This window comes from Falco cherrug, chromosome 20 (assembly GCF_023634085.1).
Source record: "Falco cherrug isolate bFalChe1 chromosome 20, bFalChe1.pri, whole genome shotgun sequence".
Lineage (NCBI taxonomy): Eukaryota > Metazoa > Chordata > Aves > Falconiformes > Falconidae > Falco > Falco cherrug.
The window spans coordinates 241,908-311,293 of record NC_073716.1 but is presented as its reverse complement, the minus strand read 5'-3'; the positions used below and the strand labels follow the sequence as shown (position 1 = coordinate 311,293).

The window sequence follows — 69,386 nt, the reverse complement described above, 5'->3', positions numbered from 1 at the left end:
GCACCTATTAACCACAAGTTTGTCCTTGTCTCAGATTAGCCATAGAGAAAGACTCAATAATAATCCAACTGATTTATTTATGTAGGGCTTTTCTTAGAGAATAATTTTTAAAGGGACCAGAAGAAATAATCTGGCACACCCTAGTGTCCCAAGGCAACACTATTTTTAAATCAGGTTCAGCCCTCTGCTGGCCTTTAACTGGCAGGTTTATAAACTGTAAAGTAAAAATGCGTGGATCTTCTTCAGGTTGCTTGCTGTAGCTTGAGATGCCAGGAGGGCATGGGTTCACATACAGGCTTCCTGTTTTCCAGCTGATTTACTTGTGTGTGTTGCCACTTCAGAGCTCGCTTTATTTTCAACACATAAGGGAAGAAATGATGCACAATTTCCAAAACTAGATAAAATTCAGACAGTTTTCGGAGTGAGGAAGAGGAGTAGTAGAAAGAAACCACTGAACAATGTTTACTGCTTATCATTGATAAATATATGATAGGATTGATGGCTGCCTAGAAAAACTTTCACTTGTGTCCATTTTTTTAAGTCCTACTATAATAGGTAATTAAAGTATACTAATTGAATTAAGATCCCATCTGTCTGAGTTCAGCAAGCCAACAAGTCCCTTAATTAAGATATGTTTGCTATAACAGGCTGCAAACACAGAGCTGGCCACCAATGGTGTAAGCAAATATCTGTCTTCCCATGACAAAGTGCCAGAGCATCCAGTGGGCTGAGGAGATCAAAATAAAATCTGCAAGGCAGGCAGCACTTGTTTGTGGCATGACAATAAATGTGAGAATAGTTACGCTTCCTCTGATAGCTGAGAAAAATGCCAATTTGAGCTGGGTGCAAACGTTTTTAGGCATTTTGAGGTAGACAGCAATAATAGTAACTAAAAGGCTCTGGGTTATTTCAGCATCCTGATCACCATCTCAGTGGGACGATGTCTAGTATTGGAGGCAAGAAGAGAGAACATCGTAGTTAAAATCAGTGTCTTCAGACTGCAATTTCAAAAGGTTTATAAAGCACCAGTGTATCCTCGAACCTACTGTGTCGATTTGCAGACACAGTAGGTTCCTGGGCTGCTCCACCATGGACTGTCTGCACTTCTTTATTTAACCGTCAGTCCCACATGCATGTGTAGAGTCCACTGAGGAATCTCCTTTTAGATGCCTTATCCTTTACTGGTTTTGTTGTTGGGATTGTAGTTTTCTGAACAAGACATAAAATTCAGGCACAGGGGCTCTTAAAACTAAGGGTTTCCTTCTAGTCTGGGCTGCTGTGTCCATAGCACTGGCCTCTGAGCAGGACCCTTCCCAGGAGATGGTTTCAGCCAAGGAACCTGCTGAAATTCTCTTTCAGTTTATAATTGTCTTTCTACATTTCCTCCAGTAGTACCTTCAGCCTAATGAAACTGTGTTGGGATGCTTTAAAATCCTGGAGGGAAAATGTGCACATGAATGGAGGTGCCTCTGTGCACAGCTGGGGGACGAGCCTGTGTCAGCAGGGCAGGAGAGCAAGTACCCAGCGTGTGTGGTTCAGATAGAGACATGGCACAGCAGTGGGGAGAGGAGGCAGGTGACTGAAGGGTGACAATGGTGACCAAGCCAGCTGCATCCCACCCGTGGCAACTTGTTCCTGAGGATTTGTCCTTTTCCCCCTGATCTGTTTTGGAGCCAGAAAACTGGATTTTCTGCTGCTTGTGAAGGAATTGTCCTTGATGGAGGGTTTGGGAGGTAGCGTGTGTTCGTGTTGAGCGTGTGGGGAACTTTCAGGAGGAGCATATGCTGTTGGGGATCACCCCATTGTCTTCCCAATGCACTGCAGGGGACCAGGGCAGGTGGGAGGCCATCGGTATTTCAAGAAGGATTGGCAGAAGTGGGGGGAGCAGGAGAGCTGCTGGTCCAGGATAAGTCCTACAGACATGTGCTGAAGATGGCAGGTGTGCATCCTTGATGGCACAATGCTTTGAGTAGACCACAGAAGATATTATTTTTTTTTTCCCCCCCCCTTATGGGAGAATTTCCCAATGAGGAGGTTAGATGAAAGCAGACGCTTCGTGATGCAGTTTGAAAGCAGAGAGACATCTGCCACAGATCAGAAAAGCCTGGCAGGTGGAAAACTCACCAGCCCTCCCTTCTTCCTGCCTTTATCCTGTACGAGGCGCATCTCTGTTCCCCGTGTGTCGCAGCCACTATGCTGACATGGGCTCTGTGCCACTCGGCAAAGAGCAGCAGCACCAGAAACCAGAGCTCTGCTGTCCCAGAGCGTGGTGGTGGGGCAACACACCAACCTCCCCTCCCTCAGTCCTGGCTGGTTTGTACCTTCCCCCTAAAATACCACACAAAGCTACAGGAGCCAGGAGGATTCTGCAGCTTGAGAGAACATGAGTGAAAACTGAATTATTTAGCATATTTTTTAGTGCAAGCAGGTGTGGGGTTTGAAGCGGTTTGAGTTGGGAATTCTCTGCAGAGGAGTTAGGGTCTGGTGGGATTTGAGAGGGCTGGACAAGTTTTCCATTCCTGTCCTCCTCTGGCTGCCTCTTGACAGCCTTCCCTTTTTTTTTTTTTTTTTTTTAAGATCTGAATTCTTATTCTCTTTCCTGTGCTTTCCGTCCCCTGTAACTTCCCCCTCACCCTTTATTTTGCTGCTTCACCTGCTGAGTCGCTTGTGGATGCTGCTGTAAAGATCTATTGAGCGCTGACAGCGTGCTTGACGCTGCACACCGGTGTGCAGGGCGATGTGGCCCCTCGTCCCCGGGGACCTGGCCATCTCCTGCAGACACTGCTGTGCATTCAGCCCCTTGCGAGCAGCCAGGTGCCAGTTCAGCTGGAAATGGCTTTAAGGAGGCGAGGGCTGGCTTTGGAGGGGGTTTCATTAGGGGCTGGGGAAGGGGGGGTGTTGCTTTGTGCCTGTATGAGTTTTGGTGTGTTTATTTTATTTTATCATTTTTAGAAGGGGGGGGGGGGGTTTGCAAAGCTGTGCAAGCACTGAAGCAGCGTGCCCTTCATACTAAAGGGTGAGGGCAGGGATGGTCACACAGAGGTATCTCAGGCAGCTCCACTGTGAAGCCCATCCAAGTGGATTTGCATCAACGTTCCCCTAAAATCTCTTCCCCCCTCACCTGCTTTGTTCAGGCATTTGGGACTGTCTGTCTCTGAGCATCAGACAGACACTGTTCTCCATGATCTGCTCAACTCCATCTTGCCCAGATTTTTCCTGCAGCCTTTGGTGGTGGTTAGTCCCCACCGCCACTCACAGGGAGGGCTCCCATGTGCACCAGCTCAGGGGCTGTGACACCAACTGGCCCGACATTGCCTGTCCCTGGGGAACAGGGAAGGGCACTTTGAGCAACAAGCTAATTCAATGCTGCCTCTGTGCACACACGGAGCCGAGAGCTGTGATTGCAGCCACACTCGCACCCTAATGCTCTTGGATAATTTTGTGCAGCCCAAGTAAGCCTGAATTACCCATACAGCACTTAAATGGGAATCGTCCTATTTTTTAAAAAAATTGCTATTATATTCAACTCTTCTTTCTCTGTTTGCAATGTAACAAGACACAAGAGGAAACTCTCACCACTATCTCGATGGTAACAGCTATCCTCCAGCATGGCAAACAGCAAAGCATGCCATGAGCAGGTCACCCTGGGGGGCTGGAGGAGAAGGGGTTACTGCATCACACCTCCCTCCTACTCTTGGGGCAGAAGCCTTTAGGAAACAAGACATTTGGGTAGCAGATGGATGCTCTGGTAGGTCTGGAAACCTCTCAGGCAAAAGTAGATCCTTCCTTCCCACCAGGAGGTTCAGGCCTGATTCTGCACAGCGGCGTGTATGAGCTGAGCTCCCCTAAGGGAACAGATTGCCCTATTCCTCTGGCACTTGGCTGGATGCCGTCCTGCCACCAGCGCACTGAGCAGCGAAGCAGACCTGTTGCTTAATCCTCGAGCCCATCCCTCCAAGCAAAGGGGTCTTTGATGCTCCCAGGTAGGTGAGGGTTTTGGGGGGATGCCAAGGGTGCTGTTCTTGCCCACCCACTCAGCGTGGCTCCCTCTCGGGCAGGAAGCAGCCACTGATGGGCGAGCAGTTGCTGTGATGTGACATTACACGTTACATTGCAGCTTTCTCTGGGAGAGCAGTGCACTCTGCCATTAATTGGAGGGAAAACAATCAGAGACCTGCTGCTTTTGGAGTTTGTTGAAAGCACAGGAAGATGGGGAAATGTTGGTGTTTATGAAATGGCAGCTGGTGCTGAGCTCTGGCAGGGGAGCGGGAGGAGGAGGAGGAGGGAAGCGGTTGTATTTGGGTTCTGGATCTAATTGGCAAAACTGTAATAATTCTTAGATCAAATACACGATGCATTCAGCCCACTTGCATTTTTAGTCTACTGCGTGTAATAACAAGTCATAACACTGGGGATTTCATGAATAATCATTTCTGCTTGCCTCCCCTTTCAGTGGAGGATTTCCAGAGTGCTTCATGATCATGCAGTCTCACTCCATGCCCAGAAGGCAAATGAATTTTATCTTTATAAAGAGAGATAAGGCAGACTAGACAAAGGCCTGGAATAACTTGCTTAAGTTTATCAGAAAAGCTAATAGCATGACCAGGATTTATGCCCAGGAATTAAGATGCTCAAACCGCTTGGAGAAGGAGATGTCTGTCCTCAGCACAGCTTGCGTTGGCACCACAAAATGCGGTCTGCAAAAAGGAGAAACTCTTCCCTTAGCAAAGGAAAGATGACACAGACTGTTGGTGAAGAGACTTTGAGAGGACTTGAAAGGTGCATCGGCTCCCTAGGGAGGGGGGGCTGGAGCAGCATCCTCGCTGCCCTGGCTCTGCCACTGGGCCCATCCTGAGGAGCCGGGCAAGCGCTGTGCTCTGTGGTCAGCATGATGCTGGCCTGGCACCAGCCATAACAAAATCAGACCCCAAGTTACTTTTATGCACCCAGAAGAGCAGGAGAACCAGCAACGTTAATGCATCCAGGGGCCACCTATGGCTATTGAAATAGGGGATTGCAAGCATAAAAGCTTGGCTGACTCACTAGACCTCATTAAAATCTAATAATCTCTGTAAAGATGCAGTGTTGCCCACACGCGGCAGCCCTAGCCCATCTGAACTAAAGTTCAGCAAAGCTCTGTTAGCCATTTGATAGTTTGGGCATGAAACCGTAAAATGTGTACGTTTGTGTTGTGAAAGCACTTAGGTCTCGGGGTGCCCTCCACAATGCTCAACCTCAGCAGTTTGGTTTGGGAGCAAAAGGGTCAGGTTTGTCCCAGGAAGGGATGTTCCAGAAGCTGCAACGTCACCAGCAACACGGGGAGCTGTGCTGGAGACTTGGGGGATTGCAAAAAGCAGGAACAACAAAAGTGTAAATGCTTTGAGCTTCCCCTGCCCTCCAAGCAACATGTCACACGCTCACCGGGCTGCAGGAACTCCAGTATTACCAACCTGGAAGCTTCATAAAAGAAAACCTGAGATGGACTGTAAAATGAGCTAGATGTACAAATCATGAAATTTAACACAAATCGAGGTTAATATTTGTGTTTTGACATCTAAGCCTCCAGAAATCCCATTTTCTTGGGGTTTTCTGTGATTAAGCCAGCTGTTTGTTTTTCTGGAAGCTGAAGTTCTTGATTAACCAAGCGACTGCAATAGCCACTAGTCTGGGAACTCCTCCAAATATGCCAAATTCTGGTGAAAACCTCAATAGTTGGCATCTCCCCAATGTTGATGCCTTTAAAGAAGTTCTCATGTCAAGTAGGGCTTTTGTGACAAAAACATTTTGTTGCTCGTTAGTTTGTCCACAGGCTTTTAATGAGCAAACTTCCTTCTTGTTTGAGATCTTGGCATCCGGCTGGAACCTGCTAAAAATGTTTATGTTTGGAAAATACCTGACTGACCCCAAGTTGAGGAAAATTGATGCCTTGAAGTTATTGTAGTGGTGAGAAGGAGCCGGTTGTGCTATCATTGCATTAAATCATACCTTCCTGTGAGATCTGTTCTTTCCAAAATCCTGGAGTAATGCATTAGCACGTTTTGGAGGTGATAGCTGGCTGGGAGCATCTTACTTGAATCTGAGGCTATGGGTGTTTTTTTGGATATGGTAAATAGGAAATGATAGAAAGGCAAGGTCTGATTGACTGGAAGATTACAAACCAAGAAGTAGTCCTGGTAACCTACAGAGAGATGGATTTATTTTAGGTTGATTAGTCCTAATTATTTTTTATGATATAGGGCAAAATTAATAAAGGAACACTTGGAATGCACAAAGTTGAGAAAATTATCTTAATGGGAGAATTATTCAAATGTTAACCAGCATTTTAAGGAATCATAGAATCATTTAGGTTAGGAAAGACCTTTAAGATCATCAGGTCCAACGACAAACCTAATGCTGCCAAGATGACCACTAAACCAGATGTCTCATCACTTCAGTCCTTAAAACTGGAGGAGGCAGAAGCAATGGGAGCCACTGCCCTGGAATGGAGAGCCCGGTCAGGGCTGGGGGGGTGTTGGGGTGTTGTGTTCCTGCAGTGAGTCCATGGGCTCCTGATTATTTTTTTTTTTTTTTTTCTGATTCATCTAATCCCAGTGCTGGGGAGCCCAGATGGACTGGTCCTCACCAGCTCTGACTGCAATTAATGGCTGGGGGCTGCTGATTGACTTTGGTGGGAGGGTGGAGCAGGCTGTTCTGGGAAGCCGGTTTCTAAATGTGCAGAAGCACAGGTTAGCTTGGCTGGGAGACTCATGAAATTTAAATTAGGAGGATTTTGTGGGGAAGAGTAAAAAGTATTACCAAACTAGAGAGAACTAATTACTGGAGATGGAGAACATTCACTGTGTAGTTGTAGATGACAGCAATAAGTAGGTCCCATCAGGGCTTTTCCTGCTTTGGAGACAAAGGAATCGGCTGTCCACTGAGTTATCAAAGATGATAAGGGCCTGCATTTTATAAATGGAGATAGGCTTTAATTGCAAAAATGCCTGTGAATACTTCTGTGGCACTTTGCTGAACTCTGGTGTCATGGAGGATTTTTGAAGTCTCCTTTCCACAGTCATTACATGCTGCTTCATTTGTAATGAAATTTGCAACTCATGGAACTTCATTTGGATAAATTACACACACACACACACACCCCGCCCTTCCCCCCAGTCTCTTTTATGTCCATCTACTAATGGGGAAAGAAATTAAACCTTGGTTCCTTGTGTAACCCTGCAGCAGAGGCAGTTGCAGAGCTTTGAGAAGCAGAAAAAACTCCGTGGCCAATCTCCGCCGTGCCACACAGCCTGAGCAGCACCCCACAAAGCAAATAATCATAAGCTATAAGTGAGTGCATTCAGGTACACCTTGACTTGGTCTGTAATGAGGGAAATTTTACCAAGCGAGTTGGTGCAAAGGGTCTCCTTTCCATCTCATTGTAGCAAGGGGTGAGTGGGGAGCTAAGGGCAGGTGGATTTAGGGTGTGGGGTTTTTTTTTTCTCTTGGGTAGTTTGCCCTTCAGCTCAGCGAAATCCTTCTTTTCTGAGCATGGGTTGTGACTCTGCTAGCAGGAATCCTCTTCTCCCAAGCCCGAATAATGGCCTGTCCTGGTCTCCTAGTAACTGCAGCTGCCACATCACTTTTGACAATGGTGCATCCTTTGTAGCCTGGTTCTCTGCTCCCGCTGTCTGCTCTGTTTCTTCAAATGGCAATTGTCTGAAATTTCTCCAAATGAGCAACTTTTGTGTGTGTGGTGGTGATGTTTGTTTAGCCTGTTCTGGCAGAAAAGGGTTTAACCTGTCTTTTTGTGTTCCTTCCTTAAAGCAACTGTGAACCCTTGGGGAATATACTTTTGTGAGATAGCTCATGGTAGGGGTTTTTTTTTCCCCCCACCCCAATACTGAATATTGCTCCTGTTATTTTCTGAAACCGTGCTCTCAAAGCATTTTAAACTTTCTGTTCTCATTGATTATTGCACTAAAAGGCTTTCTTTCCTCAATGTATTTTGGAACCAGCCTCTGCCTAGATGTAAAAGTGCATATAATGAAACTTTGCCAGCAGCCAGCAAACCTCTCTCAAAGCTGTAGAGAAGGAATTTGACTTGTGAAGGCTTGAAGCATAAAACCTGCTCTAGTGATAATAGCTGCCTTGTAACTCTGCTAGGGTGTAGTGGGATTTTTGGAGCTGGCCTGGTGCTCTGGATATGGGGAGTTTGGGGGGTAAAGGAAGCGGGGGGGGCACCTGCTTTTTTTGGCCTTCTTTGTAGGAGGGAATGTATCCACATATGTGGAAACCTGAGTTTGGATGTATGGGGAAGGGAAGGCAGTTGGGAATACCCATCAGTGGTGCAGAATGAACCCGTGCATGAGCAATAGTAACGAGGTGTCTGGGTGAAAGCCCAGCTGGACGCAGCGCCAGAAGGGGTGAAGATGGGGTGAGTTCAGCTGCATCTGAACGAAGCTGAATTTGGGTGTGGGTCATCGCAACGCCCCGTGCCTCATTCCCAACCCCACCAGTGTATTTTCCTTCTCCCCCGAGAAGACTGAGATTGCTCTCAGTAAAAACACTTGACCTGCCTCGGTGCCACTGTGAAAACTTTATTCTCTCTCTCAAGGACATTGTTGTTGTGGTTTTTGGGGTTTTTTCCCTTCAAAGTAAATTAAATGCTACAGTCAGAGCTCCACTTCACACACACATACGCAGGTGGGTGCACACCTTTGCACCAAAGAACGGCAACGCTTGGAGCTGAATGTGGCTGGGCAAGGGTGGGAGCAGGTGCTGGGGAGCCAGCAGTGATACGGAGCATGGATGTGATGAGAAGAAGGGGAAACGCATGAATCACAGCGTGTCAGGGGAAACACATGAATCATATATTGTGTCAGCAGATTTGACAGATTCCACCAGGATTTCTCTACCTGTGGATCCACAGTTTCAAGTCCCTGCAACCTCCCTGTGCCGTGGTGCCTGGTGTGAGCCGTGGTGGGGTGACACCCTGGGAGGGTCCCTCCTGCCCACCCTGGCTCCCCATTTCCATCCAGGCAGCCCTTTGCACCCCAGCATAGGAAAACTCAGCTCCAGCTCCTGCCACTGCAGAACTCAGACGTGGGGGAGATGATGTGGCTGCCCATCTTGCAGCTATGGAGGGCATCAGGTGCCTTTCTCCTCCCCAAGGTCTTCCCCTGGCTCCAGGCTGTGTAAGCCTGCTTGTGGAGCCCTCTTTGCCTGGTCACCAACCTTTTATAGGACCATGTGGCCTAGATCCAGGCAAATCCATTATTGCATTGAGAAACACAAGTCCTGATTGTGGGTTTATGTCCTATTTTCTGTATCCTAAATTCAGACTCTGCCTTCACGTACCAGTCTCTAAAGACCACAGATCCAGGCCAGGTTTAGCAATGCTGGTACCCCATAGCCTAAGATTCCTCTTCTTGACATTGGAGCTTTTGGGGAAAATGGAAAATCCTCCTCTTCCTTCCTTGCTTCTGGTTTCTAGGGACTGCTGCGCTCCTGCCCCCACTTACAAAACTGTCCCTGTCCCTCCCCCCCGCCCCCCCTTGCCCCTACTCATCACCGGGGCATCCTGCCATGGGCAGAGCACATCATCCTGACGGGTAGTAGGGTACATCACTATGATAGTTGTAGTCGGGACACACTTTCTGCACCAGCCTGTAGTCTATGCTGTAGAAGGTGATGTAGATGCAGATGACTTTGAAGGGCTTTGAGCAGACCCAGGAGACATGACTTTGGGTATGCTCGTGGTAGCAGGTCTTAGATGGGTCATAAGTGCAGAGTGTGGTCTTCTTGGCACGATCCACTTTCTCGTACTCCACACGGCAGTTGAAGATTTTGGATTCTTTGGCCTCTATGAAGATCTGTTGCTCCAGGTCAAACTCGACTGCCTTGGTGGGAGGGACGAGGCTGACGGAGATGTTCCCTTGCCCGGTAGAGTTGTGTCGGAAGAAGACGTTGACTGTGCCATTGCCGTGATCAACCACCTTTCCAGTGATCAAGAGGTTCAACTTCACTGTCTTGATATTAGAATAGAAATCTCCCCAACCAAAAATTTTTTTAAGCTTGCCTGAGGCTGGCCCCAAGTCCCTCTGTCCTCTGGGGTGTGGTGCATGGTTCCGCTCAGACAAGTTATCCAGGATATCCCATAATTCTCGTGAACTGCTCACCAGCTCCAGGAGGGTCATGTTCTGCAGTAAGGTTGGAGTTAACAGGGATTTTGAAGAGAGCAGCCCTCTCGCCTTCTGCACTTGAGCGCTCTCCTGGGTGTTGGATTCATGTTGCTCTGCACCTTTCCCTGGTTCTTGGCCACGGATCACCTGGACATAGCAATGGTGGAGAGTGAGAGATGGGTGATGGGTGCCTGCAACCCTTGCCCAGGTTTGTTCTTCAGGGTCGCCCCGCTCCTCCAGACATGACCTAGACATCTTCTTTCCTGTCCTTGCATTCCTTGTTTCCCCATTCTCTTGCCTTTACCTCTCTGTAGCCCAGATTTCCCTTCTGGCAGCAATTTTGCCCTGCTTTCATTCTCTCGTGGTTGCTGGGGGAATAGGTGAAAGGAGTCGGCACGGGTGCGTTTTGCCCATTGCTGGTGCAGCCTGGCATTGGCACCTTTCTCATGGTAGGGCACTTGCGCCTGGGGGATCTCTGCGGATGCTGAGGAGAGGGTGCTACGGGGGAGGATGCATGGCTGCGACCAGGGTGCCCACCTTGTGGCCCTTGCACCGACCTCACTGCTGACAGCATGTCTCATGGACCCTTCTTCTGACCTCCAAACTGCCATGGTCTGGGGAGACACGGTGCTGGGAGCAGTGGGGCCAGCATGAGGGACAGCTAAAGCGCAGAGGTGAGTTCTCACCCCAGGCAGACGCCCTTTGCCTCCAACAGTCATGCACAGGCTCCTCTGCAAACTCTGCTCCTGCCAGCACCGGGGCTCTGTCCGCAACCAGCCATGGACCCCAACATAAACACACACGGAGTCTGGGGGGCTGCTGGGGCGGGGGCTGCCTTGCTGCCAGGCTGTGGATGCAGCGGGCTGGGAGGGTGCCCGGGCAGGAGGTGGATGCTGCAGCCCCCTTGCCCCCCCGGTGCCGGGCTGTGGAGCAAACCTCCCGGTGCCACCTGGGGTGCGCGGGGCCACCCGGCAGAGCAGGAGATGGGGAAGCCGAGTTCCAGGCCGGCCTGCGGGGCTCTGCCCCAGGCCAGGGGTGCAAGCAGCTGCCCCCAGCAGCGGTACTGCTGTGCGGGGGACGGGATGGGGATGGGGACGGGGACAACACACAGTACAGATTTTTTAGAGCGATCAGGAAGTACCCTTACCTGCAAGCCCACCCTGCCCACTGCACGCCCACTATCTGCTGCAAAATAACAGAAGTTTTGGGATGCTTGTTTTTTTTCAGGGGATGGGGTGGGGGGGTGGGGAGGTGAAAAAATTGATTTGGGAAATGTTACTGCCTGTCACCCCCCACCCCATCCCCTGCAGCCCCCCACCCCTTCCCCTTCCCCAGCGCTCACCAGCAGAGAGATGCTCCCCTGGATGAAGAGGACGATGCAGCTCTGAGGGAGATGCATTTTCCAGACGGTGCCGCCCGCCTTCACCGGATCTCAAATTTAGAGAGGGTTTGGGTGGGTTTTAATTTTTTTTTCCTCTCTTCTTTCCCTCCTTTTTAAGCGAGGGACGTCAGCGTGGGGAAGGGGGTGTCCCCCTTTATCAGCCGGTTCCTAGGGCCCCCCCCGGCCCATGGTGGCTCCGGCAGCTCCCACCCCGCTCTGCCGGACCGGGAGGCGGCTTCACCTGCTGCCTGCTCCGCTGCCTGCTCTGCTGCCTGCTCCTCGCTGCCTTGTTGGAGACTCAGAGAAACTCCGCTCCATCCCCTCCTCGCTCCCTCCCCTGCCAGGTGCTGGGAGCAGAGCGGCACCTCTGAGCGTAACCCTTTGCTGCCTGCAACCCAGGCAAGGCAACCCGGCGGCTGGGGGGTTTCCCCCGGGATGTTGGGGGTCCCCAGGGGATGATGGGGTTCCCTAGGGGATGATGGGGGTCCCTGGGGCCGGATGGGGTCCCTGGGGAGGATGGGGGTCCCCAGGGCTCAGGGAGCTCTGGCAGGGTGTGTGTATTCCCTGGAAGGCTGGGGAGCCGTTCTGCAAAAGGCTCCTCATCGCTCCGCAGAGGGGAGCATCCCAGGCTGCTGGTGGTGAACTGGCAGGAGGGGAGCGAACTGGGGTGGGGGAACAACTTGGGGGACACACGGGGGGTCATTGGCTTTGCCCTTAGAGATTGTCTTTATCTCGCACCAGGGGAACAGCCAGGACTGTGGCATCACCCTTTGCCCGCGGCTCCGCTCTTCCCACCCTGTTCCCTACAGTCCAGCCCTCCGAGAAAGGAAGAAGGCTTCTTCTCCTCCGAGTCCCCGCTGGGAGACTGCAGGACCCAGCTGCGGGCATGGCCAAGGCGGGCACCGCCGGGGGCAGAGTGGCTGTGCCCTTTGGGAGGTGATAGACAAGGCCAGGGGGGTCTCCCGAGGGAAACTCTTGGGGCCTGGGTCTGTTGGGGAGGTTTCATTTTTGTTCCTCTAATACTGGCTGCTGCAGCGATGCTTCCTCCCCCATTGCATGGCTACGTGGCTGTGCAGTCTTCTTTCCCTCCCCACCCTTAAAATTATTTAAAATAGAACTGTAATATTTCCAGGGTCTTTTGATTTTGGGGGATGGGGGGGTGGCCCCTTCGACCCACCTGCAAAGGATGTGAAGCTTTTTCCTCCTCCCTGGAGAGTCCTGCATCTCCTTAGCAAAAGGCACAGACTGGGTAGGAAGTTTATGTTGAATTTATTTGTGATTCATGGACCTGCACCTGTAAGTCTGGGCAATAGCGTTTTCCCCTTCCCTCTGCATGGCAGGAGTGGGATGTGGCGAATCTTACCTGTGCCGGGGCACTGCTACTCTGCAACCTGGGAAATCATACAAGGAACAAAGAAATGCAGATCCTGTTCCCCCCAGCCAGGCGGTTTGATTTCTGGATTATCCCAGCAGTAAAGGCATGGCAGGCAGCATTGTGTTTAAAAAGGAAACAGAAGCCACTGGTTTGCTGTTACAGAAAGACAGATTTGTGTGTGGTGGGCTTTGTCCCACTGAAGGCAGCAGTTGTCCTTTTTCCATCTTTCAGCAGGAGAAGTTGCAGTACTGAAATGTAACTTGCCAGGGACAGGACTAGAATTAACCCATGTATTTTTTCACCCCCTAGGAGACAGTTCCTCTTCTTTAAATCACTTTGCCTTCCTCTTTCTTTTTTGTATTCCCTCTTTCCTAAGGCTTTGGAAAGCCAGTTCTTGCAGTGATGCTGAAGATGGAACAAATGACAGGGAAAGAGCATGTTGTGACATGCAGGATGCTTTTGCTGAATGCCCTGCTAGCACTCCCATCTGCACAGCAAACTGGTCCAGCTTTTGGCTGCAATTGCTGTGCTGGGATCTGGACAGGGAGGTTTTGGGGAGGAAAGGGAGGTGGGTGACAAATCGGTGTGGTGGCTGCTGCCCACTGCCTGCATCTAAGGTGCCTGCCTGCAGTGCTGCCTTGTCACCTCCTGGGTTTGTTGGAAATCTGAGTCAGGATGGAAATACCATCTCAGACAGATGCCATGGGAGTTACCTGGGGGTTTAATCACTTTTTATTTGCTGTTGAGTGACTTGCTTGGTGTTGATGGCACTTGCTTCCCTGGAGTGGTGACATTTTGGGGCACAGGAAGGCAAGACACCTCCTTAACGGAGGGTGAGGAACCCAGGGAGCCCGGTTCCCCTGGTCAACCTATGCCAAAGGGAGCAAAAGAGTGACAAATCCCTCAGAAAGAGCTTCCTGGTAGCCAGGGCTGTTAAGCTCCAGAATATTCATCCAGGAGTGGTACTGGAAGGACCCTGGGGCCTCCTAAAACCAGAAGGAACACAGCATTGGAGAATATATGGCAGCACTAATGCTGTCCTGGCCCCAGCGGCATGCTGGATACCTTTAATAGGCTGCATGTCTCTAACTACTGTGATTTCGATAAAAGATCTTCATAAAACTTCCAAATGCCTGTGCCATCACTGGCTTTTCAATCACTCCAAGCATTGCATCTCCTGCACAGCCTTCCCAGAGCCGTCTGTGTTCCATGTGCTCTGGTCCATGCCACCTCCCCCACCATGCTGGATGCATGCCACCTATTCCCTCAGTGGTTCTGGGTGGCAAAATACTTTTGGTGAGCAGATCTGTGGCTCCAATTTGCCTCCCCGCAACTCGGTGAGGCTGAGCTGAGGTCAGCGCAGCTCAGGACAAGGAGGAAGAACAAGGGATAAAAATGATTTAATGTGACTTTCTGGGTTTCCTGGTGTTTGGAGGGAGCTGGGGACTGGAGCAGCATAAAGGACTGATTTAGGAGCTGTTCTAGTTCGTCTTGTGCTGCGATGGCTCCCTCCGGAGCTACTTAAATAGTCCATGCATGGTGAGCATGGGGCTGCTGCTTCCACCTTCCCTGGGCAGTGGTGGGGATGTCACCCCCATTTCAGCCTGGGGACATGTCCCAGCCCGTGTGGTGCATCTGAGAGGACTGTTGAGTAAAAGTGGGCTCCTGCATGTCCCGTGCAGAAACGGGACCTCAGTGGTGGAAATAAAACAATCCAGGGAAGTCCAGGCCAGCATTTAGGGACAGGTTTCCTTTTAAACACCGGTGAATATAATCCCGGTGCTGTAAAATTAGATGGGATTGGGGTGGGAGAAGGTAATGGAAAGGCTGGGTGTTGCTTTCCACACAGCTAAAGAAAACTTTTGTCCCTGCTGCTTTTTGCCCGGAAGGGTCCCAGGTCAGGATGGTGGCAGGGTTGGAGGGGGCATCCTGGCCTCTCACCAGGTGGCTGCTGAGGATGGGGTGAGCTGGTGTCGAGGTCTGGGCCCTGGCTTTGCTCAGCTCGTTTGCTCCAAAGTTGCAGCTCCAGCTGGTGGGTGCCAAGGTGGGGTTTGCAAGTTTATTCTGCTGAGTTTTGCAATAATGGAAGGTTCAGTGATCAAAATTGCTCCTTCCTTGTTGTCCTGTGTGGGCTTCTCCCCCTGGGTGAGACACACTCCTGGGATGCAGTTACAGTGGAGTGATGGGGCTCTTGCAGCTGCCTTTCTTTGTGCAGCACCTAGCACTAAGGCCTGGCCACCCCAGCTAGGGCTCCAGGGGCTGCTGCAAAAATACACTCTCAAATTGTGCATATTTCCAAAATCAAACATTACCCACGAGTTTCTGGTGCTTTGGGAAAACTCTTTTTTCCCCAGGTCCAGGGGATCCAGCTCTCTGGGAGGGATGTTCTTGCCACTGCAGCAAGCAGGAGATGGTTGCAGGGGGGGAGGAGGATGCAGCCTCTTGTACCTCGCCCGATGCACATCCCGCAAGGGGAAAGCAATCCAGGCTGCAGGAAAGCACCTGGGATATTATTTTTTTTTAGGTGTCATTTATCTGAAAGCTGAATGGAAAGAAGCCTTGGCCGTGCTACCAGGCCCTTTCTCCCCTGTGCTGCGCAGCCCAGCGCCGCATTTCTTTTCCTGGGTTTCTATTGCCCTCTAGTGGGATCCTGTGCTGGCAAGATGGGCTCAGCCTAGGGGTGCTGAGCTCTGCCGAGAAATCACAGGATGCTGAGCACCAGGAGGGAGTGAAACGGGGAGGGGAGAGGCTCTACCAAGCACCTCCCATTTACCAAAGCAGCTTTCTATTAAGGGATATTATTTTTGGAAGCATTTTTTTTCCGTGCAGCATTACCAACATCTGCAGAATTAGGGATAGAAGGAGATAAGACAAAAAAAGGCCAGGAAGGGGAATATATTTTAAGCAGAAAGGTTGCAGTGACCTGAAATGCAGGGGTGTGATGCTGGGGGATATGCTGGCTGTCGGCAGCATCACTAGCGGTAATAGCAAGGATAAGGGTTTTGCAGTTATCTGTGGCAGGGTGCTGCTGGGCATCTTCCTCCGGTAACATGCTGCAAACACCCACGTACACAGAGGCAGCTTAGCTACATGGGACACGTGCTGTGAGGTCCTGGTGGCTTTTGCAGGCTGCCAGGCATGTGTCTCTAAGGTCCATTGCTAAAGGGAACAGGGCTTGGAACGGAGGAGGAGAGATGCAGCATGACAGAACTGCCCAATGGGTCTGACGCCCCTGTAAACCCACAGTGCGACTCCTGCAGAGCTGGAGCAGCTGCATGTTAAGCAGCACTGTCAAGGCTGTGAGTGCCAAAGACCAAAAAAAACCCAGCCCTGAGTGTGAAGATGCTCTGGGAGAGACAGCAAAGATCAGGAGGTCAGGGAGACTGGCTTACGCAGAGACTTAAAAGAAGCAAGGGAGCATAGCGAGAGTGGGAATCCAAGCCTTCAGATGCCTGACAGCTGTAAGGGGAGGCAGATAATTAATTCAGGTGTTGATTAAGAGAGATATACAGCCTGAGAGGCTGTGTATTCCCTGATGTAGCCTTTTCCTCTTCCAGTTACTCCGGGAAAGAGGCTGCCATCCTTGTTTTTGTTTCGCAGCCCAACACCCCAAGGTTATTTGGCCACAGCAGTGAGATTTCGGCTGAGCTCCACTGAGCCATGGCTCAATGTTCTGTCTCCTGCCTCTCCTCCAGGAGCGGCTGGATGTGTTCTGCCTTCCTCGGCTGGGCTGATGTGGAGGGGTGTGCTCCCATCGCGCAGGGAGCAGCTGGATGCCGTCAGCACCCAGAAATACAAGAAATGTGGTTAATTCATACTTAGCTCTCACAGGCCCTTTCATTAGCAGGTACCAAAACGTTTCTCCAGGCTGGTAAATACAGCTATTCCAGACTGATTTGATTTTAGGGGCCAAGGAGCAAAGCTAGGAGGAGAGGACAGGTTCTTGGGTGCCCATCACCTGCATCTCTCTCCATATGCAAGACAAGCAGATTTCCAGCCCCCAGAGTATCACTGTATGTGTGCATGCATCTGCTGGCATTCACATATGTAATACAGCTCTGTTTTTTTAATAAATGATTATGAAGGGGATGTTCATGCTCTGGGTTCCAGTGCTGTCCTGGGGAAACTTCTCCTAAATTCCTTGCCTTGTTGGAATTCAGCTGCCAGGTGGGAGGTTTGGAGGTGACAGCCCTATCCCCTGGCTATGCTCGGCCCTTCTCTGGATCCAGCTGAACCCTCCCAGCCAGGTAGGACCCATCTTGCTGGGGATTGGGAACTGGGTACCTCCAAAGAGCAGTTTGGTTTTGTCTTTGGAACACGTTAGGCTCCTTTGTTGGATACTAAAATGCAAAATAATGTTGCTCCTGGGAAAACTTTCTCTAAATCTCATTTCTTGTGCTGCCTCAGCTCTCTGCCCTGTTCCCAGCCCTGCACACATGTCTTTCCCCTTCCTTTTCCAGTAATGAAGAATAATAATTTCTAAAAGGTAACACCTCATCGCAGCACATTTGCCATGTGCCAAGACCTCTTGGCCAAGGCTGTAGGAGTCCGTTTGGATTTGTAAGCAGGAAAACAAATTAAAAGGTTCCTCCCCATTTCCTTTTTCTCTTGCAGACACCTGCAGGCAATGGGGTTTTCCTAAAGAGCTGGGGGAGGTGGTTTGGCAAGGCATTGCCTAAAAATAGAGAAAACCTGGGGGGTTAGGCGAAACTGGAGCCCAGTATCTTGTGGTGAGGATGCGACTGGGGATTCACTGAGGCATCTGGGGGTGATGTGATGCAGGGTACACCCGGGTGGGGAGCTGGAAGATGGGCTGGGGAAGGACTGGGGGTGAATTCTGCCTTTGCGAAAGGCCGCGCGAGAGGCAGAGGAGGCGGCGAGCCCTTCTGCCGTGCGACTGCAGAGGGTAGCAGGGAGCCGCTCTGGGCACCGCCTGGGCTCGGGGTGCACCCGCTGCTGCTGGGGCTGCGAGCGCAGCGCACCCCACAACCTGCTGGCCTGGGAGCAGACGATGCTGCCCAAACCCACCTCCCATGTCAGGTGTTATTTATGGCCCAGATCGCACGTGAAAACTGAATAACTTAGGAAACTTTTAAAACACGGTTCTGCAAGCGGATATCATGATTATCCCAGGAAAGCTGGGGACCTGGCAAGGGTGAGTGTGCCCTGTTTTGCTGTGCTACAGAGGGGTTTGATAATTTTTTTTCATCTCCATCTCCTTGAGGTTTCTCTGTGTTGTTTCATTTGATTTTCTCAGGCCAAATGAGGGAGTAAAGAAATTTCTTGCTTCTGCTCTGGAGGGTCTGCAAAGGGGGTCCTGTTGGTCCGGGGTGCTGGGAGAGGGCCGTTACAGCTGGCTGCCCCAGGGGTGCTCAGCTCCAGCCTGAGAGGCCCAGCAGGTCCCCCCCTGGCTGGGGACTGGTGGCTCTGGTTTCCCTTCCCACCCTCTGAGGCTGAATATAATTTCATAAAAATAACCAAAGAGGCAACTGGAGTCTCTCTGGGAGAAGAAATAATCCTGGGGAAAACAAAGCCGTGCCAAAGGAGTGTTTGTGAAGAGATAAGGGTTGGAGCCATGATCAGCCCTTCCCTGCATTTTGGGTGTAGGGTGTAGGATTTTTCTCAAAGCAAGGCTTTAATTTTTACCTTCAAATCCTCCCATAGGACAGCAGAGCATGTGCAGGCAGCCAATACAACAGCACCTCAAAAACACAAACATCAGGGTAAAAAAAGTCATTTATCCTGCCTGTTCAGGCAATGCAGGGCGTTCTGCTGGATGAATCGCTGGTGGAGGTGATGGTGAGATGATGCATCTCACAGCATCTCCTTCCTTTGGAGCAGGACAGAGATTAACAGCTCATTTCTGCTGGGCTCAGCAAACGGCAATGCCACCGGCTTTCCAGGGCAGATCTGAAATGATAAATTGGAGATGAAAAAGGTTCATGTCCCAGTAACATTTACAGTAACATAAATATGGGTCAAGTCCCATATTTACATTGTGATCCTATCACTGTGAAAAGGCAATATAAATGCAGTACAATCTATTGGCACAAAAACTGCATGGCTTGCAGCTGTCAGGGTTTCTTGACTGGCTCTTGGAGTGGGGCAGTGCTGAATGAAATTAAAATGATCAGTAAAAATGCTGTGATGCCTCTGGCTGGGACTGAGTTGTTTGCCTGCTTTTGAAAGGATAGGGGAAAAAAAGATATCTGCATGCAAAATGCCATCTGTGCTATTTTAGTCTGGACACGGAAGAGGCTGAAATCTTTACAGTTTGCTGCTCAAGCTGGAAGGAGAGGAAAAACCTCTTAGCAGCAAATCTCAGAGGCTCAAAGCTCTGCTTCGGTCCCGAAAGAGCAACTGTCTGCAGCTCTGCTGCATTAGGATGGGCTGCTTTTCCCCCGCCTTGCATGTCAACTGATATTTAAGTCATAGCTGCTGGAGTCAAGGGATATATGCTGGGATCTCACCTCACATTTTAAATGTGCTGTGAACACCTGACATTTGCAGAGAGAGGTTTGGAAAGACGACCAGTGTGTATCTAACAGCAGAGGAAGGAGATGCCCCTACCAGGCCCCTTGAATTATCACAGCTTTCCTAGAAAAACCTTAATTTCTCAGGCACATTTTAGAGGAAGATGGTTGAACTTCTCAAATGCCTCTTCTTGAAAACTCGGTTTCCTCCCTTAGCTAATCTCTAGATAAGAGTTGCTTTAGACAAACCTTCCACCCCTGGCCCCGTCCCCCTCTGCATCTTCCTGTGCCTGTGTTGGGTGTTCAAGTCTCTGAGCTTCCCTGGGCTGGCTGCGGAGGGGAGATAAGCCTTGTCTTGGAGGCATGTAATAATACTCATGATTAATATTTATTAATTCTAGAGTGGGCTGGACAGGTGGTGGGTTTTTTTCCCCATGGAAAATTTTGCCTTATTGTCATAAAAAAATGGGATAAGGAAGCAGGGAGGGTGTTTTGGGATAAGAACTGGTGAAAAAGCGGGGGAAGGGGATTATTTTTCTTTTCTGAAGATTTGGAGAAGGGGGGAAAACAGCTCCTTTTTTTTTTTCTCTCTCCTTCTTTTTTTCTTTTTTCTTTTCCTGGCAATATTTAAGCTGCTCTCTGAGCAGCCCAGCAGGCAACCCTCCAGCACTGGCCCCATTTTCCACGCTGCCCATGACTGTTTCTCACAGAGCTTCTCACCTGCCGTCTGGGCCATAAACCCCCAGGAATTTTCCAGCCTCACCTCAGAACAGTTCTTCCCCACCTTGCTGAGACTCTCCATGCTCTTGGCCAGGGACGAACCTGCCGGGCTGGGGTAGGATGGGGAGCCTGGCATGCCACAGGACTCCCAGCCTGGCCACTGGCTCTGGGGCTGTAGCTTCGTCTCATGTCACAGCAGGTAAAAAATGCAGGTGAGGGGCCCTTTTGCTGATGTTTTACATCTGCCCAAGAGGTCCAAGGATGGCGAGGTAATTTCTTCTAGGAGACTGTCAGAGGCAGCTCCTCTAAAGGGCACTAGTGCCCTAAACCTGACCTGATTATTTTTTTCAGCTGCATTGGCTGATCTAAGAGAGACCTGCCTCTGAGTCCTCTGAATGGGCGATATCCCACCCGGGGCTATATGCTCTGCCGGCATCACCAGGGCACTGCATGTAGTGGGGATGCCCACCCCGCTCCTGCTCAGCATCGATCATGCTCTGCCCAGGTGCTCCTTGATACTCCCAATGACTTTGCTAACCTGATGATGTGGAAATACATTTTTGTGGTGCATGGTAGCTGCTGACAGTCCTGGAGGGTGGTTGGGCAATCTCGCAGGCTTGGCTAATGACACCCCTACCCCAAAATTTCCTTGTAATGATTAAAAATGTAAATTTTTGGCAACCCATGCAGAGGGGAGGGTGGCGAAGGGCCAGCAGGAGAGGCAGAGGACAGGTATTCAGTGATGTGTTTCCAGTGCTCGCACTCTGTCAGTAGCCTGGGTTGGGTCCAAGCCAGGGGTGGCTGGTGCTGGCCAAGTGCAGCATCCCCTGTCCTGGCAGGCTCAGAGCAGAGCTGTTTTCTGTCCTGGGGATCCAGTCACCCACAGAAACATGCCTGGCAGAGGTGTCTTGAGCTTGTTTTGGGTGGAGGTGGGGGGATTGTTGAGGGTATTTGGCCACTGGGCTGAGGAGCACGTGGGCTGGAGGGAATGTGCAGGAGGAGGACAAATGGGGCAGGTGCTCAGTGCTTTTAAAAAAGGAGGTGAGCACGCATTGCATTGCATGTGTGTTTCTGAGTGACATCTCTGTGTGCTGTGGGGCTGGAGCAGCATCAGCCCTGGTCCTGCCCTCACCTCTGCATTTGGGGGCTCCCCATGGGGTGATGTGCAGCTGAGACCCTGCGCTTTCCTGGGGATGGCTTTGCCTTTTCAGCCCCTTCTTTCTGTAGTAGCACTGGCCTTCATCCCTAATCCATCTCAGTGGTGATGGAAAAACTGACCTGAGCCTTTCCAGCCCGGTCCCCTTTGCCATTGCTGAGCCTTCAGCTGTGACCTGGCACTGGGGGGCTCCTGGGGGGCTCAGCCCAGAGCACAAAGTGCTTTCAGTTCAGACACAGGGTCCTGCAGGCTGTCCTCGTGAGACATGCAGGCTGAGAGCAGCCAGATAGGTTTGGACGTGCGTGCTCAACGCAGATCCACGTGCTGGGACACAGCCCGGGGTTGCTCTTGGCTTCTTCCCCAAAATAAGGCACTGTCTGGAACCCCAAGTGAAAATACTGTAGCGATTGTGTTTGCCCCATTGCCTCCCAGTTCCTCTCACCCCCTGACCCTCCAGCTGCCTTATCACCACTGAAAAGCAACAAATCCAGCCAAAAAGCTGCAAATTTCCTCCTTGACACCTGCACTTCCAGCCCAGCTTTGTCCCCAAGGAGGGGACAGGGCCACACAGGTGGAGTCCTGGCTCTGGGGGGGTGGGGCAGGGGGGACGGGGGGGGGGCGGGGATGGACACGTGCTGGGTGGGGCTGTGATTGATGAGTGACTTTGCCCTCCAGGGCCACAGCATCACAGCTTTGCTTGTACAAGAGCTTTGGGGGAATTTCTGCCTTTCTTTAGGCTCTGCTTGTCACTTCACTGGGCTTCAAGCCCTCCTGCTCTGCTTGAGAAGTCTGGCAGGTCAGTGGGGGGAAAGCAACTTTTTGCACGCAAAGAGGCTGCAACACTGGTCCCAGCATTGCTTTTTTGGTGTGATAGCTCCCATTTTACCCCCAAAACAACCCATTTGCTCTCTTCAAACCCTTTTCCTGTGGCCAAACCAAGTGCTTGCTGTCACAGGCGGAGGCAGAGCACAGCGTGTTGTGCAAGCCTGTGTTGACAAGCTCAGACTCCCCAGGGAATAACCCAGATGGATTTGCTCTTGGAAAACCGTACTTCAGATAATGATGCAGCTTTCCTAATTACTCCAGTGGCTGGATCCCAGACAGCATAGAGCAGCTTGAGGATCAGGGCCAGTTTAAAGCAGCTGAGGCTCTGGGTCCATTGATGCTGTAATTTACAGAACGAAGTGGCGAGCAGGCTCTGTCCGATTGCCTCGAGGTCTAGCAGCAGCAAAGGAAGCGATTCATGGCAGCTAGGGAGGGAGGAGGATTTATTAGATCAGAAAGTCTCCCAGTGAATGCAAGATTGTTTTTTTCCTCCTAATTAACTGAAGCCAAGGATGAGCCTCAATGGGTGTTGCAGGATGCTTGCTTAAGGATGACATCCCAGGCTAGCCAGAGCCTTGGGAGAAGCACCCAAAACTGGAACACATAAAGGTCATGGGGATTATTGGTGCCGTTGTGGGTGGGTTATGGTCCTCTCCAGGCTGAGGGAGACCACAGCCTGATCCTCCTTCCTGCTGGTGGAGGAGTCACATGTGTCCTTCACCTGTAGGTGAGTGGCTGGGGGTCAGGGCACAGCTCCCCACCAGGGATCTTTGGATAAAGTCCCACAACCTTTTACCAAAAGCTGTGGTCAGAAACTGTGCCTCTCTGGCTGGCAGAGCTGTGCACCCTGGGGAGAGGGAGCACTGGGTTTCCTTCCTCTGCCAGTGCCTGTTTATGCATTTTATCCAATTACTGCTTAATGCAAAATGCATAAGGAGTCCTTGGAGCAGGGACAGAAACCCATGGCTCAGCTTTGCTGTCCTCATCGGCAAAGCCGACCCTTTAGGACAATTTCCAGCCTCATTTGAATGACTTCATGGGAAGATTTCTCTGTCTTTTTTTAAGTTCCAACCAGCTGGTGGTTAATTTTTGTCTGATTTAGGAACAAAACCCATGTCAGGATGCTGAATTTGCTTCACTTAAGCATCCCACCGCTGTGTCTCAGCTCAGCTTTTGCTGCTGGATTAAAAGCTTTTGCACCAGGGAATTGGGGCTGCTTTCAAGAGGTCTTGAGCTGGCCCACCTCAAACACCGAAAATCACGGGGCGGGGAGGCCCTTTGAAAGCATAAACCACCACCAGCATCGTGGCTTCACAGCTAACCTGGCAGGGTCCGCATTGCCAGCTGTTGCTTGACCTGAGACAGGAAAGGAACAGCTTGTTCAACCAAGCCGTGTTGTGGCTTTTGAGGTTTTAGCAAGTTAAAGCAACAAATTGTCCATTTAAGTGAAACCTACACTGCAGTTTGGTTCCCAGGGGAGCCCCAGATCCAGAGCCAAAATCTGAGAGAGCAGCACGAGAAAAATCAATCATTATTATAGGAAATCAAGCAAACTCCAAAGCTCCCTTTCCCTTCTTCCCTTGGCAAATCTTTTTTGGCTTAGATTTTCCCATTCTTATTTCTAAAGTCGACAAAGAGATAGGGATGGGGATGCATTTCCCTGCCCCACAGCCAGGTTTTACCCCAAAGGAGAGGCTGAACTAGGACCTAAAATCTCTCTTGTATTTTAATAGAGATGCACCCTGAGAGATGATTCACTACAGAACCTTCGCAAGCCCAGCAAAGAATTTTTCCAACCTAATTGGATTTGCTTTCCTTATTTCTGCAGCTTGTGTACTCCTTATTTTGTTATTTATAGAAAACATCTGTCTGAGTGTCAGCCAGCCCTCAGGTGGGAAACTGGGGCTTGGTGATTTCTTTGCTCTACATGACCAGGGTGAAACACCAGCTCTGCCAAAAGAAATAGCTGTGACCTCACTAGGTCCTTTTGGGAGAATAATGGCCAGTTCCATGATGAGCTGTCTGCAGGAGTCTTCTTGCACCTAATGCTGGTAGGAAGGCAGGGTAAAAACCACAAGTGCATGAAAAAAATGGGTAAATCCTGGCTGAAAAAAAGCCTTCCAGGGAGGCAGGAGCTTCCTCCACCCGAACCCTGTTAAATGGGAAGGGAAAAGCCAGGGATTTTTTTTCCAGGTAAGAGGCAGACCCGCAGGATGAGAAAGTGCCATAATGCTTAGCCAGTTATTACAGCTGTGATTAACCCAGGTAATTAATCTCAGGGACTGAACACAGTAGAGGTCAATGTTTTCAAAGCTGGTTGGGAGATGTGACGATGTAATTGCTTAGGAGATATTAATTCTCCCCATCCACCCTCTGCACCCACTTCTGCTCATCTTTTATGGTTTGGGGAAGCTTTTCCCTGTCTTCTACTTTCAGGAAGCTGAGGCTGAAGGCGTGTGTGCTGGCGATGGCAGCAGTGGAGACAAACGCTGCCTCTCCCATTCCATGCCCAACGGGGCTGGGGCCGGCACATGAGATGGGGGTCCAGGGCCAGCTGTGTGCAGCTGAGGGGATGACCCAGCTGCAAATCCCTGGATGCAAAATTGCTTCACTGAGTTGGAAAGGAGAGGGAACCGAGCCAGGGTGGTGGATTAATTGGGTAAGATCATGCAGTCAGTTTATGGCAGCTGGAAATCAGATGCATCCTCCCCAGTGCTCTGTTAACCCCAAAGCATCCCTCTTCCACCTTGGGCACCTTTCTGAAAGCTTTGCCTATATGTAATGGCAAGTAGGTAAGGACCGAGCTCCTGAACACCTTTTATCTTGGTGCTTTGGGATCACAAGAAACACTGTGTCAAAAAAAGTGATGCGCAATTTTATTTAGAGTCTTGGTGGCTTTTATTTGTGATAACGTGAAGAGGTACTTCATTCTCAGGCTGCGGAGACCCATGGTGCTGACACAACACACGATGCCGTCTGGATGGTTTTATTTGTATCATGAGGTACTGCTGGCAAAAGGAGCCTTGGTTTGTGAATAGAGGGTTGGCTACTGATAGCAAAGTGATTTACAGTGAGGCTTAGGCCAGCCAGCTCCAGGAGTGCTTTTATGTGACGGCCTAATGGTTATTAATTTGTCTGGAATTTACTGTAATGCTATTAATCCAGATAGGCTTGTTGGGTATTTAATGCAAATATTTTAAGTGCTTCTGTGGGACTTTTTTCCCTGGAATGGCATGTTTAGCTTCACAGCCCACTTATGAGTAGGAGCTCCTGTTTCAATGGAAATTTCAATGAATTTCCCTCCCTCCCCTGCTGCAGTGGGTGTAACTCAGCCATGCTCTTCCCCATCCCCTCAAGCAGGGCTCCCCAGGCTTGTTCGGCATCTCTATCCTCTCTGCCCTGAGGTTTCAGATTCCTTTTCTCTTTTCCAGCTCTGAACATCTTTCATCTCCTCTTCTTTGTGAGAACCACCAAACTGCCCGAGTCCCCGGCTAGCTGCCTCACGCTGGCTCTGCTTAACCTGCTCCTGTGGGTCAGCCCTTTCATTGCTCCCTCGCTTTGATTCCTGGCTTTACGTTGCTGGCTGGCAAACCATGTGTTTCTGTTTAGGTGGCCTGACAGATTGAGGTTTCCAGCTTTCTTGGTGGGAAACACGTCTCCAAAAGCCTGGAAATGTGTGAAGGTTGCAATCCGATTCCGGCTGCGTTCCTTGCTCCCCCTTCTCTGTCCCTGCAGGGAGAGCACAGCTGATGCCAAAGGCGGGGGGTGGGGGTGGGGGGGTGGAGGGCGGGGCGGGAAGGAGAAAAAAAAATCCAAACCTCCCAGGGAAACTGGAAATATATGTAGGACTTTATCCAAAGATCGATTAAATATATCACAGGCTGGGACTGTGAGAGCAGCAGGTTCCTTTGGAGGGATCAGCTCCCAAGTCCACAGCTGGAGCAAGTTGTCTCAGGGGGGGGTCTGGGCTACACAGCTGGCACCCCAGATGCTGGGGGCGAAGGGACTGCAATATTAGTTTAATGCTGGGGAGTGCTCATTTGCTGGGCATGAGCAACGGGCCCTGACTTAAGCCCCTTCCAAAGGGGTTTAAACCTGGAATGGGTGAGCAGAGCTGCCTCCAGGTGCCACCACCCCATTGCAGAGGGAAGAGCAGAGCATCCCTGGGGCTCACTGCTCTTTCCCTGCCATCCCCCGGGCTCGTGGCTTCCCCCCAGATGGGCAAGTGCCTCTACCCTGCTCCCAGGCAAGTGAGCTGGTGCTGATGGGAGACAAAGGACCCTTTGAAGTGCTTGGAGATGTGAGTCAAGGGCTGGCTGTGCCCCTGTGCTGAGGGGCGAGGGCCGAGGCGAGCTGCCCGCCTCAATTGATGGCTTTATCCTTTATTTTCTGTCTTTGCTCAGTCTGGAGCCCCTCAGCAGGAAACAAAGCCAGATACTTGGTGTTTTGGCCAGCTGAGGGCTGCTACCCCTCATTGCTGAGGATCATGGCCACTGCCGGCTGCTCCCCCAGACCCCTGGGTGCCCCAGTGTGTGGCGTGGGGCTTGGTGGGCATCTTGGCTTGGCTCCAGGGGACTGGCATGGCTTGTCCCCTTCGTGTGTCTGGCTGGAGCCTGGGCTTTCAGCCTCCCTTGGTTGGAGGACGACAAGCCGGTTGCCTCTTGTGACCTTCTCACTGAGCCAAATATCAGGGCTTGGCTCCCACTGTGGCTGAGCACATGCAACCATTTTCTTCCCAGACGAAAAAGCCTTTCTGGGAATGAGGGGGAGAGAGGTGCTTTCCACTCTTCCCTTCCTCAGAGCATTTGGGAATAGCTCAGTCTGGAAATACCCTCCGACATGAGTGCCCTTGCATCACCCACTCGGGCACACCGTGGGGGCATGAATCCCTCCCCATGCTTCTGCCACTGCAGCTTCACGGACACCCCTGCAGGGGACAGGGGGTGTGGGAGAAAGAAGGTTTGCCAAGTGGGATTACTGGTGTTTACAGGGTCAAACGTGATGCCCTGGGATAACAGGGGTGAGGCTCCTCTTGATATCATTTTAGAACAAAAATGTCCGGGGACAGCCCTACCTTTTTGCTGAATGGCTTCTGATGGGAGTGAGTGTTTGCCAGGAAAAGGGTGGCTGGAGAGCATGCTCATCCCCAGGTTCTGCTAACAGAGCCCAGTTTGTTCCTGACAGCCTGGCAGTGACCACTTTGGTCTCACAGCTCCTTTGGAGAGTGATGGGGGAGAGCAGGGGCAAGCACCTTGTCTGTACCCCAGGGCTGGCACCAAGCTGCTCTGTGGGATGGTGAGGACATGGGGAGTAAACCCAGGGAGATGGGAAAGGTAGAAGGGATTTCAGTTTTGGGGCAGAGGAAGGAGTGGGGCTCCTGCTCTGGCTCCGCTGGAGCGGTGCGTGTTGCAGGAGTGCTCTGGTGAGCTGGGCTGGTGTTTGGCCACCGTGCCTGGGTGGCTGCAGCTGCTCCTGGCCAGATGTTCTGAAGTTTCAGTCTGTTTGGTTCACAGCGCCTGCTCCTGCCATCAGGCTGGACCCCAAGCCCTGCTCTCTGCAGGTGGCAGATTCCCCTCCTGCCGTCACCGAGGGGGCCAAGAATAACACACATTGGCGGTGAAACGCCCTGGTTTCCCTGAAGCACCCCCCACCCCCCAAGTCTCCTGACTTGTGATGGGCTGTGGGAAAATGGGAGCCCCAGCACCTTCAGGAGATCAGGACTGGAAGGGAGAAGCAAATAACAGGGCTGGGGAAGGCATGCATGAGGCAGGGCAGCTGGAAAGATGCAGCAAGGGGGTAGGAAGTAATCAAGGATATTTACAGGATTCACATCCCTACATATTCAGCATCTCACCCATGCAGGCAGATTGTCCCCCGCCAGGGACCCAGGCATGGCGAGGTTATACACCAAGGGTTCATGCCTTTTGGTCTCCAAGAGAAAGTCAGTGTCAAAAGCAGGATCTGCAGTTCCAGGGTAGGAGAAATAGGGAAATAAATGGTGTGGTTCACATGAGTTACTGACCTTTTTGGAGGAACTGCGTGTTTACTTGGCCGTGCTTCACGCTCACAGAAGGGTCCTGGAGGAGAGGCTGAGCCCGAGCCCGATTTGAGATTAGACTGTCATCTGGGAGGCCTGGCTCTGTCCTTGGCTGTGGGGCTGCGATATTTCCCTTGGACACACATGCCAGTCGCTGTCAGAGAGCAGACTCAGGACAAAGCAGGCTGTGGGGCTGCTCAGCTGATGACTTTGCCTTGTTAATTGGATGTCTTAGGTGCACTCTGCTTCCAGAGACCCTGCAAGAGCTGCTGGTGGATCCAGTGTGAAGTCATGCCCAGAGACTGGCTAGGCATCCTGAGAGGTGTCTGGAGGTCCTGGCACTGGGTGGTCCTTGCCCAAAGCTGGGGCTGTCAGTGGAGTGGCCTCAGCCCCTGGCAGGCAGCAGCATGGGTGGCCAGAAGCACTGCCAGCACCTTCTCTGTTCCTTAGTTAGCAGCATTACCTGCACATGTGGGCATCCCTTGTGTTGGGAGAAAGATGTCATTTGTTCCTCCTGCTTATTCTTCCTTTTGAAGTCCTAATCCTCCCACTCTGACATCACAGCCGTTACTGCCACAGCTAATTGCAATGCCACGCAGGCAAGTGGAAGCAGCTCACGGGCAGAAGAGCCCAGTGAACCTCACTCGGGTGTCAAAGCACTGTCCAGCTGTCCCAGTAATGGGGGGAGCCACCAATGCCATACAGGGGCAGAATCAGTTCGGCTCAATGCCTTCCCAGTGCGAGGCCAGCAGTGCAGGGAGAGAGGTATCTCCTGGTTCTCATCATGGCAAGCTCTGGCCCAGGGCTACTTTCCCTGGGGAATTAAAACAAGGGAAAGCAGCTCCTGCAAGCACTTTCTCCCTGCAGGTGACCCTTCATTTCATGGGGTCAGAGCAGGGATCCAGAGCAGAGCTCTGCTGTTTGATTTGCTCTGCAAAGACAACCAAAAGGTGTTAAGTGCTTGTAATCCGAGTATAAACATAACCCTGCTGGTGTCCAACCACTGGCTTGTTTAATGCTTGCTGAAGTGCTTTAACAAAGCTTCTTTTGCTCAGTGCAAGCTTTTGGGATCCAGGCACCAAAAAACCTTTAACACCGTTACATTTCTCCAGGATATGAAAATGTACCAGGATGAAAATATATCAGGGTGAAAGTTCCCACCCTGATACAGGTAACGTTTGTCTTTTTTTGTTATTAACTTTTCACTCATTTAGCTATTTTCAGTCTTCTTTTGTCTCTTTTTATCCCCTGTTAGAATAAACCTCGCGTGTTTCAGGTGATGGGGGTGGGAGCAGATGCTGGATCTATGGAGGGGTTGGGGTCCCACACCCCAGCTGCTGCCTTCCCCACACAAAGGCCCTTTTTGGATGCTGTAAAACAAACAAAATAATGGAGGAAACCAAAGCCCAGAGGACCAAGAGGAAAGGGATGGGAAGGAGTCTGTGCTGGGACGATACAGATTTCTTTCTCGCATCTTCTAGTGATCTTCTGTTGGTTGGTGATAGCAAATGATCCCAAAGGGACTCTTGTCTTTCCGGGGGTTGCCATCACTGCATGGGATCCACGGTTGCTTCTGGTTGTTGTATCACTCCAGAAGGCTGAAGCAAAAGGGTACATCCCAGACACATGTGGAAGCGTAGCTCAGTGGCCTCACGCCCCTGGCAGCCGTGCAGGCAGCTTTCCTTTTGCCAGTTTCATCCCGGCGTTGTTTTGCTGTTTCCTTGTTTATCGATGGAAGCAGAGGTCTGGGTTGCTTCCTTTAATCTTTCTTACTGCTCTGCTCCCCACCAGGGGCAGGCAGATTTATTGCTGATCCTGTATTCTGGTTTTGCCTCCTAACATCTGTGTTAACTCTTCCCTCAGCCATCAGGAACAGCGTGGCTGGCCCCATGCCAGGTCTGTGGAGCTTCAGCCCAGGCAAGCGCTTCTGGACCGAGCTGGGATGTGAGCGGGTGACAGCACTGAGTATTTTGCCGTATTGCAGGGCTGGGGGGGATTCCATGTCACTGGCAGGAGAGATGTGCTCCTCCTCTGAGGACATACAGCACACATATGTTGTGCTTTACATATTAGACTTTCCCATGTTGTTGTCTCATCCATCCTATCCCCGTATTTACCTACCACCCCCCAGGCTGGGACCTCTGCTCAGAAGAAAGGCAGTAGTCATGTTAGTGAGCCACTGTCACCTCTATGAGAGTGCAGATGGACGGAGCAGAGCAGCTCAGGTTTGCTCTCCAGAAGCCAATGTAGCTGCTGGGACTCAATGCCGTGTCAGCATCTCCTCGGGGAGCTCTCGGTTATATGGGTTATATTCGATGCTACTTCTTCTGCAGGCATTAAGGTGTTTCCATGGATTTGGGAAGCTAGTCTGCTCACTAGCAAAGCCAAAGTTTCCAAATGGAAACCCTGGGCTGCTCCCCAGTGATGTTGTTTTATTGGTTTTGAAGACTTAAGCTCTTTTCTGGAAATGCTGTGGCATCTTTGAAGGTCCCTGTGAGTCCTGCTTGGGGTTATACACTCATTTTTACCAGGTTTCTCCTTCTCCTGCAGCAGAAGGAGGAAAGCTTTCTCTTTACCCTGCTCTTAGGTGACTGGTGTGATAATTCCATCTAAATTGATTTGAACCATTTTCTGTAAGTCTCTAGGGAATACATTTCCCAGATCAATGGATGCCACTAGCAGTGGCTGGAAATCCTGCTGCCCTAAGCAGGGCTAGGAATAGCGTTTTATTGAATCTGCAATGCCTCCCACTCATCCCAATTAATCCTGGTTTGAGCGAGAATCCATGTTTTTCTTGGGTGCTGCGAGCATGGATTGGATGCGAGCATGGATTGGGCATGGATCCCTGTGATCTAATGAGTAGGACGAAGATTTTGGTACACGGTGGGTGCAGGAGCTGCCATGGCCTCTCTGTCCCCATCACACAGTGGCTGGTGGCAAAACGGGACTGGTTTTTGGGCAGACACAAGGGGTGGCATGCCATGGGCGCATCAGGAGCTTGTCCATCCTTCCCCTTGACTCTCCATTTGAAGGTAAAATCCAGCAAAATCTCCTTTATGCAAAGCATTTGTTGAGCCTGGATCCAGCTCTGAGTGCAATGAAGCATTTTTTGGTACCTTTTGTGGCATTTCCAGATGTCCTACCCTAGACCCCACACCACCTCCCAGACCTTACCCCCAGGATCCCCTCTCCTTTGGCTTTGCTTGCTTCTTTTCTGGACAGTCCTATTGGCAGGTTTAGGGAGTTTCCCTCCTGTCCCTGCCCACACTACTGGGGTGTGATGGGCTGCAAACTGGCACTGAGGTTTCTCAGGGATGTTTCCTGCTACCGCCGAAGTCCCAGTTTAAATCACACAGAAACTAGAGATGATTTTGTGTGCAAAAAAATCTCATGGGGCTCCCAAGTGCATCCCTGCTGCTCTGTTCCTGTACCTGCCTGCTGCAAAACACAAGCCTTTTCTGAGTTAACTGGGTCAGGAAGAGTATCTGGGGAAATATCCCTCCTGGAAAGCAAATGAATCCCATTACATTTGCTCTCTTCAGACCCTGCTCTGCTCAATTCAAAGCTGCTCCCACCAGAGCTCAGACCCACGGCTGGAGATTTATCGGCTCTTGGATGCAGCTCTCTCCTGTTACTTGTCTTCCAGGGGCTATTTTACAGTGATTTCTTGCCTTCACCTTCTCACCAGCTCTGCAGATGGTGTTTACTAAGTGTATTTTAATGCATTCACCTTTCACCTCTTGACTAGACATGTATTGATCCAGTATAGATCCATGGGAAAGGCTGTGAAGGGGATGGGGATCTGCAGCCCACCCTGGGCTGGGGCAAGGGGATGGCAGCAGCTGGGGACAAGCCCATGGCAGGGCTCCGTGTGGAGAAGATAACTGGTTCCTACACCCCCATCCATGCAAGGAAATGGGTCCACAAGCCTGAAAATACAGATAATGGTGATGTTGCTATTGGTGGCAGAAATTTAGGAGAGGAGCTGGGTGCTTGGCTCCCACCATGGCTCTGCGGTGTCTGGCAGGACATGGCAGGGGCATTTATCCACAGAGTAATTTTTGATCCTCTTGTCAGCCCAGAGCAGGTGCCTGGTGCAAGCAAATCCTTTGGGATGCTGTGTTAGCCCAACTGCATTACATGGATGCCTTTGCTCACAGGGTGCTGCACCATCCCCTCATTTCCCAGGCATAAATTCTTGGGGAAAATGCATCCATGGAGCTGGTTTATCCAAGGTTTTCATGGGACCAGGATCAATGTGCCTGGCAGAGCTCCCAGAGGAGTTTTCTCGGTTCCTCTGTCAGTTTTTATAGGTGTTTTTGGGACAGAGTTTGTGAACTGGTGCAGAAATGCTGATGCATGGTGTAGGCAATGCATCCATTGAGGCACTGGTGCACGTGATGCTGTTGCTGCTGAGCAAGAAACATGTGCAACCATAAACCATAGCCTGGGGAAATGGGCCATGCTAATCTCGGGCCTGAAATTGGGAGCAACAGGAGGTAAGAGGTAAAAGCTGAAATGTCCCAGCTGTTCCCTGCCATGCCTTGCTAATATCACAAGGAAAAGGCATTTCTGTAGGCTTAAAGGAATTACTTCGTCTGGCCTCCTCGCTGTCTATGAGGCAAGTGGAGGGACCAGGACAGGCTCCTTCCAGCAGATTTTTGCATCCAGGTCCCCTCCAGCCCTCCCCTGTGTCTGCCTAGACTGCACAGCTGGGCTGCAGCCCCCACGACCCTTCCCACAACTCATCAGGGCTGAGGAAACCTCCTGGCTCCTTTTCTGAGCTACCTCAGCCCTTTTAGAGGCTCCCACAGCCTCAACACCGATCAAGCCTCCTTGCTGCAGGGAGCCAGTGGGGAATGTGGAGACTGAGCAGGCTGCGTATCCAAAAACTGTATGATAATCCCCCTAAAATAAATAGGCTGCAGAAACCCAGCAGCACTCGGTGGTGTCAGGAAAGCGAAATGCTGCTTCAGTGGAAACAGGACAAGCAGTCACCCCATGGGTGTCTGTGAGGGCATCTCCTAGGGAGCTGAGCTGGGGAGGGGGCTGTGGCAGCCCTGCCCATCCCTGTAGCCCCCAGCCTGCAGTGAGGGATCCCCAGGGAGCGGTCGGAGGGGGTGGAGGGAGCACAGCCCCCCCAAAAGAGCATCCACATGGGCGAGCATCTGTGAAATGAGCACGAAGCCCCCATGGGGTTGCCTGCACCCAGCCCAGAATGGGTGGCACCACTTGTCCCCAGTTCATTTTTCCCCTCTTGTTACAGATTTTCTCTCTCTGGGGTGAGCTGAAGAGGTAGAAAGTTAAACCCCGAGGCTGTCAGTGCAAAGGCAGTGTTGGAGGCTGGACTGGCTTCAAGGTCATCAGAATGTTCCCCCTCTCATTTATTTTTTCAGTAAACAGGAAGCTAGGTTTTCATTTCACCCCAAATCTTCGCAGAATGTGGCTGGGTTTATAGCAGCTTTTATTTATTTGTTTCTTCCTTTCGTTGGGAACCGGAGAGTTCGCAGCTGACGGAAAGCAGGGGAAGTGTCAGCTGCTAAAAACTGGAATTACAAATATATGCAGTGACTTTCACTGAAAACCTAAAACCTCCTCCCAAGGGGAAGCGGGGGGGGGCGGGGAGCAGGGATGGAAAAATGGGATAATGTTTCCTCCTGTCCCCACTCATGCTGGTGCTGGACTTTGTTTCAGAAGAGGTGATGATTTACCTGGGATGATCCCTGGGCCAGGGGCCTGAGGGCTGATTTATGGAGCAGTAAAACTGAACGGTCTTGTCTTCATCATTGGTTGGGGTATTTTTTCCCCTAGAAAAGCTTGTAGACTTTATCTTCCTTCTGGTAAAAATCCCAGCTGAGCAGAAAAGCCCTCCCAGCTACTTAACAGCCTCATCTGTCCCGCAAAATCCCATCCTGAACTGTGACTTCCGCAGTCCAGCACCCCACATGGAGCCAGCCAGGGCTGTGCTGCCAAAACCCACTGCCTGTCTGCATATCCCTGGGGGTCCTGTGCCTGGGATCAGGTGGTCTGGCACCCTCCTTGCAATGACCAGGTGATGGTTAACGGATCCACATCCGCCCTCCTGCCCTGACCCCGCTCACTTGCATTCCCCCAGGACTCCCTGTAGCCCTCCCTCCAGCCAGGGCTGCTGGGAGGGAGCCAGGTGTAGCCAGAGCTTAATTTGTTTTAAATCAGTGTGGGAGGTGTGGGGGAGGCAGGAAGGTGGAGGGAACATTTTCTGGGGAAAACAACCTTCTCGGTTTCTTTGGGAAGCTCTCACTGCATCCGGGGCAGGGGGGGGAGGGAGAGGTCTGCGAGTTCAATTCAGTTAGGGGTAATAAAGCTGTTTTCCTTTCCCCTCCACCCTGGGAGGTGTGGCACTGAGATGGTAATGGGTTTAATCTGCTGCTTGTTCAGGTGAGCCCTCTCCCATCCCAAATATCCAAAGAGAGTTTGTCAGTGGTGGCAGCAGGAGCAGCAAGAGCAGGACCTGGGGAAACCCCTGGAGATGCAGGCAGGTACAGTGCAAAGCAACAGGATGCTGGTATTCACGTTCCATGGTGCTTCTGCTAGCAAAGAGGGGAGGTAATCCAAAAAAATCCTGTGTAAAATCATCCACAAACCCTTCAAGTGCAGTGATGTCTTTGGGACAAGGTCCCACAGCTGGATTTTCCTGGGATAAGAGCCCAGTTCTGGGGATGGGGTTGTGTTTTGCCATTTAACATGCTAAAGCTCTTGGAGATGCTGTTTTGTGGAAGGCTGGGGATGCCAAGACCTGTCCCCTCAGGGTCTGCAGGTGGTGGCTCTGCCTGGAAAGCAGAGAGAGCTGGGGGGAGCTGTGAGTTTTAGGGCTGCTATGAAGGTGTCGGGCAGGCGGATGTTCCCAGGCTCTTCCCTGCTCTAGAGAAAAAGCAGGGCTTGCCAAAAGGCAGCTTTTGCTCATACACAAAGTCTGATGGGGCAAGTACGTGGGGTGATGTGATCAGCACCAAAAGCCCATTGGAGTGGTGGTGTCGGGCACAGACAAACTGCCAGTCGATACTCTGTCCAGCTGCGGAGCACCACAATTTGCTTTCCAGCCACTGTGTCCCCTGTGCCCCTGAGCAGCCCCATGTTTGGGGCTAAAATCATTCCCATCCACTTCCTCTTCTTACAAACTGGGGTGCTGATCCTGCTACCTGGCCAGGATGGAGTATGCTGCTGGAACACATGCCCTGCCAGGTCCTTTGAGGCACTGGCCATTTTGGGACTCAGCTAAAGTGACACCCTGAATTTCAAATGCCACGGCTCCTGCAGGCAGCTGGCATTAAGCTTTTTCAAAATAATCTTTCAGCTCAGCCAGCACCAACACTTTCCCAGCCCCAGCATCGCCCCTTTTTCGCATGCAATGGTGAGACCCCACGAGGACATGGTGCCATCACGTCCCCACATATATTAAGCAGCTGGAGATGTTTTAATTCACCGGCGTGCAAGAAAAACCATGGAATTGCCTCTTGGTGCTGAATAGAAGAGGCAGCACTGGGAACAAGCCACCATTTCCCTACTGCCTCTAGAAATCCATGAGCAGGTCTGAACTGTCATCCCTGTGGTCCGCATCGCATCCCACAGCTCTTCCGAGCAGCATTGTGCTGCCATGACCCCGCGGATAGCCAGAGCGTCTGGGGACAGGGGTCTGTGTCACTTGATCCATTATCTGAGGCAAGAGAAGCATGGCAGTGGGCATGGGGAAATCAGAGCAGAGCTCTGGCCCCCTTTGGAAAGGACTTACATCTGGAGGCAGGTTGTGTCATGTGTGTTTGGTGCACATATGTTGACCTTGCTCCTGCTTTATACTCTCGCCATCCATAGATGGGATGAGTCAGAGGGGCCAGGGAGAGATTTCTCAATTCAGATAAAAATTCTGAGGTCGGTTTTCAAGTCCCTGCTTTTGTGGCTGTGGGAGAAACACAAAACCATGTGAAACTTGTTGAGGTTTCAGCTTTATTATAAGCACGAAACTCAGACCAGATTTCTGCAGAGGCTGTTGCTGTACTTGCTGCCCTCCCTGCAGCCTGAAAGCTAGAATTAGACCTGTTTTTTCCCCTTTTCTATTTATTTACTGCAAACTCTTTGAATGCCTTCTATTTCTGGTGCTTTCGTTTAGCTAAAGAGCAAACTGAGTCACCTGATGGGTGACATATTTTCTTGATAAGACACTTTTTCCCCTTGTTCTGCTCCTCAGGGGTCCCAAGACTAGTCTGTCCTGACCAGCTTCTGGTCCACACGGAAATATTTCCTACAACCAAATGTTGCACAGCTGTTTCTCACTAGGACTTTCTTCAGAGGTGGATTATTTGTCATTCCCCAGCTTAATAATAATAATCCGTTAATGCATTTTTGTCATCCAATGAAGGAACAAAATGCTCCCATGTGTTTTTACAGCATCAGTGCTTTTCTGCATACACAGACGGTGTTCAGGCTCTCCCTGTACCCTGCCATGACTAAATACACTGAAAAACTCCCGCAGCGCCAAGTATTAAGTCTTATAACATGACAGTGTGGGTCAGAAGTGTATTAAAACCACTGACTAACAAGCATGTAAAAGAGATATAAAAGGGAAGGGAAAAGTGAACGTTTCCGACATGCTCTGATCCCCTCCCCCCTGCCCAACTTGTGCTTCCTGGGAATCTTGAGAAAATATTTGTTTTTACTTCTGCGCTGGATCAGACTCTGTCCCACAAACGGGGGAGTTTGCAGTTCCCTCAGTGCACACTTGATGTTTTGCAGCTGGCAGGCTGTGGGCAGATGTCCTCGTCCAGATCCAGATGTGCTGCATGAAGCTCTTGCCTTCCCCCCCATCCTTGGCTCCGAGGCTTTGCCAGAGCATCTCCCAGGAACATCCTGAGATCTCTGGGGAGCAAAGTCATCCTTTCAGTAGGGTGTCGGGTCTCTCATGAAAAGGAATCACTCTGCCATGGTCCTTTCTCTTCCTTAGATGGAGAGGAGTCCAAGTGCCTGGTGCCAGCTTCTGGCAGCAGAAATGGGGCATTTTTTCCCTTTTTGTTGTTTCTGCTGTTGCCAGTGCTGTGGAGCCAGGCAGGGGCTGAGGATGAGGGTTTGCCCCATGCCTTGGTGTAAGGATGCACCTACAGCTGCTGTCAGCCCCCAGATTGCAACAGCTGCAGCATCACGTAGTTATTGCCTGGTCAAAACCCCTTTGGCAGCCAGGACAGAGCACTGGAGCCGGCTGAGCATCTCTCCAGCCATCCCTGCCAGCAGCAACCGTGCTGGCCAGCAAAAGCCAGCCTCGCTCGGCCCCAGCTGCCATCCCGGCAGCTGCTGCAGTACGGGGAGAGTCCTAGCAGAGTTGTGGGTGTGAGTGGGGACAGCAGAGCTCCAGAGTAGCTGGCAGGGTTCCTCAGGGATGTTGGGTCCTTGCCGGCATCATTCTCCCAGCCAGCACTTCAGAGCCAAAACTCAGTGGTTTGTCTGCGGTTCCCAGGTCAGTGGCTTTGCCAGTGGCCAGGGGCTGGGGAGGGATTTGGAAGCCCTCCCTTGAGTTCTTGCTCTGTCAGAACATGTGGGAGCCAGTCCCACATGCTGGGGTGATGCAAATACACATGCTAAAATTTTGGGGACATGGTTGGGAGTGAGGGAGCTCCAGAGGTGACAGCGGCACCTTGGGTGGTAGCTGCTGAAGCTGTCCCTGCAACACAAAATTTCAAATGAAGGGACAAATGCACCGACATCAAAACTGCTGGGTGCTGGAGGCAGTGTGTGAATGCAGTGCAGAGCAAGCATTGATGCCAAAATTCAGGCAACTCACTGCGCTTCAAGGAAATTAAAAAGCCCTTTCTCCTGTTCTTACTTATCCAAATGCTCACAGCCTCAGCTGGCCTGGTATGCTGGAGGAATCAGTGTTTGGAGCAGGCTTGGACTTTGATTTGTTTCTTATGGCTTCCTGTCCTGATGAGAAATGAAAAGTTATTTTAGGAACATCATGAATGAAACCCAAGAGGTGACTAAAGCATCGGCAGGGTGGGCAGGAGTGGCAGGGGCAGCCAAGACACAATATTTCTCCTACCCACAGGAGAGGTACCCTGGAGGCTGTTTGCCTTTGATTCCATCTCCCCACTGCTTCTCAGTGCAATGAAGAGCAATTATCCTTTTCATAAAAGCCTCCATATTTTAGGGGACTTCCAGTAACTTCAAATAAGGGGCAGGTTTCTCTCAGGAACAAAGTAATCATTTCAGCAGGTTGTCAGGTCTCTGGTGAAAAGCACCATCTAACGCTCACTGCTGAGTGCTGGACCTCTGCTCTGTCCCCTTACCCCTGGTTTTGTTCAAAGCACACATCCCTGGGGGAAGATGCTTTCTGTGCACTAATCCCACATTACAGGACCCTGTCCCCAGCTGGGCTGAGACCAGGAGCGCTGAAACCCACCTTAAATAGAGAGATGGAGATGCCCACAGCCACACAGGGATCTGCCACATCTCCTAGTCCTCTGCCATCAAAGGGCCAGTGGGGAAAGCACAGAAACACCTGGCTTTCCAGCTCCTTCATCCCAGACAAATACTGCTTCTCCTTCTGAGAAAAAAGGCAGTGTTACTGGAGCTGAGTTTGGCCAAAGCCTGGGATGTCAGAGCGAGCAGCGCTCAGTTGGATCAATGCTCTTTATTCCTCCCCAGCCCCTGTTCTGAGCCTCCAACTGTGTTAAGAAATAAGCTTTCCCAAAAGCCAAGAAATGTTGTTATAGCTAGGGGGTGCTTTCCCTGGCAGAGCACAGGCCCTGGGCTGCTTGTGCAAGGGCTGAGCAGCACTTTTGGGCTTCTTTCTTGCAATCAGGTGCTTCCCAGGTACTGTGGGGACCACAATGGGCAGGCTCAGCTCAGGGCTCAAAGGCACCGGGTGGCATGGAGACAGCGGGAGCAGAGGAATTAACCTGTGTTTCGTCACCGAAGCAACCTCTCTGGAATGCAGCCTGGTTTCCCAGGCTGCTCTCATTGCCAGGATTGCCCAGGTTTGAGCTGCTTGGCAAAGCCACCAAGCCCATTGTGGGATGTAACATGCCAAGGGAGTTCTCATTTCATCTCCTGCTTCCAAAGGGCCAGCACGGCTTGGAAAAGCAACGAGAAAGCTGTGCAAGGACCAGGTGAAGGGGAACAGCTGTGGTTTTCCTGGAGCCAGAGCCCCCGAGGCTGCACTACCCCGTACAGGTTGAGTTGCAAAGAGGCAGAAGGCACTGCAGAAACTCTCAGATTTTGGGTGCTGAAGGGCTGAGTCTTGTCTGCCCACTGGTTCTGATCTATCTCACCAGGAGATCTGTGCAGGGCAGGGGTTATCTCTGCTCCACAGGCGGTGAGGCGGAGATGAAAGCACTGTGGCCCAGGTTGTGTCCCCATTTGGGGACACCCAGCTCCCTGCCACCAGCACCTCTGTCCATGGAGTAACTGTAGCCGGTGGTGGGGGCAGCCAGTGATGGACAAAGCAGGAAGGAGAGAGCGAGATGGGTGTAATTTGGTAACCCAACCTTTCTGCTTTTCATCCGGACAAAGGGGATGATTACAGCTGCCCAGGCTGGGATTACAGGGAGGAGGTGTGGAAAGGCTGGTGACCCACCTTGCCTCCCCTCCCCCATCATCCCCCTGCATCCTCCCCTGGGTCCAAAATGCTTCTGCTCCCCCTGGCAAAGCCCAGCAAGATCTGTAACCCCTGTTACAGGGGGGTGAATGAAACATGGACTCCCCTGGTTTTGTGCTGATGCTCTGCAGTTTTGACTCACTGGTTCCTCGAAGACAAAACTCCCAATCTCTGGATTCAGCCATTGTTACTCCCCCACATCCAGAGCCTGGTCTCTGTCCCTGGTGTTCAGAGCCAAACACTCCGTATTTTCCTAACATCCATTTTTCTCCCACATCAACATCTTCCCTCCCAACCCATCACTAGGGCTTTGCATTCACTCTACAGCAGAGGCTGAGCACAGCAGCCTAGGGGTGATGGGCCATCAGGGAATGGGGGGCTTTGGGAGGAGACGAGGATGGGTAGGAAACCTTGACAGAAGCCCTTGGACCCTCATTAAGGGTTTCTGGCACCCTTAATGATGCTCCAATCTGCTAATTGTCTGCATGTGGCCCCAGCTGAGCAAAGGCTTCCAGCTTGTGCCTCAGCCCAGACACACAGACAGGTGTGTGAATGGTGGGGGAGATCCACTGCATCCTCACACCACGGGGAAAAGAGCCTACTGAGCAAAGCAAACCCTGTGCAGCGAGACCACAGGCATCTGCCCCATCACCCTCCCCAGCAGCAGGCCAGTCTTGGCAAAGCCTAACAGCCAGTGCAGCAACTGTTTTCTCCCAGTGTGTCCCATAATCCAGCTGAAATTCCCCTGGCTGTGATTTAACCTCTTGCTACTTGTTTTGCTCCAAAAGGCATGGAGGTGATGATCCTACAACAGATTTCCATACTGCAGGGTACTCCCCAGCTCCATATACCATTCTCTCCTGGGTTAAACAGCCCTGAGACCTTCTGTCCCCCTCAAAGGTGGAGATTTTTGCCCCTTGGTTTCATATTTCCATCCTGCCCTTCTCCAGCACAGGGGAGACCCCAGGACCCATCTCAGGATCTGAGCTGCAGTCTGCCCCACCTTTGGCTGAGCAGCAGGGGAAGGGTCATACAAGCTCAGGGCTGGTGGGGGAGCCCCTCAGGGCTGGTGATGGAGCCCAGCTGGCCCCACTTGCTGCCTGGCCAGTGCAGGAGACTGGTGGGAGGACTGGAAGGGAAAGGGGAGTGGAAAGAGGTGGTACAGTCAGGGACTGCCTGCTGGAGGGGATTAAAAACTCAATCTTGAGTCAAGAGAAGGCAATCAGAATAAAATCAGCTTCTAGTGCCTGCTGGAAATTGGGGCAGGATTTATGGCTGGGGGAGAGGTGGGCTGGGGCATCCCACAGCTTCCCCTGAGGATCCTTGTGGGTGATGAAGGGGGGTTTGGTCCTCCTTGCTCCTCTCCCACTGTTGTGGAGGGTGGGGGGCCTGAGGAAGGGCCTGGGCTGGAGGTCACCCCCCCACTATGGTGACTGATGGGCTCCCTGCAGTCTCTGGGCTTTAAAGAGCTCTTTGGCATAGATGGACCAACATGAGCCCAGTAGCACCTGGAGCTGGTGGAAGGGACAGGAGGTGGGGAGGGAGGGATGGAGAAGGGCATTGGTGCTGAACTGTGCTGGATACCGCCATCTGCAGCCCACCACATCCTGTGGGAGCTGGGTTCCCAGGGCGCTGGGTGCGACTGTTGTAGGGAAGACAGGGATGCCCTAAGGCAGCACCTGTGGGTGCTGAGGGGAGGCTGGTTGGGGCTCAGAGCTGAATCCCAGGGGCTGAGGGTGGGCAAGAGCAACAAGATAAAAGACATCACCTGCTGCTTCCTTCTTGGCTCTTCTCTGACATTCACACCTTCCCTCTTAACAAGCAGGCAGCTGTGTTTGCAAGCCCAGCACCAGGTCCCCCCTCTTCCCTGCTCCCTCCCCAAATCCTGCATTTCCAAACCTTTCCTGACCCCATTCATCGCTTCTCTCTTCCTCCTCTCTCTTCCCTTCCCTTTAATTTTTCCTGCCTGTAACCTCTCAACTCAGCATTCTGGCAGCCTGCCCAGAGGTTTGTCCTCCCCATCACTGAGTGAGGCTGGAGCGTCACTGTACCCCCACACCAGCACTCCAGGGTGTCCTGTGGCTCTGCTCCCCCAGCCACGCTGCCCCCCGCACTGCAGTGGGGTGGAAATGGGGTGCCAGGCAGGAACCATCTGTAAAATGAAGAAAGTTAATCACAGAGATAATTGAAACCAGCGGCCATGGCTGGAGAGCCAGTGGGTTTTTCTGAGCCGAGGGGAGGAAGGAAGGGGGTGGGAAGCTGGGGTCGGGGTCTTTGGGGTTTTGTGTTTGTGTTTTTTAAGCCAGGGAACAAATCCATATGGTTGCAATGGGCAATTCCCAGGAACTTTTAGCCTGGGCTCAATCATAAATGTTTCAATCCTTTCACTTCAAGCGTAAAATTGAGGCTCTTTGGAAGGAAAGGGGGTGATTGGTAGCTCTTTCCTGGGTCTGTGCAGGCAGCCCTGCCTGGGAGTGGGGGAGGGGGGCAGAGGTGTGTGGCTGTGGTCGACCCCCCTGGGCAGCATCTGTGGGGGCCAAATATATTTCTCACCAAGCCCTGGAAAGCAGGACTGTGCTGCTGGCCCAGCACACATCCCCCTGGGTGCCCTTAACCTGGGCTTCCTCAGGAGAGCAGGGCTGGAGGGTGGCAGCACTCACCCCTGCTCTCCAGGCATGCTCCCAGGCATGGTAGGGGACCATGGCAGCCATGGAACTCTCCTCGCTTTTCATTCCCCTTCCAGGGCCTGGTGACTTTGTTCCTCTCCTCACTAACCTCCCCACAATCTCATTCCACTAATCCTGTTTGAACTCCCCCATCCCAGGCTGCCCCCCACATGTCCCACTGCATCTAGCACCCAGCCCAAGTGTGTCAGTACTTTAGGTTGCACCAGGTTTTAGCTCAAAAATGCCATTTTGGTGCTTCTCTGGCTTTGGGTCACTGGAATGGGCCAGGGGCAGCAAGGATGCATGTGTCCAGTGTGGTCCAGCTGCATGAGCATGATGCTGCTTCCCTCGGGACATTTTGGAAAAGTCCAGCTTGGGCTTCGGCTCGGGCTGGTGGTGGTTATTTGCCCACAGATCTGCAACTGGTTTATGCCCCTGGTTTTTTGACCTTGGCTGGTGTGTGTGTGTGTAGCCTTGAGTATTTTCCAAGGTTGAGCTGAAACATCTCTCCAGAAAGCCCTGATTATTCCAGGCTGAAAAGCAGGTCTGAAGCAATTAGAGATGGAACAAAACCCTTCCAGCTATGGAGCGGTGCAAGGGAAACGGGGGAGAAATTGTGTGGGATGGATTTGAGCTTAAAGACAGGCTGGACCTGCAGGGAGGGAAACTTTTCTCCCTGCTCAGGAGCTAAGCAAAATCCTTGCTGGCCTCACATCAGTTTTTGGGGGATTTTTTTTTCACTCTTCAAGACTGATACTAGTGAGAATTGGATTTTGTCATGAGACTGCCATGGTGGTGACCCCTCCGTGGCAGCACAGTGATGTGAAATGATGCAGAGAGCTGGAAAGATAGGGCTGTACCAAGATTCGGCTTGGGTTTTGAGGACAGGATGCAAAACCAGGTTCTTCCCCAGCATCTGTCCATGGAGCGGGGGACACAGATGTGTCCAGAAATGGGAAGGGAGACCATGCACAAGGGTCAGTGCTGGTGCACCAGAATTGTCCACTGTTTGCTGCCTTCCCACGGCTCACCTGGCACCCAGCCCGGCCTCCATGGTTGGAAAACCAGAAATCTGTATATGTGAGTATTTAATCTGGCAGTTTTGCAAAGCAGAGCACAGCCTCCGGTCCTGGCTGACAGTTGCCGGAGCTTTACATTGCAAAACTCCAGCAACCGTCATCCAGGACTGGAGCCTGCCCTCTGCTCAGTTTGGAAGAGTCTCTTTTTGCATCTAATGAAAATTTTATTCTGATTTTTTCTGTTTTGTTTCTAAAACAAAGAGATGTTCCCAACACCCAGCAGCTGGAGATAAAAAAAAAAAAAGAATAAAATATTTATTTTAAAGTGAGTAATAAACTAACCTGGGAGCTTATGTCTAAGGAGGATTTATATTCTCTGTATTTCAGATGGGGGAAATGAGTCACCAACTAACGGCCAAAGGGAGCTGATGAACTGGAATGAATTACGTGGGGTTTTTCACCTTTTGAGGGAATTGAAACCTCTTTACCAACCTTACAGTCTGGTTCTCAGCCTGGTGCAGGTCTCCCAGGAGACTGCTTGCACGCTCACCCTGGGAGCAAGGGACACTGGAAGCCTCCTGTGAAGCAGCAATGTCTTGGCTGAAGCACATCTCCAGTTTGCCTGGGAATTAAAATCTCCTTCATCTGTCCCATCCTCCCTTGGAAACAGGAGAAAGTCAGTTCTTCCAGACCTCTTGGAGGCTTTTTGCTGCTCTTGGTGATTTTGTCTTCAGTCACTTTTGGAAAGAAACCAACCTGACCACTTTCTCCCGGTCTCTGTAATTCATTCCCCGCCTTCCTTCCCCTTTTATACTCAGATGAAGGAAATAATTAAAAGACCAGGAAAATGAGCTGTTGGCAAGTTTCCTCCAAAATTGCTCAGCACTAGGATGCTGTGCAGGGCTTGAAGTCTTTTGCAGAAGCAGGGTGGACTTTCAGGGGAGCTGCTGTGATGCCTCCATCAGAAACCACTTCTGTGGCTTCACTGCTCCCTTCCCCATGCTCTGAGATGGCAGCTTGCTGTCTTTTTACCAGAACAAAAGCACTGCTCAATACCCAGGCGGCTTCTTTTCAGCTTCAGATGAAGCCAGCCTTTGCACAGGAGCCTCCAATGTCAGCAGAGTTACCAGCCAGCAGCAATTTGCATCTCAGTGAAGCTCTGAGGGAAACCGGAGTGTTTTCCCCCATTTACCCCGCAGCTCGCCTGGCTGAGGCATTACTTTGGGGTTCCCTGAGCAGTTCCACTGTATCCTTGCTCTTGTGTTGCTGGGCTGGAGATGGGTTTTCTCAGCATATTTTGGGCAACATCTCACATCTGCTGTGCCAGACCCTCCACACGGGGTCCTGCTCAGATGATTCAACAGCAGCAACAGGAATTGCACGTGCTTGGAGCAAACCACTGCCTTACCCCAACCACTGTATCCCCTCTCACATTGTCTCCTTGCTGACTCCCCCCTGCAATTCACACCCATCTGGGGCTGTTTAACCTCTCCCTGCTCCCTTCAGAAAGACCACATCCATTAAAGTAGAGCCCCATCACCACCTCCCTTGGTTTGCACCCAGCTGCAGCAAAACAGAATTACCTGGAGGAAACTCGGGGATGAAGAAGAGCAAGAACAAGAACGGCAGGACTTTCCCTCCCCTCTCCTTTTCCTTTGCTGCCTGTCCCTGCTGGTGGTGGCAGTGCTGTCCCTCCTTCTCAGGTGAGTGAGTGACATGCAATATCTCTCAGATGCATTGAATTAGGGGTGGTTTCCAGTGAGGGGGATGCAGGGGATGGTCTTGGCTCTGTCACTGCTCAGACATCCTTGTCCCATGATTACCTGTGCCAGGACACCCACATCCCACTCCCCTGTGTCCCCTACCCCATGTAGGGTGAGGGAGACACCCTGAGATGCAGGGACCTTCCCGCCTCTGCCCTGCCTTGTCAGGGCATGTTGCTTTTTTCACCCACTAGCTTGTCCCCTTGTCTTTTGGGCCAGGTTTATCCTGCCTCAGGCACAGCCCCGTTTCTGCTGGAGTTTGTAGATGCTGCAACAGCACCCACAGTTACTCGACATTCGGACCACAGTGTTCCCCCAAGCCTAGTCAACGGAGATGCGGTGATGGGTTAAACCAGCACCTTGTGATGCTGACTCAGCCCTGCCTCTCCTGGTCTGGGCTGTGGGGCTGAAAAAGCCTTAGGTGAGGAACTAAGAGCAGGCTGAAGGAGGGAGGCTGCCTCTCCTGGGGGCTTTAGTCCCACCTTGGTCCTGCTGGCCTCCTAGCAGCCCTTGAGCTCCCTGTGCTTGCACAGCACAAGGCAGCTGTGGGGCCAGCGCTGGCACACAGCCATCGCCCCCATGCTCCCAGCTTTGCTGCCGACCTGCTTCCCATTATTTGGGAATGTGGCTTTTGCCAGTATATGGGAGACAGATTTTGCCTGGGGCTGCAAAGCGGGGAGATGCGGCTGCTGATGCCGGCACTGACCCGCATGCCCTGCTTGGGGCAGGTACCGCAGAGCTTTTTGCAGGTCAAGGTTGTCTCTGGGGTCAGAGAACGAAGTCTCTCCAAATCCCCGCTCCATGTGGCTGGTTGTACCCCCAAATCCATGTTAAATTGCTGGAGGAATCTGCATGAACACTTGTTTGGCTTGCTTCTGGAGGCAGACAGATGGACGGGGAAGAAATAGAGGTGAGATTAGCGTTTGTCAGTGGCAGCTGGGTGCCGTAAGCTGTTGTTTCAGGTGCAAAGCCCTGCTGCTACTCTGGAAGCTCAGCTTTCTTTTCCCATCCTTGTCCCTCTGCAAGGGGAAGGTCCCAGCTCCCTGCAGGGGCCAGGAGTTGAATCAAAAGCATCTCAATGTGTTGTGGGATTTTAATGTGTGGGGTTTGGGTTTTTTTTCCTTTTTCTGGCTGACTGGTGAGGTTAGCTGAGACCTGGTGCTGGGGATGGTGAGTGGTTTAGCAAAGTGGTGTTTTTTTGCTGGGGGTGGCCAGACTGGGTGTGTGGATCCCACATGGATCTGTCCCTGTGTTCCTGTGCTGGTGGCTGTCCTCCTCCTCCTTCTGCCCGTCAAAGGCAGCCCCCAGCCTGGGGAGCCCCTCCAGAGCTCCTTACAGCAGATGTGAGATTAAGCAGGGTCTGCTGTCTCCTTCCCCAGGCACCCATAAAGAAGGGGAAGGAAGTTTTCCAGGGCCTTTTCCCCAGCTCTGCTCACCAGCTGATGCAAACATCAGGCTCCTTTCCAGATCTTACTGTTTTTCGGTTGGTTTGTGTTTCCCCCCCCACTAACCGTAAATCAGGTTGCTCTCCCCAAGGACCATCTAATGCAGCTGATCCCACACATGAAGACCACCTCACAAAGCTCCTTTCCTCCCTTCCCTCCCCCTCTCTGCGCCCCCCCACCCCCAGCATGGCTTCAGCTAGGGATGCAGGGAGGGTGAGGGGGGTGGCAGTGAGGATGCTCATTGCCACCCCCAGGTCCTGCCTGCCGGCTCCAGGCTCCCTTCCCAGGCATTGCAGGCAGAAACCCTTCAGCTCTCATTCACAGCCCAGCTCTGCTCCTCTTCTCCGTTCCAGCCTCTTTCCCAGGGGAGGATGGGGATTAAGAGGAAGCAGATTAAACCTAATGGATTGATTGCAATTATTTTCCTTTGTTTATTTGCAGTGCTGTGTGGTGTGGGAGCATGAAAAAAGGGAATGCTCTTTATGTGCGCGCAGTTCTGGTCCTCATTATGTTTCCTGCTAGAGCGCGACCCAGGCCAGCCAAAAATAAAACTAGCTACATATGAGCATCCTATTTCAAGCTCGTATAAACTGCGACGTGTAAATACTTTTATGCGCAAACCCACACACAATCCTGTGCAAAGCAATTCCAACACCAACCCTGCAAGGTCCCAGTTGCCCTCGCCCATGTGTCCCAAGTTCATTGGGGACACACACCATCCTAGGAGCCATCGGAAGCTCTTTGGGGCAAGTACCAACTTCTTGTTTGGGGGAAGATTTACCTGTCTCCCTGCCTGGGGTTTTCCCCCCTAATTTGGATGCCTGACTGCCATGTGAGTATTCAGCATCTGAAATGCACCCTGTATCCCTTTGCCTACCTGGAGCTGAGCCCTCCAAGACCTTCCTGGATTCATTGCAAAAACTTACCTCTGTCTAAATAAATCTCCCTGGGTCTGCGGGTTTTGTGTAGGTTCTCAGGAGGCTGATCCTGTGCTTTGGGGTGCTGAGGGCAGCATTGCTAACAGCACTGAGGTGCAGAAATAGGAGCCTTGTGCCCAAATCAGCAAATGCTTCAAAATAAGTGGACTGAGACTTTTGATGCTCTTTTACAGCAGCTGAAGTAACTCAGAGGGGCAAAAGGAGGAAGCTATGTTCTTTTTCAGGGTGTTTTTTCCCCAACATCGAAGGTCTCTCCTGGAGCACACTGGTTTTGCCCTCCCAGGAGTGTGGTGGGCAGTGCTGCCGGATGTTTAGGATGCTGCCCGGCAGGGCAGTAAGCTGCTGTACAAAACTGGGTAAGTGGTGTCAAGCTCCTGATTCCACATTCCTGGCTGAGTTCCGAGTTGAGTTTCCTCCACCAGGTAAGATCAGGCTTTACATTCCTGCTGTTTACAAGATTATAATAGGACCATGGGGAAGAAAGAAGAAAAAACCCCACCCCACCCTCGAAGGCTTTGAGGCCATCCTTCTTATCACAGACTCACAAACCTCAGTTCTTGGTGGAGGGGGAAAAAAACCAGGCAGCACGCCAACCTAGTGATGCTCTTTATTGGCATCCGATGAGTACACAAGGACAGCTACTCACCCCGCCAGCACAGTGGCCTGCCACCCCCCCCACCCCCACCCCCACCCCGTGCATCACCCTCCCACCTCATGCTGCTCACACCCCACCCACAACCCCCCCAAACTCCTATGACGGCTATTTCTTCACCGTAATACTTCCTAATAAATCGGCACTGGTATTACAGAGGGGTGAGTGGAGAAACACAAGTTCTTTGTACAACAGAAACATTAGAAAAGAACACAAAACATACTGATGAGCACTAACTTTGGCTTGGTTTTCCCTCTTTGTTGTTTTTTTTTAAAATATTTTTATTTATTTTCTGCAATCAGGGATGTAAGGCGTCCCCCAGCTTCTCTTTGGATGCTGAGTTTGTCTCCATTTCCTCAGCCCTGAGGAAATCCCTTTACTATGGCAATTGAAACCTGAGACCATGGCAATATTGTCCTGAAGAAAAGCAATTTCCAGCTGGCAAGGTATGGCCAGGTTGACTTGTCAGACTGATTCGAGCAGTTTGTTTGGCTTTTGACCTGGGCACTTTATTCCAGTCGCCCTCAGTTTATATTTTAGTTGCTTCAGCAAAAAAAGGGACTGATGGAAACAACCTGACAATAACCAATGTTTAAATTAATCCAAAAGCACCCCTTTGGATGGCTTCGTCTGGCAGAAGCCAGCAACCCTGCTGGGGGGTTGCAAGCCAGAGTTGCCCACTGCAAGCAGGGTTGCAAATCTAGGGCAGTTTCATTAGATTTTAGTGATGGGAGAGGTTCAGGCCTTGGACGAGGGACTCACAGCCCTGTCAGGGCCAAGTGTTTCTAACCAACGGGTTTGGCATGGGCAGCCAGCGGCCAAAATGTTGCAGGTGGTGTTCCTCCAAAGGGATCTTTGCTTTTTTGCTGCAGGAGGTGTCAAATACCATATACTGGAGATTCAGATTCAGCCTGTGCTGCTTTATCATCCAAAGCACAGGGCGCAAAATTCCTGACAGCTTTTGAAGGATCTGGGCACTGGATCTGGGCACTGGAATCCTATTGACGCAGGCTCCAATCCCTCAGAAAGCACTCCTTCCCAACACCTGGCAGCTCCACCAGGAACACCAAATCTTTCCATGTTCCCAAGTTCCCATGTTTTCATGGACATGCTGCAGTGATTTTTGGGGTGTGCATGTTTCCCTGCCTCCCCATTGAGTCTTTAAGGCCAGAAACAAGGTGGGACCGAAGGCTTCGGCTGCAAGACAAAAGCTTGCCTTGCAGGCAGAAAGGCTGTGAGGAAGAGTAGAGGGGCTGGAGCAGGCGCCGTCACCCCATGTCACATGTAGAAACATCAAGCAGTTAGTAAAACGACACAGTGTTATTTACAAGTCTTGCTTATCTCCTTAAGGAGGGAAAGAACGTCACCTTCTGCCTTCAGGAAAGCGTTCCTGGCTGAATCCAAGGCAAAGGGGAGTCCATAGGTACAGACATACCCAGCATCAGGTGCGTGCACCAGCTCACCTTGCAGTCCCTCCTCTGCAAAAAGCTCATGATGCTCCAGGCAAGCGAGGCACCAAAGCCGTATTGGGGACGTCCCCCAGGACTGTGCTGGCTGCTCAGCAGCAGCTCACAGGGGGAACAGGGTGCTCGCCTGCCCGGCTGCTGCTCTCCAGAATCACCTCTGAGCAAGCTGGGTGCTGGGCAGGGTGCTGATATGCCAAGAAAACGCACTTACAGCTGTGGAGGCGGTGAGTGATGTCCCTTCCCCAGGGCTGTGGTGGGGTCCCAAGTGGAGGGAGGTGCTGAGGCCAACCAGGGATGCCGTGGGGAGGCAGGTGGTGCACTGAGGGTGGGCAGCACCCACTGTGCAGCCACATGGAGGCAAAAGGCCCACAGCAGATCAGGCAGGGGCATTTCTTAGCCACCCTTCACAGTGCTGGAGAAGGAGCCCTTAGCCCTTACAAGGAGGTTGGGACCGCCAGCCCCTACTGGGTCTCCAGGCGAGGAGGGACAGTGCAATCACAGCAGGGTGGCTTTGCCCCCGGGTTGATGCAGTGCAGGAACACCAGGACTGGTGCCAAGGGAAGGATGAGCAGCGCCCATGTCATGTCCCTGCTGCAGGCAGGCACTTTTTCAGCCCTTTAGACCTTCAGTGTTCCCCCACAGAGCTCCAGTTCTGGGGAACTGGTGGCACCTATATGTCTGGTCCTCAATGTTTGGGTGGTCCCAGCCGCTCCTCACTGAGACCAAATGCTGGCAGCCCCGTGGACCATGCATGGAGGCTGTGCCCCCCAAATTTCACAGTGTAAGTTGGGCTGCTGGAAGCCAAGTCCTTTCTGCCAGAACACCCCGCCTTGACACAGCCCATCTGTAGGACCAGACCCCTCCCCAGATCCTGGTACAGCAGATCCAGTTCTCTCCATTCCCACCCCAGACCTGTGGTTTGGGGAAAGCAGCTGGATTTCAGGGTGTTGGAAGGGAGAAGGAAATAGCGGCAGGGTGGGCCAAGGAGGAAGAGCAGAAGGAAGAGGAGGACTGGACCCCCAAGGAGGAAGGAGAAGGGGCTGGAAGAGGAGAGGGCTGAGAGTGCAGTGCTCATTCCTGCGTCTGTCTGTCCAGCCTCACAGGGCTCAGAGGATGCTCCAGTGGCAGACAGGCTTTGGGCATTGAGCCCCGCACCCAACCCACTTATGAGCTGCCAGGGGAAGGCGGCATAGGGAGCGGGCAATACCGAAAACAGGAGCTTAGTGCATACGGGACGGTAAATTGGGGGGGCCTGGGGACCCCCCACTTCCTTCCCACCCTCCCCTTCAGGGCTCTCGGTGCCAGGGAGGGGAGAGGTGAAGGGGGAAGGGGACCCCATGGGGCTGCCCCAGGCCACCCTTCAGACGGGAGAGGTGGCGGTGGACTCGCTGTACAAGCTCTCGACGATGTCCCCACGCTGGATCTTGCGCAGGGCAGCAAGCAGGGCATCAAGGGTGGCTGTCTCCTTGGAGGACCAGTCGGCCAGGAGAGCCTGGGCAGGTGATTCCTCCCGGGTGAAGGAGTCTATGAGGTCCTCCTTGTAGCCCAGCTCCCCGGCCAGCCGCCTCCATGTCTCCTCTGTGGAGCTGCCCAACAGCTTCTCCACCTCCTCCTGCTTGCTGGGTGGCAGGTTGGTGTAGAGATTCCCATCTCCCTTGGGCGCTGGCAAGGATGAAGCGGTGTTAAGTCCATCCCTGGGGTGCCCTTGCCCACCCTGCAGCACCTGGTTTGCCCTACCTGGCCCCTGGGTGCTCTGGCTGGGTGGCTGCTGGTCATGCAGGCTCTGGCTGTCCACCGAGATGCCGCTGTCGCTGTGCAGCTTCTCACCCTCTGGTGAAGGTGTCTGGTTCACCGGGCGGTTGTTGGCCCCTTGCTTGTTCTGTTTGCAGTTGTTCCACCTGCAGGAAGAGGAGCAGGGAGATGACAGCAGCTGGCGACATCCCCTGGGCTGGGAGCAGGTTTGTTGATTTGTCCCCCTTTCTTGGGACGACTTTTCCTAGGGAGCAGCATTTCTTCTACAGCCTCTGGCTCAACCTCTCCATCACAGCGGCTGGATCAGTTTAAATCAGCATTTGCAGGTGCCAAGCTCCCGAGCTTTGCAAGGGACTGGGGCAGGGCTCCCTCCTGCATGGATCTGCTGCAAAAATGTGTCTGTGCTGCCGGAGCATGCAGGGGACCTGGGGTGCCTGTGGGTCCCTCAGGGTGCCTCCAGCCTGGGGTGCCTGGGGAGCCGTCAAGCTGGCCCTGGCCTGTCTGGGGCCAGGTGCAAACCCAGCACACGCAGGGGATGAGCCCCTGAGTGTGATGAGCCGCGACGGGCGCTCACAGTGTGCCAGAGCAAGCAGAGACCAGGCAGGGCGGGAGTTGCAATGAGGGCTCCCCCACCCTGCTGCCATCTCCCTCTTTCACCCCTCAGCTGCCTGATTTCTCATGCATTTTTGGAAATCCATCTCCTACCACCCAGCCTGGTCCCCTCCTTCCCTTGTTGGTGTCAGCTCTGGCTGTGGGACCTCCGAGGTGGGGGGACGCAGCCTGTTTCCCACTACCTAAATCCTCTGCCATGACCCCACAGTGCTGCCTTGGTCCTCTACCTTTTGAAAGCGATGTAGGCCACCAGGCCCACCACCACAGCTGCCAGGATGGAGCAGTAGACAGGGATGAGGTTGTCAGCAGTGCCGCGGCTCACAACAGGCTGTGAGCTGCCTATGATGGTGGTGGCAGTGTCTGCCGGGGTGCTGGGCATCACTTCAGTGTTGAAGTGGTCCCTGGTGATGGCCTCAGGGCTCTCAGAGCCCACCAGGGATGGTGTGTGTGTTGTCCAGCGAGGGTGGAGGTCTGCCAAGAGGGAAGGGAAAAGAAATCGGAATAATTAGTCACACAGCTAGCCATGTCTTCTAATGGGCTGTGGTGGGTGAACTGATAAAGGGACAGCAATCTCTGCAGGGACCTTTTTCCAAAAGCTGCAGGGCTTGCAGAGGTGCCAGCTCTGCCCCATCCCCTTGTCCCCAGGCTTGTACTTGCAAACTACCTCATCCTCTGGCCCCAGACAGCACTAGCCTTCCTGGTCCCCAGGACAAGTTGAAGCTGTCCCCTGCCCTGTATGGCTGATGGCACCTGGTTGTGGTTGGCATGGACATGGCTTTGCAAGTTCTTCCTTCCCAGCACTGGGTTTGCTCGAGTCCTGCAGCCCTTCCCACCACGTGCAAGCTGTAGACTGAGGCCTGGGCTCCCATCGCTGGTACTGAAGCTCAGGGAAGCAGCCCCAGCTGCCTCCCATCCACTGCACATCTGCCCCAGGACCTGAGTAAGGCAACCCAGCTGCCTCCACAGTTTGCATGGAGCCGGGCTCACCTGCTGTCAGCAGCACCAGAGCCTGGATTTGCCCTTTTCCCAGCCCCTTGCCTGCAGCCATGTGCCCCACCAGCCTGGCTCCATTTGGGAGTGACCCCGTTCCTGCCATGCCCTGGTGTATCCCATGAAGCGAGCGGATATGTCTTCTCTTGCCCCAGGGAAATGCTCTGCAGCTGCCCCATCCCCTCCCATGGGCACCAGCTCCTTCCCAAAGCCCCCTGTGTCCCTCTCCAGGGCTTTGTCCTGTGCCCGCTGGCACCAAGCTCTGCACAGCTGTGCCGCGCCCGCCAGCCTGGCGAGGTGGAGCGAGTGCTGTGGCAGGGAGCTGGCACCTTGCCCTGCCAGCCCTCCCAGCCATGGCCTCCAGCTGGACCTCGCTGCCCTTTTGGAGCAGCGCTTCGGTAGCCGTCACAGCCGCTTCCGCCAGGGCCCCAAGGCCAGCTAACAAAGCTGGCCCTGTGCTCCTTGACTTATGGCTCCATTTACTCGACCCTTTTCAGGGAGCTGTGCTGGCTGCCCCTGTGCTGTGAATCAGTAGCGGCCAGGACAAAGGTCTTTTCTCCCCAGCTGGGCTCAGGGCAGGGAGTCACGCTGCTGCTGCCAAGGAGCAAGCAGGGCATACCCAGCTGAAACAGCCCTGCCACTCCTTGTGGGGGGGTCCACACCGCAGTGGGGTGCAGGCTGGAACAGCGAGGGGCTGCTGTCAGTGAATGGTGCTCTCCCCCTGCCCCTGAGCACTGAACCCTCCTGGGCTGTGGGGCTGGCTGTTCTCTGGCAGTTACATCAGAAACCCATCAGCTGCTAAGCTCCCGCTTGATGAAGGCTTGGGTGGCGGCGAGCACAGCATCCAAGACTGGTGAACCTATTGGCTCTGCTTGCTGTTCATGGACACCAAAAGCCATCTGGCAGAGTGCCTGCACCCACAGCATCATCCTGCCGGGATTTCAGCCAAGGAAGCCTGTGGGAAGGGCCAGGCAGATCCTGGGGGCCAAGCATTTGCAAGGGCGACAAGGGCTCAGGGTAAGTGCTGCCTTGGTAGGATGCTGCAATGCCTGAGGGCTGGGGGTCTCAGATGGACCCCCGGGTCCTCTCCTCCAAGCCCAGAGACATGCCCCTGCCTCCCCATTGCTGTGGTACAAAGGGAAACTGAGGCAGGGAGTGCTACAGGAAACCCAGTGAACCCGCTCTCCCCTCCACAATGGCTCTTCCCATGAAAGGCAGCATTACCTCTGCATTCGGCATCCGAGGTGGCCGTGCACTCCTTCACCATCACCTCATTCTCCTCACAGGTGGTGCAGGGCAGGCAGGGGTCCACGAAGTTGGCTTCACTGGAGAAGGTGCCCTCAGGACACTCCTCGCAGACTGTATCCTGTGAGTCCTGGCACGGGAACATGAGGCCAAAGCCCACTTCGCACACCCGGCACTCCTTGCAGCTCCCACTCTGCTCATCCTGGTAGTAGCCGTAAGCACAGCGGCACACAGCGTCGTCCGACTCCACACAGGGTGCGGACATGCTCTGCAGCCCCACGCACTGTGTGCAGGGCTTGCACGGCTCCGTGGCACTCACCGTGTCTGAGTAGGTGACACCTGGCAGGGGACAGAGGGTGAGGTGAGCAGGGTCCAGCATGGCATCCCTGTCCCCATGGCTACTTTGCTCCCTGGCACAGGCTTTGCCCCATCACCAAATGGTGCCAGGCTCGGGAGATGGGCTTGTGCAGCAGCTGCTGGAAGGGACCATTGCCCCTTTCATTAATTTTCCCTTCCTCCTCCAAACCAAGGGGAGAGGTGTCCCCTCTGCCACCACCCAACACCACCGAGAGTCCTCTAGCCCACAGGTTCTACTTCCCATTAATAGCTACACACTTTTCTGCAGCAATTTGCAGCTCAGCGGGGATCCAGCCTTTGAGCTCTTGCAGCCTGGGCAGGGCTGGATGCTGCCCTCAATGTGCCCATCCCAGCACTCGGTGCCTGTGTCCCCAGGTAAGCATCCCTGCCCCTGGCTGGGGCACCATCGCCATTTTTGACCTCTGGATGGTCCCTGTGGGCGTCCTACAGCCATTGCTGCTCCCCAGCATCCCAATAGCTTTCTCCTCTGCGTCCTGCCTGGGGCAGGAGGGGCCTCGGGGCATCTCCACCCTGTGCCCCCCTCCTTGGCCTCGTGCCCCTGACTCAGGGCATGATGCAAACAGGAGGTTACAACACTAATTGCTGACTCTTGTCTGACCCCAGGGCTTCTTGCTCTCCAGTTTCATCCTGCAGGACTGACTCTGCTGGGGAAATCAATCCTCCTCCTGCATACCAGCAAGCTGCCCCCGCTGCCCTCTCCCTCCTGCTGCCCCCTCCCAAAGGTGTTTGAAGATATTTTTAGCCTGGGAAGACGGGTCATCTCCCATCCTGGAGGGCACAGCTGCTGTCCCATTGGATGCCTCCCTCACATTGATCCCTCACAGCCTGCAGTGCCGCAATGCCCCATCTTCACTTGCCCATAATGCCAGGGGGAAGTCCAGCTGCCTTGATGGAGAAGGTGCCAGGGAGCTCAACCACAATCCTTCTGCTAGCCTGGCTCCTCAGGAAGGCAATCCAGCCATGTGCTATAATCTTCAATTACCTGCCTGTCTTCCGAGGATGGTCATAGGAGATGGTAATTCCCACCTTTAGTGACTTCCAGCTTCCCTGTGTGGCCAAATGGAGACTAAGCCACAGACAGGCTCAGGGCATAGCTGTTCTGGTGCTTAATTTTTTGTCTGCTTTCAAGATAGAGGGGAGTGAAGAGCTCTGAGACCCTGGTGATGGGCAGGGTTAGAGGGATGGAGGTGGCACCCCAGCCTCAGTAGCTGCTTTCCCACCGTGGCTCAGCTGCAGTAAACCCTGAGCAGCAACAGCAGCAACATTTCCACTTCACACCATCTCCCCCTTGCCCTGTGCCTGTGCGTCCTGCTCCTCTCTCACAGCCGGCCACATGCTCTCCTTGGAAGTGCAGGACCTGGAGATGAACCCACTCTGCTGCCATTGGCCTCCAGCTACCTCCTTGACTCTGCCCTGGCATGGGCAAGCAGCCCCTGCCCCCCTGCCCAGCCAAGCAGGCACAGCCAGCACAGCACTGGGTCAGCTGCTGACATGCGTGGCTCCCATTAACCTGGGCTCATCCTTTGCATTATTCTGAATTATTGATAGGCACACTTAGAGTGGGGAAGTGGCCAGGAAAGGCATACGGCTGAGTGGGCACATTTTCAATGGCAGCAAGGTATCTGAGCTGGGCAATTACAGCCGAGATTTAAAGAGGGTCCCCCTCCCTCCTGCCCACAGCAACGCAGGCTGGCCAGAGGGATAAATAAATCATGAGGCAGCAATCAGGGGTAGCTAGCAAGGTGAGGGAGAAGGAAAATTGTAATAAAAAAAAAGCAAGTGGCCATTTGGGCTAATGCAGGGTCTGTTTCCTCCAGCCCCTGTGGGCTTTGCCAGGGGTTGTGCTTTGGTTGTAGCAAATTTCTGCAAAACAATTTGGCGAGTGAATCAGGAAGGCATCAAAGGCAATAGCTCAGAGGCAGCCTGGGGTGGAGGTGGGCATTCCTCCCTGCTGCCTCACACTTAACAGGCAGGGTCCAGGGCTGCCTGTACCTGCCCAATATCCACAGCAGCAGGATCCAGCATGAGCCCAGGTCCAAAAGGACCCTCTCCCCATCCCAGCAAGGGCTGACAACGGGGTTTGTAAGTCTCCTCTCCCCACCCCAAAATCCTGCTCTAGGCTCAGAGGAGAGCTGGGAGAGTGTTTACCCCCTTGCAGCACCTGCACCCATGAGTCACTCCATGGTCACCCCACCCAGCAGCTCCCAGCTGACAAGCTGCTAAGGATTAGTCCATGCTGCTATTAATGAATGAATGAAAGGCAGCTGGGGGCAGGGCTGGGGTATAAAGCAGGAGGGTTTGCAGGGGGCTTTCTTTTGGTTGTGGCTCACTGGTTTTGTCTGGAGTTTGTTGGTTTTGGGGTGTTGTTTTTGTGTTTGGCTTTTTGTTTTGCTTTTTTTTTTTTAAGGTGGTGAGTAGGCTGGTTTTTCTTCTTGGTGCTGCTTATCAGGGTGATAGAGGCCTGATCTTGCTGTGGGTGGCACACCATGCTGTTGTGTAGCTGGGTAAGTGAGGGGCATCCCATGTTCTAGATATTCCCAAACAAGGGGTGGCAGAGCTATGAGCTGCGGGCATGCAGATGAAGGGCTGTGGGGGAAATCATGGAGAAGGGGACACGGCTGCTTGGAGGCCAGGAGCATTCAGCCTTACTGGTCCAGGAGCAGCAAAGCTAAGTAGGGCACAAGGTTCTGCCCTGGGGCTTTGCTCTCAGCCTGGGTGAGATGCTGGGAGTTCTCACAGCTGCAGTGTTTGCTGCTAGCTGCTCTTATTTCTGCAGTAATGGAGGAAGGGGCCAGACCCTTTTGTTCTGATACTTTCCAGATCAGCTCCCTGACCCAATAGAGCTGCTGCCTGATGTTAATCCCCCTGCAAAAATGCAAATGCCTGGCCTGTCACAACGTGGGGCTGGGCAGGAGAAGCTGGGATACGAACCAGAGCAGTGGTGCCTGTGCCCCAGCTGACACATGGGCTTGCAGCGCTACGCCCAGGTCACAGTCCTGGTTTCACCGTAACCTCTGGGTCCTCCAGGGAGGGTGGTAGTTCCCTTTATCTGTTCAGTTCCCAGAAAGAAATCGGGGAGACAGCCATCTGCCAGCCTGGAAATGCGGCTAATGGGACATGGTCTCATCTGAGCATTCCCCAGGAATGCAAAGCAGCCCTCTGTATTTACAGCCCTGCACACCACGGGAGCTGGAGCCTGACACCCTGGCCAGGTTCCCTGCAGGAAGGGCTGGTGGGGATGGATGGCACAGTGGATGCCCTGACACCTGGCAGAGAGACAGAGTTGAGCCTGTCGCAGCCCGGGAGGGAGCGAGCCTGCTGTGCTGTGCAGGGTTATCCTGCACAGCAGCCCTGAGGTTGCAGCTGGTGGGATTCAGCCCCTGCAGCCAGACACAGGGAGGGTAAGCGCGATTCATCGATTCTGCAGGAGAGCAGAGGTATTTTTAGCACTGCCCTGACACTGCTCCATCTCCTGCTCCGTACTAGCACTGCTCTGCTTATACTGTTTCTCTCCCACTGGACTTTGCCTCCTATTTGCTCTCCCACAGCCATGCTCTGTCCCTTCCCCCTCTCAAATCACATCTCCAGAGCAATCTGGGCTTGGCTGGCACAGCTTTTCCTACAAATACTTGTCCATTGGCCTTCAAAGGCTTTGCAGCAGTAATTTGAAGGGCAGATTGCTTATGCCGATCATGGCATTGTTCAAACAGTAATAGTTGGACCACTTCATCTGTAAGCATTTAAGCAGGTCTCCAGCACACATCTCTGGCCGACATTTATGAAGCTGACATAGGTAACGTGCCTGAAGCTGGCCAAAAGAAAACTGTTCCTCTCTTGGCTACCTATGTGATTATGTGATTTGCTTCTCCTGTCCCAAACTTGCTTTTATGTTGCAGTCTTTACAAGGTTTAAAAAAAAAAAACAAACAGGTGGATCATTGGGAGACATCTGTGTGGCTGGATCCAAGACCAACATATAGTCAGTGTGAGGAGGGGAACTTTTTTTGTAGGCAAATGTCTGGCCATGAGCCGGTAGCTCAGGACCCATCGGGAGGGGAACAGTGCTGAAAGGGGGATCTGCAAAGGTGCCTGGTACTAACAGATCCCAAAGCAGGGTAAGCTGTTGAATCCGTGGCTGGGATTTGCAGGGTGGGTGCTTTGGGGAAATATTGGAAATAACCCTGGTGTCGGTGCAGAGGTGGGTGGCCTAGGAAGGCTGAGTACAAGGCAGAGCTGATGTGTGCAAGGGCTGTGTGTTGGAGTGTTGGGCTGTGCACAGAAAGATGGAAGCAAACAGCACAAATTGTGCCCAGGCAACACTTCCAGGAGGGAAAGAGGATGCACTTCGGGAGACCCAAGTATATGTTAATGCTCATGGTCCCTGAACCCCCGGCCCCACACCAGCAACCCCTCTGTGGCCCTCTGCGGAGGGGAGCAGGTACTCACTGTCTAGGCAGGGCTCACAGATGGTCTGGTTGACCCCGCAGGGCTGCACCACTCCCTCTCCCAGGTTGCAGGCTTTGCAGCACTCCCCACTTGTTGTGTACATCTTCGTGAAGCACTTGTCCTTGGAGCCCCAGGCAGATCCCTGGGAGAGAAAAGAGAGCCAGGAGATGACCGTTGCTGTGGGACCCTCCCTGCAGGGGCAGGTGGACAAGTGTGTCAAATCCAGGTAGGGTCCTGCTCTGGGGTGAGCATCACATGTTGGGGCTAAAGGGGGCTCATTAAATATAGGTCTTGGGAGAAATTATGTTCCTATGCAAAAGCAGCTCATCAGGAAAGCCCCTGCCAAGGTCTACAGCTGGAGGAAGGTCAGAAAAGCTCACATCTCCACAGTCCAGGCTGGTGAGTATTGTGGGGGGTGGGGGTTTCTGTGGGGCTTACAGCATTGTTTGCTCTTGTCTCTCACCTGAGCCATCTCCTTTAAGGATATTTTGCCATCCTGAAGGGTTTAGCCCTTTCCAGCCTGGGGGAAGGTAGGGCACTGCATGCAGCCTGGCAGCAGGGAGACCTGCCTGTGGCAGTAGAGGGTTTGGAGAGCTGGGGTGGCAGCTCTGCACAGTGCTCTTGCTGCATGCGGGGATCAGAAATCAGACCCCACAATGGAAATGAAGACTTTGAAGGCAGCACCAAGAGCTTCAACAACATTACTGTCTAATGGAAGTAAGCGTACCTACTTATAAAACCTGTCATCACATATGGAAGCAATAAACATGCCATAAGCAGTGGGGTCAGAGCCACCCTGCACATGCACTTTACAGCCTGGGGAATGGGGTGCATTTGCAGGACAGCTGCTTCCCAAAACTCCTTGCTGGGGCCATGCAGTGCAGGAGGCATCTCCGCCTGAGTGCAGGGCTGCTGAGATGCTCATGGTGATCCGAGCTCTGCAAGGGCTCCTCTTGCTCTCTTTCTCGCAGGCAGGTGTATTCCAGGGTCGGACCATCCCCCTGCCATCCAGCTAAGCCAGATTTGGTGGGGGGAGAAACTCAGCTAACGCTTGAGGGAGCTCCCCCTCCCTGTGCATCTGGATGCCTCGTCAGCCAGTTGGCTGCCTCCTTGCACAATGCGGCGTTATGAACTCGCTGTGCATCATCCGGCAGCATCCGGCCTGGCTGAGACAATGGAGCGCCAATTATAGGCATCTGAATGACAAAGTGCTCCAATTACCCTGCACTTGAAAGCATGTGCTCTCCTCCTTGGCGCTGCTTTGCCAGCCCAGGCTGGCAGCCCGCTCCAGTGCTGGGCCCCAGCCGGGCAGACAGGAGGGCTTGGTGTGTTGGGGGGCGTCCCAGCACTCCCAAATAACAGCTGGGCAATGGATTTGGGGATGAGGAAGGGGCTCACTTTGCAGTAGGCTGGCTGCATGCCTCTTCTGGAGGACAGATCTGGCTCAGGGGGCTTTGCAGCAAACCTGGCTGGAGCTCACCCTGCGGCTCAGTCCCCTGCAACCCTCCCATCTCCCCATGGTTGTGGCAGCAGCAGCCATGAGTGGGAACGGGGAAGTGGCCAAACGTGCCTGGCTATAAATAGTGCTGGAAAGGCTGGGGCAGCGCAGCTGGGGCCGGCTCTCCCATGCCGCAGGCAGCTGCAAGTGGCTCACTGAGCCTGCGGGGATGGGACCTGGCCACACTGCCCCCTCCACGCAATACCTGGACCCTGGCAGCTAAACCCAGGGACCCCCTCTGGCCACATGTCCCCTCCCCATCACCCCCTGCACTCCTAAATGCTGAAGAAAATGCATCTTCCAGTCCCAGGTGCTGCACCCCTCCAGGTTTCCCTTTCAGTTCTCCTTCTTGAGCACTGAAACCACCATAAAGATTAACACACTTACAAAAGTGGCACATGGTCTGTGTTAGCCTGCTGAAATGTGCATGTTATTAACACAACTCCTGTTGACAAAGCCACAGGTATTAACACCATAAAGCATTTTGACAGCTGGATGAAGGCGGGGCGGGCCACAGATGGAGGGTGCAAGCAACACCTCTGTAAGCTTTTAATTGCTTTTGGAGTCGTGTCAGTGGGTTTTCATGCCCAAGCAGGCACCACCGGTTGAGGAGATGGCCTCCGAGGAAGATAGGCGAAATGGGAGTTTGACATGGCACCATCAGCTCCAGAGCCCTGGCACAGAAAATTGCTTTGCACCAGAGTGGGGAGGGAAGGGGATGCTACAGCTGGGGTTGGGCCCAATAGCAAGCCTGGATCTGAACTGCCTGTGAGCCTGACAGATGGGCTCTGCTTTTCTTGGCAAAGCACCTTGCCTAGGAGAGGCCAAACCCCTGGCTCCGAGCAATCCCCAAACTCTGGGCAGCAGAGAAAGCCACGTCTGAGGTCTGCAGGTCCAGCCGAAGCTTGGCACAGCAGGGCTGGGAGGGCTCTGCCTCTTCCCACACAGACCTACCAGCCAAGCAGCACAGGTGAAGAGCAATGACTCTGGGGTGCCTGGGGTTCAGGGTGGCCCCAGGCCTGTGGCCACAGCTGTGGGTGAATATCTGGACATGCCTGGGTGAAGGCTTGGCAGACCAGCCGGGCTCCGTCTGTGCACAGTGCCAGCCCCCCAACTCAGCAGGTTCAATTCTGGGGGGCAGATCCAGCCCCACAGCAGCAGGTGCCCCAGCTGGCGATGGCTGGGCTCAGCCCTGACCCAGGGAGGCGGCTGCAGAGAGTTGGGGGATGCCAAAGCCCAGTCTTGCTGCAGCAGTTGGGGTCTGCCCAAGGCAGGTAATTCCCTGGGGTGAAATCATTTGAATCCATATGGCTGGGACAGTTTTTGCTTTTCCTGCTGCCCACTGCTGCTGCGAGTGTCTCTGGGGAGCTTGGCCAGCCCAGTACCATGGTTGTACAGGGGAATGAGGCTCTCTGGCACAATGCTGCAAACACCGCTCTCCTCAATCTCTGCACAAAACCGCTAAAGCACCAGCTTTAATATCCTGGCTGAAGGGTGTCTGGCTGCCTAATGCAACCTCTGGGACCCCCATCAAATCCTCTGCCAAGAACAGCCCTGTTTCTGCCCCAGGTAGGTGGGTCCATCCCTGCATGCCCACCCAGCTGCCCTGCTCCGGGTGTTTCCCTCTCCTGGCCCCCCAGTGCCATGAAGTTTTGTCTCTGGCACAGGAGGCTGTGCCCATCCCAGGGGCTCACACCACGGGGAAGAAGGTCTTGGCCTTTGCTCTGGGCAGCAAGCTTGGAGCGGGAAAGTCATGGGGTGGTCCTGGGGCTGTGGGATGGCAGGAGATAAAGGCACTGAGGGGGGGAGGGCGTCTTCTCCCCCCCCCTACTGACTGAGGGCTCTGTCATCCTTTTTTCCTGGGTAGAAGGGATGACAGAGCTCGATGCAGTGGGATCTGAGGGGCTGCATCCCTGTGGATCCCCCATCACCTGGGCCCCCTCCCTCCACACCCCGAAGTGCCCCGCCTGGCACCCCCGGTCCCCCCATCCCCCCCGAGGCTCCCCCCATTCCAGCCCTGCTGCACGGCGGGGAGCCCCGGGACTGCCTGCCTTGTACCCCCGGGACCTCCCGCCCCACACCCTCAGGGCTTTCCATCCCGGTGCACGTGGGACCATCCGTGTCTGCAGCCCGGTACCCCCGGCACTCTTCAAATACCCCCGCCTGGTGCCTCCGGGACTCTCCATCCCGGGACCCTCCATCCCACCCCCGCCTGGTGCCTCCGGGGACCCTCTGCGCTGCCCCCGGGATGCTGTCCCCCCGCTCGCCGGGCCGGGCCCGCACTCACCGCCAGGAGCAGCAGCAGCGGCAGGAGCCCGGCCATGGTGCGCGGGGGCGGCGGGGCCGGTCACCCCCCCCGAGAGCCGGTGCGCGCCCGGGCTGTCCTCCCTCTGCCGCCCGCCGCCTCGGCGGCAGCCAGAAAAGAGCTGCAAGTCCCTCCTCCTCCTCCTTCTCCTCCTCCTCCTCTCCGCCCCCAGAGCATCACGGCGAGCGACCCAGCCGGCACCCCGCTCCGCCGGCACACAAAGGCCGGACCCCCCCACCCCCTGCCACCGTCTCACGAAGTGCTTCTGGGGTACGCTTGATCTCTGTCTAAGCCAGCTCCTCAATTATTCGCACCCATCCATCCATCTCCGTGCGCCCTCCTCTGCTGTCCATCTGGCCATCCATCTCTCTCTCTCTCCATCCCCTCGAATGCCCACATTCATCCATCTGTCTGTCCCTGCACACCTCGCTCCAGCCCTCCACCACTCACCCTCCCCGTGACGGGTTTGTTAGCGCTATTGCAGCCCCAGTAAGAGCTTTGGGCAGGTCAGTAGCTGTGGCTGCGATAGGGTCACCAGACCTCCTTTGCCTGCATGCGACAAGGGACAGCATCCCATGGGTGCCTGGATTGGTGACATCCTGGGACCCAGACCCCAAGGTCTGTCCAGCCAGGTGACATGGAGAAGCCCCCAGCAGGGAGCACACAGGTGATGCTGCAGTGTCTGAAGCTGCCTGCTTCTCTTTGTAAATCAGCCGTTAGCAGTAAAAAACATCCCACCCATATTGTTGTATTTCAGTTCCTAAAAAGCTCCCTGCTCGCCACTTTCCTCTTCCCTGACATACCAGCTTCTCGCAGGATGGCTCTGCCTGGCATCCTGCCCAGCCCAAAGCCCATGGTGATGGAAGCTGGAAATGTCATGGCCTGTCCCTCATCCCAGCAAGGCGCCCGCCTTGGTGTGTCAGCACCAGAAAGGCTCTTTGTGGAGCTCACTGGAAAAATGAAGTGGGCTTTCTGGTGGCATTTGTAAGGGAGGATAACTGGAAATGGCCCAGACATGCTGTTGCTGGCCCGCAAAGTGGTTTCTGTGGCTGGGACAGAGGAAAGACACCCTCACTCTCCAACTTTGTCCACTGCACAGTGGGTTTGGCCTTGTGTCCTGCCAATGCTAAGCATTTCCTCACCTCTCTGGACTCCAGAGGTGCTGTTGGGATTCCCTGTGGTGACGCTCAGTTCCAGCCTTTCTCACTGCTGCAGCCATTCAGGTCCCCCAGCTCTCAACAGCCCTATGGGTTCCTCTCCCTTGGATCACATCTACCCCTCCAGGCACCGATGCACCCGGGGCTAAGCATAGCTCAGCTGGATTTCCTCTTGAAAAGCAATTTATTGACCTCCCGAGGAGCACAGGGCTGGTTGCTTGCACTGCTCCACTGGGCAGCTGGGAAGGGCCTTAAGGAAAGTCCCTTGTTTGCAGCCTCGCCTTTCAGCAAGATTAAATTGAAGCCAAAGCTGCCGTTTGTGCTCCAGCACAGAGACGAAAGAACACATGTGCGAGCCACATGGTGATGGGTTTGCCAGCCAGAAAGCCATGCTGGGGCCAGGTGGGACCAGGGCAGGATGCATCCAAGGTCGTGGGGTGCAGTGTACCCACCCGCAGATCAGGATCAGATGGGCATGGAGGGAAGCAATAAGCCCAGTATCCCAGTATCCCACTCTCTTTTTAATGCGCCATTGAATGGAAATGGGGCAAAGTTGCCTGCAGACATATGGCGGGGCTGGGCACAGTGAGGGGAGCAGCCCCGGTCTCCTGCAATTCCTGCAATTAATTTGCCTTTGCTGTGCCACCACAGCAAGTGGCAAACCCAGCTGCTTTCCTTGGCCCCTTTGATAAATCCTTCCACCCTGCAGGATGCACTTGCTGGGGACACAGGGCTTGGGGCAAGTGGCCACCGAGCCTCCCTCCCTGCCACCACCCTGAGCACGGGTGATGCACAACAGCCTGATGCCACTCTGGGAGTCCCCCCAGGATTAAACCCAGTATGGGTGATGTAAAGCTGAGCCTGGGGAACAGAGCTGGCTGCTCAGCTGGGCTGCATCTGCACAAGGCTGGGCCAGCGGTCAGCAAAGGTAAGTGAAAACTTTTGCTCCCGTCCTAACACCCTTTGGTGAAGGGACTTGCTGACGTTTTTCATTAAATCCCCTCCCACTTTTTTTTTCCTGTCCCAAAAATGTTGCAGTCTTTTACTGGCTCCATGAGATGACAAAGAGCCTCTTAGAAGTCTGCTGTCACCTCTCAGAATTTAAACCAAAGGCTCCCGGGGTTTATTTGCTGGGGAAACATCCTGTAGGCTGCTGGTGGAAGATGGCATTTTGCCATATTGCACCCCCTAAGGAAAACCAAAAGCTACATGCACCTGTCGCTGGCTCTGTGTGCCAGAGTGTGGCCAGTCGCTCTCCCAGGGTGGCTCATGGCCATTGAGGGGGCCCAAAACTGGGTCCCGGCAATGCTGACAGTCCCACTTTGCCACAGCAGGATGATGCTGCAGGGGCTGGGATGGTGCTGGCCGCTGGCAGAGCTGGGTTTGCTTTGCTGAGAGCAGGTTGGAGAATGGTTTGGCTGTGAGCTGCCCATTTGTAATAAGAAAAACAGTTTCTGGCTTTTTTTGTTGGCCCCTGACCTCTCTTCAGGCAGGGGGCAGGGCATCACACATGGGGAGGTCGCCCCTGGAGGGGCAATGTGGGGCTCCTGGCTCCCTGGCTGCTGGCACCCTGATGGCATTGCTGCCTGGGAGTGAGACTGCTGTGCCCTGGCGTGCCTCCCTCCCCCAAAAAGGGAAGGTTTAATTAGCAAAAGCTCAATTACAGCTTGGTGAAATATTGCATTATGTTCCTCTCAAGGACAGAGCATGTAGCATCCTTGGAGATGCTGTCTCTCCCCCTTGTTATCTTTCTTCAGGACTATCCAGGTTTTCCCCCAACCAATTCCAAAAGCCAGAGGTGTCTGAGCAAATCCTGACAACACTTTCTTCTCTTCTACCACCCATGAGGGCTCATCAGAGCCCCTATAAACAGCAGAAGTTAAACACTTGGTGCAAGCTCCTGCCTTCAAACTTTTTATTGATTTTACTAAAAAGCATAGGTAATTACTTTCCCGACAAAGACAGTAACACAGTAATGGTAAGTTATAAATAACGATGAATAAATAATACACATTGGGAAAATATCATCCCGGCTGTTCATGGCCATGGCTGAGAGCAAAAATAAAGGGCTGCAAGGAAAAGCCCGGGGGGAGCAAAAGGGCCCCTGCGACCTGGGCTGGAACTGTTTGCAGAGCAAGGGATGGGTCCTGGTGCATAGCAGAGTCTGGCTGCTCCATGGTAAGGTGAGGGGAACCTGCACTGCCCCTGTTGTCCTGGGGAAAATCCCTTTTGAGGAGCAATGGGAGGAAATTTGGGGTGGAAATCAGGGTCTGCGGTTATTGCTGCTGACTTCAGCAAGGGGCTTCACTTTGCTGGGAGCCATAGGAGCTTTCCTTGATGGGCAGTCTCTGCAGGGTGGAGGGGAATTTGTGGCAAAAAGGCACCTTTCAGAATATTTTTTTTTCTATGGAAAAAGGGCAAAGAGGAGAAAAGAATCACTTTGAGCTCTCTAGGCCAGCTTTGCTGAGAAATTTGCACCTTGGGCCACTTGGCAAGAACCAAACCCAGGTCTAGAGACCAGGAAGCGGAGGGCTGCCACAGTCCTTGGGCCTCTGGTTCTCCTTGTGATCAATGGGATTTAGGCACTTAAAAAGCTTTTAGGGATGGAGGCCAAGGTTGGCTCTCATACAGCTGATGTGTAGGGCATGCTCTTTGCTCCCATCCTCTCCTCGGCACCCCTGCCAGCTCCAAACCCACCCATTTATTCTCCATGATGGAGGGGTGGGAAGATCAGCTCCATCTTGAACAACAACTTAAAATTTGCTGACTGTCCTCCCCAGCTGAAATGTAGTAAACACTGAGTGGTTCAGGACTCATATGCCCACAGCAGGATTTTACCATTCAGGGGAAAACTGCTTTCTTGATTTAGCCAGCCAGGGAGGGATGGCTGCTGATACCTTCCCCTTTTACCTTACTCGAGCCTGGTGCCTGTTCATCCTATCTGTGCTGCGCTTCAGAGGCAGCCCACAAAAAATGGGGAGTGCTCTGAAAAATCAGCATCTATGCTCTGCAGGGAGTTATTCCCATGGGGACGGGACTCGGTTATTTCTGTGGGGATGGAACTTGGCTGGACCATGGCATCCAAGCCACGTAGCTCAGACATTGCCCTCCTGGCTCAGGGTGGGAGATGACACTGTTCCAGTGCTGGCTGGGCCAGGGTCAAACTGCAGCCTTGGCCCTTTGTGTGTACTGGGATGGCCACAGCCCGCTGGTGTCAGCCGTGTGGATGCATGTGGATGCTGGTGATGTGCATGGCAGCTGGGTGGACTGCAGAGCTCAGGGACATGTGGGGCACATGGCCAGGTGCTATGTGGATGGGGGCCACCCTGGTGCTGTCTAGGGGCTCCCAAGCAGAGATTTCACTTGGGTTTTGGCCCCCAGATACCCTCAAGGTGCAGATGTGACCTGAAATCACTGCTGGGCACCTACCTGGGGGAAGACTCAAAGCACACCAAAAGCATGGCTCCAGGGTAGGAGGGATCCAGCATTCCCCAAGCTCACAAAAGAACCTGATTTCCATTACTATCAAAGTCTCCCAATCTGGTTTCGATTAAGTTTGATTTCCATGCCTCTAATTTCTCTTAATGCCTCTCTCCATCCCCCTGCCTCCCTTTTTCACTTGCCGATCCCCAGCCTGACGGCTCCCAGCTTCCCTCCCTTCCCTTTTTTCTTTCTTTAACTGTCTTTCCAGCGCGATCCATCACCCTGACTGCAGTGGGGCGGACTCATGGTAGAGGCTGAGATGAATCTTTGGTTCCTTATAAGGACTGACCAAAGGAATCTTCGGCGAGCGGAGACCACGATGTCCGGGAAACTTGATCCCTCCTCGGGATGGAGCCACAGCAAAACTGTAAGACGGTAAAAACAGACCGTGTTTTCCCTTCCTGAGAAAGAAACAAGATTTTGTACACATTAAAATAACACTGGCAGGGCTGGGCAGGGGGAGAAAATTGCTCCTCATGATACGTATAATAAAGTACATAAATATGTCTGCAGCAGCAGCATTATCAATATTTTTCTGCTTAAGGTATTGATTGATTCCACATGCCAGGGCCAGGGCTGGTTTCTTCTCACCAGCTTGGCTTTTGGGAACTGATTGATTCAGTTTTGTTGCTGATGGATCAAGAATTCTGCCATTAGAAGGAAATGAATGTCAAATCCATTGATAAGGATGGAGCAAGGCAGGCGGTGTGGGCTGAAGCAGGACACAGCAGGGGGTGGTTCCTTGATTCATAGCTGGGCTTTTTGCTGGTTTTATTTTTATTTTGCAAGTGGACATTTATTTTAATTGCTTCAACACTTAGTGAATAGAATAGAATAATTTCAGTTGGTAGGGACCTACAATGATCATCTAGTCCAACTGTGGGATGTTTTTCTGACTGGTTTTCAGAGTGTGCCTAGCGCAGAAGATCCAGAGTGTTCTTTTGCCTCCCTCTTCCCTTCTCCCAGCATGTGACCTGCACCAAGCAGGGATACTAGTATTTTTTCTAGAAATATCACCTGCTAACTCTGCTGTGCCTCTGTTTCCCCATATGTAAAGCAGGGAAGCTGATCCCTGCTTCTCTCACCAGTATCTAGAGAGATAAGCTGCTTATTTGCCTAGTGCTCAGAGATACTTGGGCTCTTTATTAATCGGTGAAACTGGAAATGTCAGTTTGCACATCAGGGTGTTTTCTGCTCTGGTGGTCCCAGGGCTGTTTTCGGTTGCCTTGAGGATGGGGACAGCCATCCATTCCAGTCACCCAGCACAGCCCCAGGAGGTTGCTCAGCTTTGCCAGAGCTGGGCAACTGTCTGCAGGGCATCCTCGCTCGTCCCTGCCCAAACTTTAGAAAACCCAAAGGGTGTGCAGGCAGCAAAGCTTTGTGCTGCTCCTGGCTGTCAGGGAGACAGCTGAGGCTCCTGTTTAGGGATGAGATTCCACTCTTTGCTCCCAAAAACCTTTGCTACTGCATGAATGCTTCGTCTGCCATCCCACCCTGGCCACCTGCACGTTTCCACTGGCTGCTTCCCATGGCTCAGCCCCCTCCTGCCTCTCTTCCCACAGCAAGATCCATTGCTGTGACAGCCCTGCTGCCCATCACTGGTCCTAATGGTTGTGGGTCTTTAAACCACCTTCATTTCCCCCTTCCAGGCATTTCTGGCAGGGAGCAAAGCAAGGGGGTGACTGGTTTGGGGCAGGAAGAAAGGGGCAGGGTCTGGAGAGAGGGGTCCAAGCCCTCTTCCTGGAGTGTGATGAGGTTTCTACAAGGCTGGTCCAGGGAAGAGCAGCTCCAGCTGTGCTGGGTTAGGGGGTGAGCCAGCCTAATG

The 69,386-nt window shown here is 52.9% G+C and overlaps 2 protein-coding genes across 3 annotated transcripts; both read right to left on the bottom strand.

The window, feature by feature from the left end:
• Positions 1 to 9,578: 9,578 nt before the first annotated feature.
• NXPH3 (neurexophilin 3) lies at positions 9,579 to 11,705 on the bottom strand. The gene is made up of 2 exons (XM_005439396.2): positions 11,503 to 11,705; positions 9,579 to 10,307 (listed from the first exon to the last, which is right to left on the bottom strand). The coding sequence occupies exons 1-2, from the start codon at positions 11,557 to 11,559 to the stop codon at positions 9,579 to 9,581; spliced, it is 786 nt and encodes a 261-aa protein (XP_005439453.1). The 5' UTR covers positions 11,560 to 11,705.
• Positions 11,706 to 48,490: 36,785 nt separating this feature from the next.
• Positions 48,491 to 63,053, bottom strand: NGFR (nerve growth factor receptor). Of its 2 annotated transcripts, XM_055697681.1 has the most exons (7): positions 62,904 to 63,053; positions 59,119 to 59,260; positions 54,615 to 54,634; positions 54,275 to 54,425; positions 52,288 to 52,531; positions 51,434 to 51,594; positions 48,491 to 51,358 (listed from the first exon to the last, which is right to left on the bottom strand). In XM_055697681.1, exons 1-7 carry the CDS (start codon positions 62,937 to 62,939, stop codon positions 51,057 to 51,059), a joined length of 1,056 nt encoding a protein of 351 aa, XP_055553656.1. In that variant the 5' UTR covers positions 62,940 to 63,053; the 3' UTR covers positions 48,491 to 51,056. The 2 variants fall into 2 exon arrangements, with proteins under 2 accessions (XP_055553656.1, XP_055553655.1); XM_055697680.1 differs by having other exon boundaries at positions 54,275 to 54,634.
• Between the last annotated feature and the right edge of the window lie 6,333 nt (positions 63,054 to 69,386).

Excerpts from the sequence above, each read along its gene's own strand:
- NXPH3 (XM_005439396.2), bottom strand. The coding sequence starts at position 11,559 with ATGCATCTCCCTCAGAGCTGCATCGTCCTCTTCATCCAGGGGAGCATC. Across the intron at positions 10,308-11,502 it reads AGGGGAGCATCTCTCTGCTG|GTGATCCGTGGCCAAGAACC; the intron begins GTGAGCGCTGGG and ends TGCTATGTCCAG.
- NGFR (XM_055697680.1), bottom strand. The coding sequence starts at position 62,939 with ATGGCCGGGCTCCTGCCGCTGCTGCTGCTCCTGGCG. Across the intron at positions 52,532-54,274 it reads CTCGGATGCCGAATGCAGAG|ACCTCCACCCTCGCTGGACA; the intron begins GTAATGCTGCCT and ends CCCTCTTGGCAG. Across the intron at positions 51,595-52,287 it reads GCCTACATCGCTTTCAAAAG|GTGGAACAACTGCAAACAGA; the intron begins GTAGAGGACCAA and ends CTCTTCCTGCAG.